Genomic DNA, 60948 nt, shown 5'->3' with positions numbered 1-60948 from the left:
TTCAAAACCGTCCCCAGTAATATTTTTATACTGTTCATTTTTGGTTATTCTTATAGATAATAACAAATACAAAATATACAGATACTGGAAGCTTAATATATTAAACAAGAACCTTAATAAAGTACTATATACAGATGGTCCTTGACTTACTATGGGCTTGAAAATATAAGTATGAATACAGTGGACCCCCGCATAACGACCACCTCCGAATGCGACCAATTATGTAAGTGTATTTATGTAAGTGCGTTTGTACGTGTATGCTTGGGGGTCTGAAATGGACTAATCTACTTCACAATATTCCTTATGGGAATAAATTCGGTCAGTACTGGCACCTGAAAATACTTCTGGAGAGAAAAAATATCGTTAACCGGGGGTCCACTGTATATGCTAAATAAATAACTATTGTCACTGAATACAAGTAAATAAATAATTACTGTAACTAAATACCAGTGCTGAAAAGTGAATAAATGAATATAAGTTAGGGACTTGTCGCCTTCACGCTGGGTAATTATCTCAAGTTTCAGCTGCGAAGTAATTGTTATCCCACCATCATAAAGTCAAGGAGCACTTGTACTCTGCCATTGCAAAACTTATGCACTTTGCAACTTCACAACAGCTCTTCATAATTTTTTTTTAAATAGTAACACACTTGTTGCATCAGTCAGTCAGCCTAACTTACTGAGAATCTTAACTATGGTGAAAAAAAAATTAGGTGTATTAATTATAACTTCACACTAATATCTGGATCCCAGTAAGATCAGTTAACATTAAATTTGTTTATTAATGATAACAAGAATGTGAGAAAGATACGTAAACAATTATCACGATGTTTAACGAGAATAAATTTTGCCCACCAGCGCAAAATGTATCTCCAGTCCAGTAGACTGAAGAACTCACTGGTGGGCTAAATGTATCCTCAATGAATCACAAATATGAAGGCACACTGCCAGGACTGGGTGCAACTAGTTAACGGTCCAGGTCAGACTAAAACAAGGCCGTAAGATTGAGTCTCCTCCCATGTGCGTGTTACTCACACTGATGAATATTTTGATAAAATGCCTGTGTCCTTCTCAGAGTTTAAGGTTCCATGTCCCCAACACCATGTGTGTCCCTGTATACCCTCACACCTCAGCACCACCACCATGCAGGTTGCTAATCTACTCTAAGCATCACACCTCTGCCTATACACTAACTTTATGTATAAAATAATGCCATAACAAACTCGCGGATTTTAAAAATTCCCGGAAATTTGCAGAAATTTCATCTGTAAATCAATTACAATAAAAATGTCAATAGCATATTTTATGGCAGTTTTCCAATACCATAAGACACCAAATGACTCATTACAGCTGCCAATTTTGAAAGAAGATAACAAGAGTATATTAATGTGCGACTCAAAATTCAATACAGTGTGAATCAAGAAAACTCAAAATAAATCCCTAGCCAAATTTATATATATAGATGTCCAAAAGTACCCAAGAGTTCACGTATGTATATGCTCATGTATACTGCATACACTCTGGAAATTTTCGCACCAGCAAAAAGGCATTCAGAAAGCCACTTGACATCACAAAAGACCAAACAAAATAATTTTGTGTCAAAGTCTTGTGACGAAGTCCAAAATTATTTTGGAAGCTCTCTAAGATAATACTTTTTACCATTTATGCATACATATACATACACACACAATATACAAACAATGCACATACATACAACAATATGCATACAACACATACATACAATCCACATATATACACCCATACAGCATACTGAATACTATTTTTTATTACAGTAAGCAGTACACATACACGCGCCTCACATACATATATGCTTGTACGATAGTATCTACATATGTATAAATACACAAAAATCAGCATACATACGTAAAATCATAAGCTGAATCATGAAATGTAGAGTTGTTAATCAGTGGTAAGACTCAACACACTCGATCCATCCATCCATCCGTCCGTCCATCCCATACTGATGGCAGAAAAATTAATGAGCAACAATCTGTCGTCTCGGCAGACTGTTGCTAGAGAACTGAACGCACAGCTCTTGTATAAAGCTCTTCCACGTGCAGTGATTATTTTGCAAATGCGACTGGAAAAGTCCATCGGAAATTGAAAGGTGTGTGTTATGAAGGCCCTTCCGCTCACTCTTCAATTATCAATGTGCTTTCTCAATCGTACTAACGATTGCATTCTGAAGAGGAGCTTTATACGAGAGTTTGTCATATGTTTTGCTTTTGGTTCCACTCATTAAAGACATGGCTTTATATAGCTCTGAGCAACCATCACCTTATGCGTAAACTGACGCATTTCCTGCGGAAATTAACAAGAAAAGGAAAGTCACGAATGGAAACTCCCCACGCACAATGCACCACACGGCACGCAAAGAAATCATTCTTCTTCACACCGTGTTCATTGGAATCATCACAGGCACTGATATTTATTTTGCACCGCTCACGCCCTCAGCCATGCCGAAGTTATTTGATAAATGCTGCGAAGACGGACCACATGAGGTCGTTTGCGTTGGGTTTTGAAGCTTCCACGTCCAGGTCCAGGTCCAGCAGGTCCCGCACTCGCTTCATAGCCACCTAAATAATGAGAGAGAGTAACTCAAAATGTAATGAACATTTGTCAGTGCTCAATAACAACACACATGGACACAAACCTGGAAAACTGATTGATTTGTATATTTGGAGTGTTTAGAAAGTTTAGAACCAAGTGAGAGTTATTCTGGTAGGTGACATGAATGCTGAAGTGGGAGAAACAGTTATAGTGTGTGTGGTAGGTAAGTTTGTGGTGGCAGGAGAGATTTCAGAAAGACATCTTGTCTTCTCTGGTATGTAAATAAGACATCTTGTCTTCTCTGGTATGTAAATAAGACATCTTGTCTTCTCGGGTATGTAAATAAGACAATCTGAAACTGATGGATTGATGGACATAAGCCCCTGGCAGATAAAATGGCTTCTTGTTAAAGGCCTTAAATTTTATATTGTGTCAAATTCGCACACAGTAAACCCTCTGTATAACAGACTATACACATACAACCTGCACATAGGAGAATGAAACTCACGACCACGTTTCAGTCGGACCGAAACATCAGCGTAAGTTTCAGTCTATATGCAAGTTATCTGTGTAATGTTCCCCTCATGGTATTAGCACAATTTTACTCTAACACCTGGGTAATAGCACAATACCTCATAGTCATCGTCGGAGAGCGGAGCAAAGGCATTTTCCAGGACGTCGGAAGCGTGGGCGAGGTAGATGAGCGACAACACTCGTCTATCCATCCTCTGAGGGTCACCTACCCATCGACTCAACACACTGTCCTGAACCTTAATAAAGAAACAACGTAAATAAAGAAAATTTAGGACATAACCCACAAACATCGTATACTGTGAAATAAGTAGTACTAGTACAACTACTATTACTATTATAAAAAATAGTCTGCAACTGTCTATTAATACATAAAGCCCTGATATCCACTTCTATGTCTGATATCCACTTCTATGAAGTGGATATCAGACAAACCGGACAAGAAATTGGGCCAGATAAGTCACAACACGTCCACTACAAGGGGTGTCCAGTAGCAATGCAGCAGATCAAGTCTGCTGCATCACAGGGTTGCCAGGTCCAGTCATATAAAAAATGAGAACCCAGTCCACTTCATCACAAGATCGTCCAGTCCAGGCTACATCCAGGACCTGCCCATTCACACTGAAGGACTGGCCACTGGCCTGGCCTGCATCAATTTGCTATAGTCAATTATTACATAAGAACATAAGAAAGGAGGATCACTGCAGCAGGCCTGTTGGCCCATACTAGGCAGGTCCTTTACAATTCATCCCACTAACAAAACATTTGCCCAACCCAATTTCAATGCTCCCCAAGAAATACTCTCTGATAAACTCTATCTACTCATTTGCAAGTCCCAATCAGATCCAACCCCTCTCACTCATATATTTATCCAACCTAAATTTGAAACTACCCAAAGTCCTAGCCTCAATAACCCAACTAGGTAGACTGTTCCACTCATCAACTACCCTATTTCCAAACCAATACTTTCCTATGTCCTTACTATGCTCCACAGTCAGCCCTCCTGGCCCTATATCACTCTCTTATTTACCCCTATCTCACCTATGGAATTTGTGCATGGGGCTCAACAACAAGTAACCATCTCAGACCACTAATTACCCAACAAAAGGCTGCAGTTAGAATGATAACAAATTCTCACTACAGGCAGCACACTCCACCAATATTCAATACACTCAACCTACTCACCATACAAAACATCCATACTTATTACTGCACCTATTACATACATAGAACACTCAACTCTGATATTAACCCTCCCCTCAAACATCTCCTTGCCAACCTCAACAGAACACATGACCATAACACAAGGCACAGATCACTCTTTGATATTCCTCGTGTCCATCTCACGCTATGCAAAAACTCAATGCACATAAAAGGCCCTAAAATCTGGAATTCATTACCTGTTAATATAAAAGAAACACTACCTGTTTATAAATTCAAGTCTCTTCTCAAAGATCACTTACTCACCCAAAACCAAATAAATACTGAATAACTGAACCTTATAAATTGTATATCTTAAATGTTTCTCACAATTATATCACATAAATGTTAAACCTAAAACCCAATCTAACTTTATTATTTTTTAAATTCACTACCTAACAGAATACTCCATTCTACTGAATTTACAACAATGCATGCAACCATATGACCTGTCTTTGTAATACTCACTTGTGCTTTATAGTAATCAGTTTACATTAATGTTTTTCACTGATTTCATCATTGCTTAGTTAATCTTAAGTTAATTTTAAGCCAGCCCGTAATGCTATGCATAGTATAAGTGTCTTTGGCATGCTGCTCTTATCTGTATTTTTTTTTGTACCTCTGTAAGTGTGCTCAAATTATAAATAAATAAATAAATAAATAAATAAATAAATAAATCTAAACTTGTCTAATTTAAATCCATTACTGCCCTCTAACACTCACTGGTTGCATTATGGAAGTTCCACTCTACTAAGAACTTTTGTTAATACCCACTAATATTTTCTCTCTATTACCTGTATACCGTATTTTGCGGCTTATAAGACTTGTTTTAGTTTCAATGGCTCGGCACTGGATGTAACTGGGAGAGCTACAGCCCGCCCCACACCCCAAACTTCAGTTTATAGGACGCAGGGTGGTGTTTGGAGACATTTTACAGACAAAACCATGCATCTAATAAGCCATGAAATAGGATAAGTTGTATCATGTACTTAATTAAATTATTATTATTATTCATATTCATATTCTTCTTCTTCTTATTATTATTATTATTATTATAATACAGTTAACACTAATAACGCTCCTCTATACAGTGTAATATTCTTGAAATGCGACTGAAAAACTGCACCAAAAATTGATCATCATCTGAAAAGGCTTGCATAGTACACCCTCTTCGATACTGCATGCAATTTTTCATTTGCATCTGCAAGAAACTGTACTATATAGGATAGCTTTATAAAAGGTGACCCACACATAAGTGGCTCCTGTAAGCCACTTGTGCTACCATCCACAGGATGGATATGAGGTGCACAATAAACTAGCCACTACCATCCACAGGATGGATGTGAGGTACACAATAAACTAGCCACTACCATCCACAGGATGGATGTGAGGTACACAATAAACTAGCCACTACCATCCACAGGATGGATGTGAGGTACACAATAAACTAGCCACTACCATCCACAGGATGGATGTGAGGTACACAATAAACTAGCCACTACCATCCACAGGATGAATGTGAGGTACACAATAAACTAGCCACTACCATCCACAGGATGGATGTGAGGTACACAATAAACTAGCCACTACCATCCACAGGATGGATGTGAGGTACACAATAAACTAGCCACTACCATCCACAGGATGGATGTGAGGTACACAATAAACTAGCCACTACCATCCACAGGATGGATGTGAGGTACACAATAAACTAGCCACTACCATCCACAGGATGGATATGAGGTGCACAATAAACTAGCCACTACCATCCACAGGATGGATATTTTTTTTTTTTATTATCACACTGGCCGATTCCCACCAAGGCAGGGTGGCCCGAAAAAGAAAAACTTTCACCATCATTCACTCCATCACTGTCTTGCCAGAAGGGTGCTTTACACTACAGTTTTTAAACTGCAACATTAACACCCCTCCTTCAGGGGTATGAGGTACACAATAAACTAGCCACTACCATCCACAGGATGGATATGAGGTGCACAATAAACTAGCCACTACCATCCACAGGATGGATGTGAGGTACACAATAAACTAGCCACTACCATCCACAGGATGGATATGAGGTGCACAATAAACTAGCCACTACCATCCACAGGATGGATATGAGGTGCACAATAAACTAGCCACTACCATCCACAGGATGGATATGAGGTGCACAATAAACTAGCCACTACCATCCACAGGATGGATATGAGGTACACAATAAACTAGCCACTACCATCCACAGGATGGATATGAGGTGCACAATAAACTAGCTACTACCATCCACAGGATGGATATGAGGTGCACAATAAACTAGCTACTACCATCCACAGGATGGATATGAGGTGCACAATAAACTAGCCACTACCATCCACAGGATGGATGTGAGGTACACAATAAACTAGCCACTACCATCCACAGGATGGATATGAAGTGCACAATAAACTAGCCACTACCATCCACAGGATGGATGTGAGGTACACAATAAACTAGCCACTACCATCCACAGGATGGATATGAGGTGCACAATAAACTAGCCACTACCATCCACAGGATGGATGTGAGGTACACAATAAACTAGCCACTACCATCCACAGGATGGATATGAGGTGCACAATAAACTAGCCACTACCATCCACAGGATGGATGGGTATGCACAAACTAGCCACCAGAGCAACAAAATCTAAACAAGAGAATGAAATACATGACAGTATTTTGATCCAAGTTGGACTGAAACAAGGGTGTGAGTTTCAGTCTGCTATATGGGGGTACTGTTATGGTATTGTGACATTTTTGTCATTACCTTTTTTACAAGTTTAGTCTTGGTTACATTGTCTGTGAGGGGGTGTGTGGTCATGTCGAAGACGAGGAAGTTCTGTTTCTCGGTGGTCAAGACTCCCTTCTCTACCATGTTCTTGGCCAGTCGTTCTCGCACGTTGCGCAGCTGGTAGCGCAGTTTAAGAGGGTTCCAAGACTCCCCTGAAATGATAACACTGAGTTAACTTTATTTTTTAGCACACTGGTTATCTCCCACTGAGGTAGTGTGACTTGAAAATAGAAGAAACACTTTCACCATCAATCACTCCATCACTGTCTCACCAGACACAGTCTGATACTATTGCACAGATGACCATTCAAACTGCAATATGTCATATTTTGTTTTTAAGATACTGGCTGTCTTCCAGTGAGGTACGTTGACCCTGAAAAAAAAAAAAAAAAGAGGAAACATTTTAACCATCATACATTCAACTGCTGTCTTGCCAGACAAGTGCTGACACCATTGTCCAGGAAATCCTCTGAACTGCAACATTTCTGAATTTTACATTGAAAAGTAAATGCAGTCTACACTGGTACCTGTCTTGACTGGAGGGCTGTACTTCAGCCTAGTGTCTGCACGTCTGGGGGACTGATCACCTCAGACTACTACTACATATCTTCCACTGTCTCCATCATATTCATCAAGGCTGAGGATTAGGTTAGGTCTGTTAATAGTCATCAGGAAACAAGAGAATTGAAGAATTGAGACACTTATGCAACACATGGGAATCTTTTCAATAATCTTTTCAAATCTCTTCAATAAAGATTCCCACGTGTTGCATAAGTGTCTCAATTCTTCAACTTGTCGGTTTTCAAAACCATTCATCACAACAAGAGAATTGTTTCCTGGCAGGTCTTATTCACATAATGACCCAGCTTTTGGTCATCTGACTGAGGCTTTCCACTGGTTTACCCCTCCACCACTTTAAAAATTAGTACATTAATTTTAAAGTATACAAGGCAGACAAAGAACGCTATCCATGGAGGCAAAGAAGAGAATGTATAACAGTATAGTGGTACTAACACTCTTACACGGGTGTGAAGCATGGGTTGTAAATGCTGCAGCAAGGAGGCGGCTAGAGGCAGTGGAGATGTCGTGTCTAAGGGGCAATGTGTGGTGTAAATATTATGCAGAAAATTTGTAGTGTGGAAATTAGGTGGAGGTGTGGAGTTACTAAAAGTATTGTTCAGAGGGCTGAAGAGGGGTTGTTGAGGTGGTTTGATCATTTAGAGAGAATGGAACAAATTAGAATGACTTAAAGAGCATATAAATCTGTTGGGGAAGGAAGGCGGGGTAGGGGTCGTAAAGGTGGTTTTGTGGGCGAAAGGCATGGATTTCCAGCAAGCCTTTGAAAGCATGTTGGATAGGAGTGAATGGAGACGAATGGTTTTTGGGACCTGATGAGCTGTTGGAGTGTGAGAAGGGTAATATTTTGTGAAGGGATTCAGGGAAACCTGTTAGAGCCACACTTGAGTCCTGGAAATAGGAAGTACAATGCCTGCACTTTAAAGAAGGGGTTTAGGATATTGGCAGTTTGGAGGGAAGTCTAAACTGTCGTATCTGAGAACCTCTGTAAAGACAGTGATTATATGTATGAGTGATGGTGAAGGTGTTGAATGATGATGAAAGTTTTTTCTTTCTTTTTGGGTTTTTCTTTCTTTTGGGGTCACTCTACCTCAGTGGGAAATGGCCGTGTTAAAATAAAAGAAAAAAATAAGGCTGAGGAACTTTTTTTTTTTTCAACAAGTCGGCCGTCTCCCACCGAGGCAGGGTGACCCAAAAAAGAAAGAAAATCCCCAAAAAGAAAATACTTTCATCATCATTCAACACTTTCACCACACTCACACATTATCACTGTTTTTGCAGAGGTGCTCAGAATACAACAGTTTAGAAGCATACACATATAAAGATACACAATACAGTGGACCTCCGCATAACGATTACCTCCGAATGCGACCAATTATGTAAGTGTATTTATGTAAGTGCGTTTGTACGTGTATGTTTGGGGGTCTGAAATGGACTAATCTACTTCACAATATTTCTTATGGGAACAAATTCGGTCAGTACTGGCACCTGAACATACTTCTGGAGTGAAAAAATATCGTTAACCGGGGGTCCACTGTATATCCCTCCAAACTGCCAATATCCCAAACCCCTCCTTTAAAGTGCAGGCATTGTACTTCCCATTTCCAGGACTCAAGTCTGACTATATGAAAATAACCAGTTTCCCTGAATCCCTTCACTAAATATTACCCTGCTCACACTCCAACAGATCGTCAGGTCCCAAGTACCATTTGTCTCCATTCACTCCTATCTAACATGCTCACGCACGCTTGCTGGAAGTCCAAGCCCCTTGCCCACAAAACCTCCTTTACCCCCTCTCTCCAACCCTTTCGAGGACGACTCCTACCCCGCCTTCCTTCCCCTATAGATTTATATGCTTTCCAAGTCATTCTATTTTGATCCATTCTCTCTAAATGACCAAACCACCTCAACAACCCCTCTTCTGCCCTCTGACTAATACTTTTATTAACTCCACACCTTCTCCTAATTTCCACACTCCGAATTTTCTGCATAATATTTACACCACACATTGCTCTTAAACAGGACATCTCCACTGCCTCCAACCGTCTCCTCGCTGCTGCATATACCACCCAAGCTTCACACCCATATAAGAGTGTTGGTACTACTATACTTTCATACATTCCCTTCTTTGCCTCCATAGATAACGTTTTTTGACTCCACATACACCTCAACGCACCACTCACCTTTTTTCCCTCATCAATTCTATGATTAACTGAGGAACTGATCACCTCAAACTACTACCTCAAGCCTACCACTGTCTTCATTCAGCACAAGACTTGGTGGAGGCTTGATCCTCCATTTGCTGAGCATGAGAAAGACACGTTTACTGTTCGTACTCACCTATATAACATGTATATACAGCGGACCGTCGATTACGAGAGTTGTTACGTTCCTGAAAATTTCGTTACTACGAAATCAGGTAAAACAAATTGAAGAAATATGGGAAAAATAGTTATGGTCCTTGGACTCCAAAAGTGGCAAACAACTTCTGTTTTAGGTCTCCAAACTGTAAACAAATAAAAAATGATAATGTAATTGTAGCTGCTTGTTGAGACTTATTATGTTTAACCTTAAACGGTCCAAACAGATCGACGTTCAAATTCATAGTGCTACAAAAGTAGATCTACTTTTTTTTACATATTTTCAAATATAACAAAAAAATAATGTAGATAAAAGTTTCTTTACACGATTTCAAATGTAAAACAAAAAAGATCTACATTTTTTTTACAGACTTTCAGATGTTGAAAAAACGTATACAGTGGACCCCCGGTTAACGATATTTTTTCACTCCAGAAGTATGTTCAGGTGCCAGTACTGACCGAATTTGTTCCCATAAGGAATATTGTGAAGTAGATTAGTCCATTTCAGACCCCCAAACATACACGTACAAATGCACTTACATAAATACACTTACATAATTGGTCGCATTCGGAGGTGATCGTTATGCGGGGGTCCACTGTATATATGTTTGGACCATTTAAGGGTTAATACATTAGGTAAGATACAAATGCTACAGAAATAATGTTTCGTACCCTAAATTGTGGCTGCTGGTTTTTGTCAATGATTGTGAACAGAGTAGAGAGGGATGCTGTAAACCTACTGGGCTGTGATGGATGGTTGTTGGTTGTTTGCCGAGGAGGATGGTTGAGGCTCTGATACTAAAGTCGATGGTTTTACAGGAGAACAGAGAAATTTTGTAATGCATCTCTGGTCTCTTTTACCCTGCAGTACTTTATACAGCTGATGGTAAGATATCATCAGCTGCTCTAGACTCAGTTTCAAAGACCTATTTCTAGATTTGTCAGGGTCTTCTTCAGTGAAAAAAAAGTCTGCTGGTTTACCAGCAACATGCAACTGCTCATGTAACTGTTACAATGTTAATTATTTTTCTTCAGCTTCATCATCATCATCATCCTCTACCTGTTTCACTTGTATCTGTACATTGAGCTCTTCTATCATTTCCTCTGGACTTCTGTCATCATCTTCTAAGAGCTCATTCATATCATATTCTTCATATCTTCAAAGTCATCACCTGGTAATCTTGCTAGCTGAACAATTTCCTGCACTTGACTCTCAAGTGAGGGGGAAAACAGCAAAAGAATTCATTACGCATCATCATGACTTTCCCCAGGTTGCATTTATTGTTGATTGCGGCAGTTCCTTCCATACACTTCCAGCACAGCTGATGACGTCTGCAATGTTAAATTTATTCAAAAAATTTGGTATTGCCAAATTGTAGTCAGAATACAGTGATGCAACTAGTTTTTCTTCACTTTTCTTGCGTAGTTACAATTGAATGACCTAATAACTACACAATCCAGTGGTTGTATTAAAGATGTTGTATGTGGAGGTAAAAATGTAACTTTTACATGTGGGTTCACATCCAACAAGGCTTCTGGATAAGTACAGGAATTATCAAGAGTGAAGAGAACGTTGACTAGAAGGTTCTTGCTGGGAAGGTACAACTTGACTTCGGAAACAGATGCTTAAACCAATCAATCAATAATTCCTCTGTCATCCATGCTGATGGGTTTAACCTCCAAATTACCAGTAAGGTGGTTATATCTACAACTTTCAAAGCAGGAGGAGTCTTGGAGTGGTAAATAACCATGGGCTTACACTTGAAGTCACTTGATGCATTACCACAATGAAGCAAGTTGAAGCGATCCTTTGCTGCCTTGAATCCTGGAGCACTTTTTCCTTGTTGACTGATGTAAGTTCTTGTTGACATCTTCCAATACACACTCGTCTCATCAACACTTTCTGTGGCTCGTAGTCACCCTCAGAAATAATTTCCTGTAATTCAGCAGGGAAATTACTTCATCCTCTGGGATCACCTGAAGAACTTTCACCAGACAACACAGTAGTCCTCCCGTATCCACGGGGAAAACATTCTGAGACCTACCCTGGATACCTGTAACCTTGGATATCAGTGAACCCTATATACAAGTCATTTTTTGTTTACATACATCCCTATGATAAAGTTTAATTGATAAATTAAGCACAAGTCGAGAATGAGCACTTTCACTGACAGGAAGCACTCCATGGCTTCTCTTAGGCTTTGAAGAACTATTAGCATCATTACTTTTGTGCTCTGTGACCATTAGTATGGAAAATTAAGGGTTATTTTCAGGCCACAGTAAACTGTGGATAATTGAAACCACAGAAACTGAATCCATGGATACAGGAGTTGTACTGTGTTATGCAACTTATTAGGTAACTTAAACTTGTGGAACTAGCCGGTGCTGAACACACACTTGTTCAGGTCTTCCTTCCTCATAACACATTGTTTTATAGATGAAATTAAGTAATAGACCTGTCTTTGTTTTCTGTTCAGTCCACTCAGCCAATAAGTTTTCTGTTTCATTTACCTGTTGTGATCTTGTATCATTCTTTTCAGGAGGTGACAACCTGAGTTATTCATTGCACAAGCTTGTATATTTGCCTCATTCTTTTTAATTCAACAAACTGATGCTTCATAAAGGTCATAAGTTCTCGCCATCTTCACCACACTGCAACACTTTTATCTAACATCTCGAATGTCTTCATAACACCAAGCTTTGAATGTTTCCAACGTCACTCACATACCTCTTGGCTACCATGGTTACTATGCAGATACAAGATATGGTAATGAAAAGATAAAAAATCGATTCACAAACACAGATCTGAGAATCGTACAGGACACACATGTATGGACCAGGGTTGCCAAATTAGTGCTTTTCACACTAAGATTGAGCACATTTTGATGCTTTTTACCACATTTTTTTTAGTGCTTTTGAGATGAATTAACAACAAATTTAGTGCTTTCAGCCTCTCCTCACTTAGCGATGTACTCGTTTACCGACAACTCAGACTTACAACTGGCTCTCTGACCACTATGCATACTTAATGTTTTTTTTTTTTTTTTTAACAAGTCGGCCGTCTCCCACCGAGGCAGGGTGACCCAAAAAAGAAAGAAAATCCCCAAAAAGAAAATACTTTCATCATCATTCAACACTTTCACCACACTCACACACATTATCACTGCTTTTGCAGAGGTGCTCAGAATACAACAGTTTAGAAGCATATACGTATAAAGATACACAACATATCCCTCCAAACTGCCAATATCCCAAACCCCTCCTTTAAAGTGCAGGCATTGTACTTCCCATTTCCAGGACTCAAGTCCGACTATATGAAAATAACCGGCTTCCCTGAATCCCTTCACTAAATATTACCCTGCTCACACTCCAACAGATCGTCAGGTCCCAAGTATCATTCATCTCCATTCACTCCTATCTAACACGCTCGTGCACGCTTGCTGGAAGTCCAAGCCCCTTGCCCACAAAACCTCCTTTACCCCCTCTTTCCAACCCTTTTGAGGACGACCCCTACCCGTCCTTCCTTCCCCTATAGATTTATATGCTTTCCATGTCATTCTACTTTGATCCATTCTCTCTAAATGACCAAACCACCTCAACAACCCCTCTTCTGCCCTCTGACTAATGCTTTTATTAACTCCACACCTTCTCCTAATTTCCACACTCCGAATTTTCTGCATAATATTTACACCACACATTTCCCTTAGACAGGACATCTCCACTGCCTCCAACCGTCTCCTCGCTGCTGCATTTACCACCCAAGCTTCACATCCATATAAGAGTGTTGGTACTACTATACTTTCATACATTCCCTTCTTTGCCTCCATAGATAACGTTTTTTGACTCCACATATACCTCAACGCACCACTCACCTTTTTTCCCTCATCAATTCTATGATTAACCTCATCCTTCATAAACCCATCCGCCGACACGTCAACTCCCAAGTATCTGAAAACATTCACTTCTTCCATACTCCTCCTCCCCAATTTGATATCCAATTTTTCTTTATCTAAATCATTTGATACCCTCATTTGATACTTAATGTTTATTAGAGCTAATTTCCTCTATCCTGTTCATTACAATATACAGTACACTACTGTATAAGCATATAAAATATATCAGAATTGTTATAAATGGTACAAAGTTAACATTAAAACAATATCAAAGACGGATGACACAAACCCACCACCATTATAGTATGCTCCTTGCTTAGCGACGAATTCGTTTATCAACGTGGTCTTAGGAACGGAACTCTCGTTAAGTGAGGAGAGACTGTATATGTAATAAGCAAGAACCTAAATAAAAGTAAGGAAAAACAATCAAAGCTAAACTTAATAAAATCTCACCAGGTAGCTTTCTGAAGTTCAAGTTAGGCAGGTCCAGATCATATATTGAATGTGATTCTTCAGTGATAGTGTCCTGGACTACGTGTGAGTGATAGTGTCCTGGACTGTGACTGTGAGTGTCCTGGACTGTGACTGTGAGAGTGTCCTGGACTGTGACTGTGAGAATGATAAGTGTCCTGGACTGTGACTGTGAGTGTTCTGGACTGTGACTGTGAGTGTGTCCTGGACTGTGGCTGTGAGGGTGTCCTGGACTGTGAAAGTATCCTTGACTGTGAGTGTCCTGGACTGTGACTGAGGGTGTCCTGGACTGTGAAAGTGTCCTTGACTGTGACTGTGAGAGTGTGCTGGACTGTGAGTGTCCTGTGACTGTGAGAGTTTCCTGGACTGCGAGTGTCCTGGACTGTGACTATGATAGTGTCCTGGGCTGTGACTGTGAGAGTGTCCCAGACGGTGACTGTCGTAGTGCCCTGGGCTGTGACTGTGAGGGTGTTCTGGAGTGTGACTGTGAGTGTCCTGTGACTGTGACTGTGAAAGTCGTCCATTGCAACAGTCCAGCTTTTTAGATCTTTGCTTGTGTTATCTGCTACTATTACTGTCGCTATTTGTGGTGACTGTTCATTACCAGCAAGAAATATACTCAGTATTTCAGAGTGCAGTGACTCAGTGACTACAGATGCCAGAAATGGTTAAGCGAAGCAGAGCGATGACACACAACACACAATGTTTTCGTAAGTACTGCAAATGTTCAACTGCAGCTAAATTAAATGACACTGAAAGACAAAAATACTGCCAAGCACCAGAAAATTAAAGAACCGTTCAGTACACATTAACAAACAATTCTTCAGTTTGAAAAAGTAAGAGATGTAAGAACAGAGGGGAATATGTCTTTGTTCATTGCTGAACATTGTTCATTACGAATAGGCGACCATTTAACTCAGCAGAGAACATTTTGCTGACAGTTCTGGATGTAAGAACCATAACCTCAAGAGGACAAAATGTAGTACACTTGTTGACAATGTATTGACACTATATTTTAGTGAACAACTGAAAGCTGATACTGGAAATAGTTAATTCAGCTTATTAATAAATGAAAGTAATAATATTTCTGTAACTAAACTATTAGGTCTAGTTATTAGGGATTATTCTGAGAGAAAAACAAATTGTGGTTACTTATATATAAACCTAACTGAACTATGTGACTGTGATGTTGAACTGTGTGACTGTAATGTTGAACTGTGTGACTGTAATGTTGAACTGTGTGACTGTAGCACACACAGTAACCATGAACCTGGTACACTGTAGCACACACAGTAACCATGAACCTGGTACACTGTAGCACACACAGTAACCATGAACCTGGTACACTGTAGCACACACAGTAACCATGAACCTGGTACACTGTAGCACACACAGTAACCATGAACCTGGTACACTGTAGCACACACAGTAACCATGAACCTGGTACACTGTAGCACAGTAACCATGAGCCTGGTACACTGTAGCACACACAGTAACCATGAACCTGGTACACTGTAGCACACACAGTAACCATGAGCCTGGTACACTGTAGCACACACAGTAACCATGAACCTGGTACACTGTAGCACACACAGTAACCATGAACCTGGTACACTGTAGCACACACAGTAACCATGAACCTGGTACACTGTAGCACACACAGTAAACATGAACCTGGTACACTGTAGCATAGTAACCATGAACCTGGTACACTGTAGCACAGTAACCATGAACCTGGTACACTGTAGCACAGTAACCATGAACCTGGTACACTGTAGCATACACAGTAACCATGAACCTGGTACACTGTAGCACAGTAACCATGAGCCTGGTACACTGTAGAACAGTAACCATGAGCCTGGTACACTGTAGCACACACAGTAACCATGAACCTGGTACACTGTAGCACAGTAACCATGAACCTGGTACACTGTAGCACAGTAACCATGAACCTGGTACACTGTAGCACACACAGCAAATAACACCTGTAAACACAAATTCTGCTCATCCATCAGCTGCATTACCTGAGAGAAATTCAATCCAGGATTGCACAGTCTCAGGTGGATCCGTTTCTTTTATGTGTTTAAGTGCTTCATCGAGGAGGACATCACCGGTGGGCTGGTCAGATCGCAGTATTACCTAAAACAAAATATTAATGACTAAGCCAGGCAAGGAAGGATTGAGTTGGGTTACAAAACAGTGATATACCTTTGAAGAGTTTCAAGAGGTTCACTACTCTCGTCTGGTGCTCTCCTGGTCAACCAGGCTGTTGCTGCTGGAGGCCCGCTGCCCCACGATAATCTATTTATCCATGAAAAAGTAAAAGTAGAAATAAGAGAACTTTAAAATTCAATGAATGGGATTAATGGCAGTAGTTGGGTTAGATAATGGTTAATGGGGTTGAATTTTGAATTCCTGTAGGGTGTTCTAGGGGTCAATACCCTCCATGGCCCAGTCTATGACCAGGCTTTCTTACACTTTTTCAATTTATACACAAAAAAATTGTACTACTATATACAGAGGAGCTGTATAAGAATATTATGTAATAAGTGTCAGGGGCCCAGGACTGTTCAACTGCCTCCCAGCACACGTAAGGGGGGATTACCAAGACCCCCCTGGCTGAATTCAAGACCCCTGGCTGTATTCAAGACCCCTGGCTGCATTCAAGTCCCCTGGCTGTATTCAAGTCCCCTGGCTGTATTCAAGACCCCTGGTTGTATTCAAGTCCCCTGGTTGTATTCAAGACCCCTGGTTGTATTCAAGTCCCCTGGTTGTATTCAAGACCCCTGGTTGTATTCAAGTCCCCTGGTTGTATTCAAGACCCCTGGTTGTATTCAAGTCCCCTGGTTGTATTCAAGACCCCTGGTTGTATTCAAGTCCCCTGGTTGTATTCAAGACCCCTGGTTGTATTCAAGACCCCTGGCTGTATTCAAGTCCCCTGGTTGTATTCAAGACCCCTGGCTGTATTCAAGACCCCTGGTTGTATTCAAGACCCCTGGTTGTATTCAAGACCCCTGGATGTATTCAAGACCCCTGGTTGTATTCAAGACCCCTGGTTGTATTCAAGACCCCTGGCTGTATTCAAGACACCTGGTTGTATTCAAGACACCTGGTTGTATTCAAGACACCTGGTTGTATTCAAGACACCTGGTTGTATTCAAGACAGCTGGTTGTATTCAAGACCCCTGGCTGTATTCAAGACACCTGGTTGTATTCAAGACACCTGGTTGTATTCAAGACACCTGGTTGTATTCAAGACCCCTGGCTGTCTTCAAGACCCCTGACTGTCTTCAAGACCCCTGGCTGTCTTCAAGACCCCTGGCTGTCTTCAAGAAGGAGCTGGACAGTCACCTGCAGTCAGTAGCTGACCAGCCAGGCTGTGGTTCACACACTGGTTTACGTGTGGCCAGAAGTAACAGCCTGGTTCATCAGGTCCTGATCCACCACAAGGCCTGGTCATGGACCAGGCCACAGGGGCACTGACCCCTGAAACTTGAAGGAGGTTCCAAGCAGATATAACACATTACAAAGTGTTAAACCTGTAGGGGTTATAACACACCTGAGGAACTAGGGGTAATCAGGAGGGAGAGGGCTGCTCCAATTCCTTAGATCAAGAGCCCTTGACCAGCCATCAGGAAATCCCCTTCAATAACACCATTGCTTTATATGGTAAATGATATTTTTATAATCCAAAAGTTCTCAAGAAATACACACCAGTATACACTATTACAAACATACACCAGTATACATGAGTACAAATATACACTAGTACAAATATACATCAGTATACACTAGTACAAATATACACCAGTATACACTAGGACAAATATATATCAGTATACACAGTACAAATATACACCAGTATACACTAGTACAAATATACACCAGTATACACTAGAACAAATATACACCAGTATACACTAGGACAAATATATATCAGTATACACTAGTACAAATATACACCAGTATATACTTGTACAAATGTACACTAGTATGTATACACTAGTACAAATATACACTAGTATACACTAATACAAATATACACTAGTACAAATACACACTATTATAAATACACACTAGAACAAATACACAATAGATTCCAATACACAAATACACACAGAGCAGTCAGGTATACAAGACTATACAACAGCAGGTGACTGAGTAAGAGGTATACAACACTTGGGTTTCACTGACACAGCGGACTTCTTCAGTCGAACACATGTGAATACAACTCTGGCATATCTAAGTGTTGCTCATCTATATCACTCATCAACCTGTCAATATTGCTCGCCCTAATGTCTCTTATATAGCCAGTAAGATTTACGAAAATGTGGGGGACCTTCTGTGTTGAGTATAATAATGATTATACATAATACAGAACATTTTCAACATGTCTGTAAGTCAAGGACTTACTGTATTTTTTTAGTGCCATATTTAGTAAGCACAACTGAAAACATTCATCGGGAATTGAATAACATGTAAAAAAATCTCTTGTGGTACTGTACCTGCCTATTCAATTTTGGACACTGTACTTTCAACTGCAATAATATATAGAAATTTGTTAAGTTTATTTAGGTAGAGGTACAAATAAGTACAATTATCATACATCGTTTGACATGTATGTAAACTGACCTACAGAATAACACAAAAAAGTCAGTCAAAGTGACTTATTTCCATTGTGGTCTTTGTAATATATGAGAGAGATGACTGTAGTTTACTCAACCATTCCCCCACAGTCCCACAATAAAAATACATAGATTTATACATAAATCAATTGTTCACCCACAGTAAAAATACAGAGATTCATACATAAATTAATCATTCTCCCACAGCTGCACAATAAAAATACACAGATTCATACTATGCAAATAAATCATTTCCCCCCCCCCACTGCACACAATAAATCAATTATTCCCCCCACTGGCACACAGTAAATCAATCATTCCACCACTGGCACACAGTAAATCAATCATTCCCCCACTGTCACACAGTAAATCAATCATTCCACCACTGTCACACAGTAAATCAATCATTCCACCACTGTCACACAGTAAATCAATCATTCCACCACTGTCACACAGTAAATCAATCATTCCACCACTGTCACACAGTAAATCAATCATTCCACCACTGTCACACAGTAAATCAATCATTCTCCCACTGTCACACAGTAAATCAATCATTCCCCCACTGTCACACAGTAAATCAATCATTCCACCACTGTCACACAGTAAATCAATCATTCTCCCACTGTCACACAGTAAATCAATCATTCCACCACTGTCACACAGTAAATCAATCATTCCACCACAGTAAAAATACAGAGATACATAAAGTTCTTTACAGAGATCAACGTTATGGTGAGCTGCTGTGTTCCTCGTTGCATCTTCTCACCTTGCGGTTGAGCAGAGATTTCCGGCGTAGGCCGGCCTTCTCCAGCTCTACTCTGCCTCTGAGAGCTAGCTCTATCAAAATGCAGCCTCGCAGCCCTGAAGATATGCAGTCGTTCCAGAAGCTCGTGTAGCCCTGTGAAAGTAACTGATGTAACTACTGTCATCTTTATAAAACGCTTCTCCTTAGTGCTGTTTTTACGAGTGAAAAATGCGACTGAAAAATAGAATTTATATCTATAGAGGTGCTTTATAAGAGAGGTGATTGTATATATAGGAGCTTCATAAGAGAGCTGGCTAGTGAGCTCTTATCTAAAGCTCCGCTACACAGTGCAGTTTTTTGCAACTGCTATTAAGAAAGTGTCAAAACTGACCAGCATGTATTTATAATACTGAATGTGTAACATATGCCACACACCAGAAGCTAATAACAAATTCATAAATATATTCTACATCAAATTTGTGCTGATTTAAGCCCTAGAGAGATATACTTCAAGCAAATATCTTCATCTGTTATACCTGGGTATGCTGTCTCCAGTGAGGACAAATACAATGGAACCTCTATTTATGAGTTTAATCCATTCCATGACCTTGCTCGCTACTGGATTTGCTCGTTTGCAGAGTCAATTTTCCTTATTTAAATTAATTGAAATAGAATTAATTCTTTCCAGTGGAATTCAAGGCACGAGAAAATACTTCAATAACTTCCCTAATATGAACTCGACAGCTTATTTATCTATCACAATTCATGTAATATGACATAATAAATAATGTTAATAACATAGAAACACGATATAGTATACACTAGAATGAATGAAATACATGTCATTAGGTATGTGGCTAGTGGTGGTGACAGCAGCCATTGTTGTTGGGGTTGATAGGGCCACCAGCGGCCAATCCTGCTCCTGACTACATGTGTAGAGAACCTAGGATAACCCAAAAAAGTCAGACAGAGTGACTTATAAGTGCTACACTCTTAGTGCTTCACTTAATTACTACACTCTTAATGCTGCACTTAATTGCTACACTCTTAATGCTACACTTAACTGCTACACTCTTAATGCTATACTTTACCACTGCTGCTTCATGTTGTCTACCACTGCTACCTCATGATGTCTGCCACTGCTGCTTCATGTTGTCTGCCACTGCTGCTTCATGTTGTCTGCCACTGCTGCTTCATGTTGTCTGCCACTGCTGCTTCATGTTGTCTGCCAGTGCTACCTCATGTTGTCTGCCACTGCTGCTTCATGTTGTCTGCCAGTGCTACCTCATGTTGTCTGCCACTGCTGCTTCATGTTTGCCACTGCTACCTCATGATGTCTATCACTGATGTCACCAAAGAATCAAACATTTCTGCTATTTTGAACTCAATTTCAAGGTACTTTTCATCATGAAACCAATTAAAATCATATCTTTTTTTTGTAGTATATCTTCCATTCTATCACACGAGACCAAATAAAATGAGAATACAACCATAAAAACCATACGAAAATATACCCCTAAGGGGAGGCTAATGGCTGAGAAGTGAACTCCGTTATTTATGGTCCGATTTCTTTAATTTTTGGTGTACGTTAAGAAGCATCTTTTCATAATACATTGCCAAAGTTTCAATAAGATAGTCCAACAAACAACTGAGATACAATTCCCTAGATCAAGAGCAAGAGCCCCCTCACCAGTGTCAATTAACCTCCCTTGAGGCCTGCTCGCACCTGGAAATTTTGCTGAGAATCATTTATTACGACTTAATCTGATTAGTAGGTAAGACACATAGGCAACAGTTAGGCAACTTTATTCTGAAACGTTTCACCTACACAGTAGGCTTCTTCAGTCGAATACAGAAAGTAGGCAGGAACAGTAGAGATGTGAAGACGATGTAATCAGTCCATCACCCTTGAAGTTGTAGATTTGAGGTTGTCAGTCCCTCAGCCTGGAGAAGTTCAGTTCCATAATCAGGAACTATCTGAAGATCAAGCGACAGTGCGGAGACTTAAATACTGTCGGAAGGAGAGGTGCAGAGTAGTAGTAGTAGTGAGAAAGCAGCCACTGAGAGGTCACGTCCCTCTCAGATCAAACAATTCTCACTCAAAAAAGTTGTCCAAGGTGTTTTCTGTACCAAGATGCCATTGTGTTGCAGTGTCTGACAGTGTCAAACAATTCTCGAGTGAGAATTGTTTGATCTGAGAGGGACGTGACCTCTCAGTGGCTGCTTTCTCACTACTACTACTACTCTGCACCTCTCCTTCCGACAGTATTTAAGTCTCCGCACTGTCGCTTGATCTTCAGATAGTTCCGGACTATGGAACTGAACTTCTCCAGGCTGAGGGACTGACAACCTCAAATCTATGACTTCAAGGGTGATGGACTGATTACATCGTCTTCACATCTCTACTGCTCCTGCCTACTTTCTGTATTCGACTGAAGAAGCCTACTGTGTAGGCGAAACGTTTTGGAATAAAGTTGCCTAACTGTTGCCTATGTGTCTTACCTACTAATCAGATTAAGTCGTAATAAATGATTCTCAGTAAATAATCGGAAGGATGGACGGGAGGATCGAACCATGGTCCTGAGACTCACAGGTCCGGCGCTCTGCCACTTCAGCTATGGGACTTCTAACAGAAGTCCCGTAAGTAGGTTTATTTAGGTACAGGTACACATAAGTACAATTATCATACATATGTGTAAATTGCCCACCAGGATAACCCCAAAAAAGTCAAAGTGACGTATTTCCATTGGGGTCCTCTCAATCTCAGGACCACAGTTCAATCCTCTCGTTCATCTTTCCATTTACTCAGAATTTAATGTTCATAACTGAGGAACGAATAGAGTAATAATCACTTAAGTGACTATTACTCTATAGCAATTGTTTTTTCCTGCCCCACACGTTAATAACTCACTAGGGCTACGATGCCTATTTCCAAAGATAGCTCAATTATAATACAGTACACCCTCCATATAATGCACCAATTGGGGGGAGCTGGTGGCTGGTAATTATGTGGGGGGGGGCATTCTGGGGGTCAATGCCATAGCAGACAGGTCCTCGACCAGGCCCATGACAATTGTGGCAGACAGAGACTAGATTATTTCAACATGATTGCAATAATTGACAATTCTGTAACAATTGAACTTTGCCCATTATTTCCAAATCAATTGATCTAGCGGATTTTACCTATTTTCAAAGTCCATTATTTAGAGAGCTTACTGTGGTCAAGGTAGGTTTATTTAGGTACAGGTATACACAAATACAATTGTCATACATAGTTTAACATATAAGTATAGTGTATTTCTTACAAAGAATGTATCATGTGGAAATAAATTTTGAATCTGAGTTTAAATACACAGTATTTAGTTTTAATATTGGACACATCACTCAGTTCCTGATCAGCCGGGCTGTGGCTCGTACGTTGGTTTGCGTGCAGCCAGCAGCAACAGCCTGGTTGATCAGGCGCTGATCCACCAGGGGGCCTGGTCACAGACCGGGCCGCGGGGGCGTTGACCCCCGAAACTCTCTCCAGGTAAACTCCAGGTAAACTCACTAAATAAAAATTAAAAAAACAAAAAAAACAAACAATGAATATAAATGTTGTACACATTAAAATCTAAAATTTACATAGTACAATCACCTCTTAAAAACAATTCTACACAAGGCAATTTTTGTGGAAATGCAATTGAAAAAATTAATTTCAAATTGGACAGATCGTATCTGGAGAGCCTTTCAGTAAGGTATTCAATTTTCAACGGCCTTTCTCAGCCACATTTACAAAAAAATTAGACTAATAGAAGAGTTTTATTATATTATTATTATTATTATTATTATTATTATTATTATTATTACAACACATATATAAAAAATTATTACAACTGAAAGTAAGTGCTAAACCCACAAGGGTGATGCAGGACTTCAGAGCTTTACTACGAAGGTGGCTGTAATGTGAGGCTTAGAATTAGTCTGTACAGTAATAGGCCTATCTTACAAGGTAAAAAAAAAAAAGCAGCAGCATTTCTGCCTTGTTTAGAGAGTTAATGGAGGGTTTTCTTAGAGAAGGATTAATGGAAGAAGAGTGAGGAGCCTAGACTCACGTCTCTGTCTAGAAGTTATTCAAGTTTTTCTCCCATTAACTTAAGACTATTATAATGAACTCTTAGGAAAGGATAATGTTAACCTAACATCCCATTATTCTTGCTTCCATCAATTTTATGGCCAGGATTAATGGGATGGAGGATTAAAGAGTGGTTTAAAGTCATTATCTTGGGCTTACGTTATAATGAAGGACATTTCCATCACTATACGTCTAACGTGATGTTGTGAGGCTGGAACATTCATACTAACAGCCATTACAACCCATTTCACCCCAGGATTAATGGGTGGATTAAAGACTCGTAGACTTACTTTGCCCTTAAAGTACAAAGAATTACTTTTGTTTATTGAAATAAGTCCAATACCAGTCTAAAGGCAGGAAAATGCTAACCAAAACCCCTTTTCCCCTCCATTAACCTCTATTTAACCCCCTTACTACCTCCTGGATTAATGAGATGGAGACCTACAGAGTCCTGTAGACTCACTTCCTCATCCTTGAATCCTAGAATGAGGATTTTATCCATGAAAATATATCCAATACCAGTCACCAAAGGAGGGAAATGCCACCCAAAACCCCATTTTTTTCCCCCCTTTAACCCCTTTCTCAGACCAGGATTAATGAGATAGCAGCCTATAAGTCGTATAGGCTCACTTATTTATCCGTAAATCCCAGAAGAAGGATTTTCTCCATCATAAGTCTGATACAAGACCCAGGGGAAGGATATACCAACTCACCCTTTTTGTCCCCTTTAACCCCTAATTAAACCCTTTCTTGGAGCAGAGTTAATGAGATAAAGACCCAGAGTCCTGTGGACTGACTTCTTTATCCTTGAGTTCCGGTAGGAGTACTTCCTGTGCCAGCCAGGTCCCCTGACCTGGCTGGCACAGCTCTGGCTTCACATGTTGAGGGTTGGGTTCAAGTCCCGGCAGTGGAAACATTCAACGCGTTTCCTTACACCTGTTGTCCTGTTCACCTAGCAAGTAGGTACCTGGGTGTTAGTAGACTGGTGTGGGTGGCATCCTGGGGGACAAGACTAAGGACCCCAGTGGAAATAAGACAGACAGTCCCTGACGAACTGACTTTCTTGAGTTATCGCAGGTGGCTAACCCTCCGGGGTTAAAAATCCGAACAAAATTTTATCTTACAAGTCCTAAAGGGAAGGAAATGCCAACTCAATACATTTTTTCCCCCTTTAACCCCTTTCTCGGGCCAGAATTAATGAGATAGAGTCCTATAGAGTGGTGTGGACTCAGTTATCCTTGAAGGACTCTAAATCAGTCTGATACGAGTCCCTAAGGGAGAAAGATGCCAACTCAATATCCCTTTTTCCCCTTTAATCTCCCTTTAGCCCCTTTCTTGGACCAGGATTAATGAGAATGAGAGGTGTGGACTCACTTCCACATCCTTGAGTCCCAATAAGAGTACTTCCTCCATAAGTCTGATACGAGTCCCTAGGGAGAAATGCCAACTCAACACCCTTTTTGCCCCTTTAACCCCTAATTAACCCCTTTCCCGGACCAGGAATAATAAGACAGAGTCGTAAAGAGTTGTATGGACTCACCTTCTTATCCTTGAGTCCCAACAAGAGTACTTCCTCCATAAAAGTCTGATACGAGTCCTAAGGGCGAAATGCCAACTCAAAACCATTTTTACCCCTTTAACCCCTAATTAACCCCTTTCCCGGACCAGGAATAATAAGATAGATTCGTAAAGAGTTGTATGGACTCACCTCCTTATCCTTGAGTCCCAACAAGAGTACTTCCTCCATCAAAGTAAGTCTGGTCTCCTTGGAGTCTCCATCATCCAGGTCATCCTCTCCGCTGGAGTTCCTCTTCTTCTCTTCCTCATTTTCGTTCTCTCTTCCCTTCTCCTCCTTGTCCCTTTGCACGTTCCTCCTCTGGATGAGTCCGTCTGGCCTATTCATCACGTCTGGCTTCCATACACTCGTTAATAAGGGTGAAATAAGGGTAAAATAAGGGAGGTGTCAGGTGCCAACGCGACAAGTTTACAGCAACAGTAAACACTGAGGACCTCCTCTCCACGCATGCCCTCTCTTATTTACCCCTTTTTCACACCTTATTTAACCCCTTACACCCCCTTAACCCCTTTGAAAACCTCCCCCTTACTCATTTACACCCCCTCGAGTGAGAAATGTCCCAAAAATTAGGTGTTATAACCTAAAAATAGAGAAAATAAGAGAGAATTTGAGAGAGAAAACGGGAGTTCAATGAACAGCAACAACCATTCTCTGTTATCACTGTTAACAGTCTTCCTGTTAACAGATAAAGCTTAAGATAAGCTTTAGTAACTAAGTTTGTTCAGGTATACACAAATACACTTACATAGATTATCATACATAGTAGAATATGTGTAAAGTACCTGGGATAACCCAAAAATGTCAGAGTGACTTATTTCCATTGGGAACCTTTACTTATTTCCATTGGGTTTACTTATTTCCACTGGGATCCTTTACCTATTTCCATTGGGATCCTTTACTTATTTCCATTGGGAACCTTTAAGATTAAGATAAGATAAGATTTCGTTCGGATTTTTAACCCCGGAGGGTTAGCCACCCAGGATAACCCAAGAAAGTCAGTGCGTCATCGAGGACTGTCTAACTTATTTCCATTGTGGTCCTTAATCTTGTCCCCCAGGATGCCACCCACACCAGTCGACTAACACCCAGGTACCTATTTGCTGCTAGGTGAACAGGACAATAGGTGTAAGGAAACGTATCGAAATGTTTCCACCCGCCGGGAATCGAACCCGGGCCCTCCGTGTGAAGCGGGAGCTTTAGCCACCAGGCCACCGGGTCACCATGTAATTGGGAACCTTTACTTATTTCCATTCAATTCAATTCAATTCAATTCAATTAAAAGTTTATTCTCTATAAGGATTACAATGCTGAGTTTACAGAATTTGGTTATTGTGTGGTTTACATGTAGTAAAATAATGATTACAGAGTGTACCACTAGAACACCTAGCATGGCTAGGCATTTCGGGCAGACTTATATTAAATCTTAAGTTCAAAATATTACAAAATTATGAGGTAAGTTGGTATTATGGCTAAGTGACTAAATACTAGTTTGTGAGTTTAGCAATGTGAATGCTTTTGTTTTGGCACTATACATAGTTTCGGTATTGGAGTATCACAGGCCAACTTATGACTAGTTAAGATTCATTATTTTGAGATTGAGACTGATATTTCTGTTTATGGTCAAATGGGTGAGTGAGTGTAAGTGTGAACCACCAGGTGGTATTCGTATTATTAGTTGACAGGGTGTATCAGGGAGATAAGATGTTTTCTGATGGTAGTTTTGAAGGTGATGAATGTGTCTGCAGTTCTAGAGTTCTCAGGTAGGGTGTTCCAGATTTTAGGGCCTTTGACATACGTTGAATTTTTGTAAAGGTTTAGTCGGACACGGGGAATGTCGTAGAGATGTTTGTGTCTGGTGTTATGCCTGTGGGTTCTGTCACAACTATCAAGAAAGCGTTTTAGGTCAAGGTTAATATTGTAATTTAAGGTCCTGTAGATGTAGATTGCACAGTAGTAAGTGTGGATGTACTGAACAGGGAGTAAGTTTAGATCTATGAAGAGTGGGGGGTGTGTTGCCAGGGATGGGATTTAGTGATTATTCTTACTGCAGCTTTTTGTTGGGTTATTATTGGCTTTAGGTGTGTTGCTGCAGTTGAACCCCAAGCACAGATAGCATAGGTGAGGTATGGATATATAAGTGAGTGGTATAGTGTGAGAAGGGCAGTTTGCAGCACGTAGTATCGTATCTTGGAGAGGATCCCAACCGTTTTGGATACTTTTTTGGTTATATGCTGGATATGGGTGCTGAAGTTCAGGTTGTTGTCGAGGTATAGGCCTAGGAATTTGCCCTCATTATGCCTGGCAATTAGAGTGTTGTCAATCTTAATGTTAATTTGCGCATCTCCTGCTCTGCTACCAAACATAATATAGTAGGTTTTGTCAGTATTAAGCAAAAGTTTATTGGCTGTCATCCAAGTCGATATTTTGATCAGCTCCTCGTTAACAATGGTGTTGAGGGTGGCAAGATTAGGGTGAGAGATGACATAAGTCGTGTCGTCAGCAAAGAGAATGGGGTTCAGGTGTCGAGATACGTTTGGAAGATCATTGATGTATATGAGGAAGAGCAGGGGATCAAGGACACTTCCCTGCGGAACTCCAGTATCAAGTGGCTGTGTTGTTGATGTTGTGTCTTTAATGGTGACATACTGATACCTATTAGTAAGGTAAGATTTGAAATATGCAAGCGCATGGCCTCTTATACCATAATGGTCAAGTTTATGGAGTAGGATGCCGTGGTCTACTGTGTCAAAAGCTTTTCTTAGGTCAATAAAAATCCCTTGTGGATATTCCTTATTTTCCAATGCTATGTAAAGCAGATCTAGCATTTTTATGATTGCATCGTTAGTGCTTTTATTTTTCCTGAATCCAAATTGGCAGGGGTTGAGTATGTTTTGTGACGTTATAAATGAATACAGTCTCCTGTGCACGAGTTTCTCAAAGATTTTGGATAGCAGTGGTAAGTTTGATATTGGCCTATAGTTGTTTAAATCTGTAGGGTCACCACCTTTATGTATTGGTGTAACCCTTGCCGTCTTGAGTAATTTCGGGAAGGTGCTAGTTTCTAGTGACTTGTTAAAAAGTAATGAGATAATATGCGAGAGGACATGGGCCACTCTCTTGTACAATAATGGTGGGACATGAGACAGATTCCCTGAGTTATTTTTAAGTGACTTTATAATCTCGGTGACTTCCGTGGGCTCATTTGGAGCAAGATAGAAGGAATTTGGGAAATTCCCATCTAGGTAGTCCCCGGCATGGGCATTGGTACGTGGGATTTTATTGGCGAGATTAGAACCTATGGGTGAGAAGAAGTCGTTTATCTTGTTAGCTGTGTCAGTGGGTTTCAGTGGTGTTTCATTAGGTTTAGTTATGACAATATTCTTGGTTTTTTTCAGTTTGTGGGTCCCTAGAATCTGAGAGAGTGTTTTCCAGGTCTTTTTTATATCTCCTCTTGTGTCAGTGAATCTACTGGAGTAGTATAGTTGTTTGGCTTTCTTTATTACTTTGGTGAGAACTGATGAATAGTGTTTAAGAATATCTTTGTGTATTAAGCCCTGTCTATATTGCTTTTCATATTGGTGTTTCTTATCAATGGATTTCAGAATGGTGCTGGTTAGCCATGGGCAACCAAGCCGTTTATTTGTGATCTGTTTCGTTTTTATAGGACAATGTTTGTTGTATAGTCTAAGTAGTTTGTTAAGAAAAATGTCTGTCCAGTCATCAATACCATTGGCCTTGGAGAATTCTGTAGGCCAGTCAACAGTCTCTAGGTCAGCTGTGAACTTCCTTATTGAGGCCTCATCATGGAGTCTAAATGAGACTTTGTTGTATTCAAGTGGTGGTTTACTAATGTTTGTCAAGAGGAAGGTAGGGTAGTGGTCTGTAGTGCTATCTGTGATTATCCCTGATTTAAGGGGGGCTAGTATATTGGTCCATATGTGGTCTATTATAGTTGCACTTGTCTCAGTGAGCCTGGTTGGTTTAGTTATTGTTGGTATGAGAAGTGTGTTGTTCACATTGTTGATGAAATCAGTTACAGGCTGATCATCTAGTAGGCCAAGGTTGATGTTGAAGTCTCCAGCTAAGAGAAGGTGGTGCTTATTCATTTGTCTGTTTGTTATTAGTGCCTTTAATTTCTCACTGAAGTTTGGGATGTTTGTGTGGGGTATCCAGTAAATGGCACCGATTGTTAAAGGCGTCTTAAGGTTTTTTACAGTAAAATTAGCAAAAATGTATTCTCCATATTTATCACTAAAGCAAGTGGTGCTAATACAAGATAATTGGTTAGAGTAATAGATAGCAATACCACCCCCAACTTGGTTTGGTCTGCAGTTGTGGATTGCTGTGTATCCTGGTAGAGGGTAGATATCTATTGTGTCCTGCTTAAGCCAGGTCTCAGTAAGAATAATGCAGGAGAAGGGTGTCTTTAGTGATTCAAGGAGTGCCAGGAGGTCATCATAGTGTTTGCTTAAGGACCTGATGTTGTAATTAAGTACTGATAGACTTTTATCATTGTTTAGGATAGTTGGGGTCCTTTACTTATTTCCATTGGGGTCCTTTGCAAAGCTTAATTACCCTTCTTTTGTTACATTAAACACATTACTTTAAGTATATATTAACCATATTAACATTTAATTAATTTTTGTACCAGTAACAATCCTCCTGTTAACAGGTAAAGCTTTGCTAAGCTTTGCAAAGCTTAGATATGTTTTACACAGCTTAATTACCCCTATATTACATTATTATATTGTCTACTAATAATGTAATAATATCTATAATATTAATGGCATCTAATTCTGTTGTTACTAACAGAGTTTCTGTTAACAGTATTTCCGTTAACAGATGAACCTTAAGCTTTATACAGCTTAATTAAGAGTTTTTCTTTGCTAAAATACACCTCTCAGTGTATATACACTGAGATATACACCTCTCAGTGTATATACACTGAGATATACACCTCTCAGTGTATATACACTGAGATATACACCTCTCAGTGTATATACACTGAAATATACACTTCTCAGTGTATATACACTGAGATATACACCTCTCAGTGTATATACACTGAGATATACATTCCACAGTGTATATACACTGAGCAGCAAATAAGGGCACAGGACGGATGTATGCTAACAGCGGTAACTTGTTATCACAGCTGATAACAAGGTTGATAACACATTGATATAACCATGGATGTTATACTGGTATATTGTGTTAATGAAGAAAGAGAAGGTCGACTGGTAGCGCACTAAGTTCATGCACTAACAGTCACTGAGAGTCCTGGTTCGATCCCCGGTAAGGGTGGAAACATTGGGACGTGTTTCCATAAGACACCTGGATTATACCTGGAGAGAGTTTCGGGGGTCAACGCCCCCGTGGCCCGGTCTGTGACCAGGCCTCATGGTGGATCAGGACCTGATCAACCAGGCTGGTACTGTTGGCCACACGTAAACCGACGTACGAACCACAGCCCGGCTGGTCAAGTACAAACTTTAGGTGGTTGTCCAGTGCCTTCTTGTAGGCAGCCAAGGGTCTTGAAGGCAGCCAGGGGTCTTGAAGACAGCCAGGGGTCTTGAAGACAGCCAGGGGTCTATTGGTAATCCCCCTTATGTATGCTGGAAGGTAGCTGAACAGTCTTGGACTTCTGACACTTAATGTGTTGTCTCTTAACGTGCTAGTGACACCCCTGCTTTTCATTGGGGGAATGCTGCATCGTCTGCCAAGTCTTTTGCTTTCGTAGTGAGTGATTTTCGTGTGCAAGTTCGGTACTAGTCCCTCTAGGATTTTCCAGGTGTATATAATCATGTATCTCTCCCGCCTGCGTTCCAGGGAGTACAGGCTTAGGAACCTCAAGCGCTCCCAGTAATTGAGGTGTTTTATCTCCGTTATGCGCGCCGTGAAGGTTCTCTGTACATTTTCTAGGTCGGCAATTTCACTTGCCTTGAAAGGTGCTGTTAGTGTGCAGCAATATTCCAGCCTAGATAGAACAAGTGACCTGAAGAGTGTCATCATGGGCTTGGCCTTCCTAGTTTTGAAGGTTCTCATTATCCATCCTGTCGTTTTTCTAGCAGATGCGATTGATACAATGTTATGGTCCTTGAAGGTGAGATCCTTCGACATGATCACTCAAAGGTCTTTGACGTTGGTGTTTCGCTCTATTTTGTGGCCAGAATTTGTTTTGTACTCTGATGAAGATTTAATTTCCTCGTGTTTACCATATCTAAGTAATTGAAATTTCTCATCGTTGAACTTCATATTGTTTTCTGCAGCCCACTGAAAGATTTGGTTGATGTCCGCCTGAAGCCTTGCAGTGTCTGCAATGGAAGACAATGTCATGCAGATTCGGGTGTCATCTGCAAAGGAAGACACGGTGCTGTGGCTGACATCCTTGTCTATGTCGGATATGAGGATGAGGAACAAGATGGGAGCGAGTACTGTGCCTTGTGGAACAGAGCTTTTCACCGTAGCTGCCTCGGACTTTACTCTGTTGACGACTACTCTCTGTGTTCTGTTAGTTAGTTTAATATGTTTATTATGCACCCCATACCCATCCTGTGGGCGGTAGTCAAAAGATTACAGAGGTACATAATTGGTCCAGGGACTGGACTCCAAAGTTTTGATAGCTGAGCAAGTTACAGAGGCAATGAACTCACAATTTACAAAGGTAATGAACTCACAATTTACAAAGGTAATGAACTCACAATTTACAAAGGTAATGAACTCCAGGTAAGTCTGGTCACAATCATGACAAGTTACAAAGGTATTTACAGATTACAGAGGTACGTAATGGGTCCAGGGACTGGGCCCCCAAAGTTTTGATAGCTGAACTAGGTACAAAGGTAATGAGCTCACAAGTTACAAAGGTAATGAATTCTGTAGAATGGTTACTTACGTTTATACTTTGGCTACAATCATGAACAAATTATAGAGTAATGAGCAATTCACACTTCCACACCCGGTCACAACTGTAATGAGTTATTGGTGCAAATATTGATTGTTGAGTCACACACACACACACACACACACACACACACACACACACACACACACACACACACACACACACACACACACACACACACACACTTTAGTTGAATATCTTTATGCACCCCATACCCATCCTGTGGGCGGTAGTCAAAAGATTACAAAGGTACATAATGGGTCCAGTGACTGGACCCCAAAGTTATGATAACTGAACTAGTTACAAAGGTAATGAACTCCAGGTAGATCTGGTCACTAATCATGGCAAGTTACAGAGGTAATGAATCAGCTTCACTCCTATACATGGTTACAGTCATGAACAAATTACAAAGTAATGAACCACTGATACGTCCACACCTGGTCACAATTGTAATGAGTTATAAATACAAATATTAAGTGGATCATACACCCACACTAGTGCGCGCGCGCACATACACACACGAGGGCGCACGCACGGACATGTGCACACGAGCGTACAAATATATGCATACACACAAGGACGCACACCCACACACACACACCCACACACCAACACCCACACACACACACCCTCACACCGACCGACTTTTCCTGTTATTCCTTTAGCACGCATTTTGTGCGCTATTACGCCATGGTCACACTTGTCGAAGGCTTTTGCAAAGTCTGTATATATTACATCTGCATTCTTTTTGTCTTCTAGTGCATCTAGGACCTTGTCATAGTGATCCAATAGTTGAGACAGACAGGAGCGACCTGTTCTAAACCCATGTTGCCCTGGGTTGTGTAACTGATGGGTTTCTAGATGGGTGGTGATCTTGCTTCTTAGGACCCTTTCAAAGATTTTTATGATATGGTATGTTAGTGCTATCGGTCTGTAGTTCTTTGCTGTTGCTTTACTGCCCCCTTTGTGGAGTGGGGCTATGTCTGTTGTTTTTAGTAACTGTGGGACGACCCCCGTGTCCATGCTCCACTCTTGGGTAGACTCTATAACTCCACTCAGTACATCATCAGATGCAGCATTCTCCACCTGACCTCAGCATTCTGAACCTGACTATAAATACTCGCGTCCCTTCCACCCCAGGTAGATCTGTTTGTGACTTGAAAAAGCCCACTGTGTGGGCGAAACGTAGTCAATAAAGGATCACATTATACTGCATATGTGTTTATATTTCCAGTATCTGTATCTGTTGGTTTGGAGTGGAGGCCATCGATTGTGGTTCCACTCCAGGAATGACTGGATTTGGTGTACGATTTCTGCCATTTCCTGCCAGTTTTTTTTTCCTTCCTGGCACTAAAAAACCTCTCCCTCTTGAGTGGCTGTGGCTACCCAGGTTTTCCCATGGCCTGGATGTTTTGTATCTTTTTGTCCCCTTTAGATGGTGTGCCTGGCAATTTAAGTTATAGCACAGTCTTTCCTGTACTGAAGAGGTACACATTTCAGGGTGAAAAAGCTTACAGGAAGGGAGTTTGCATTTTCCTGTTGTCATATGGGCATGGCATTTTCTAGGGTGGTCATAGTTGCACGTCCCGTCTGTTTTTCCAGATTTCCCATGTCTGCAGATACCAAGTGCATAGTATGTGCACAGGCTTGGTTTCCGTTTGCCTTGGGTTTCTGTGACTGTATTCCCTGTTGGTGCATGTTTCCCTGACTTATTCCTATCCTCCCTAGCACCAACAATGGAGCTCCCACCAGTTGTTTTTGGTAATATATCCTCACTATTGCTAGTGGAGTCCTCTTGTTTGCTATTTCCTGTTGTATTTCTAGTTTGCAATATTGGTTTTATCTTATCTTTGACTACATTTGTTTCCCCACTACGGCTCCTGTCCCCTATGAGGTTATTTATATGTATTCCTTCCTGCGTATAATTCCCGACTACCTGGACAAAATCTCCAGCTTCACCATTACTGTCTCCCAGGACAGCACCTCCAGCTTCACCATTACTGTCTCCCAGGACAGCACCTCCAGCTTCACCATTACTGTCTCCCAGGACAGCACCTCTAGCTTCACCATTACTGTCTCCCAGGACAGCACCTCCAGCTTCACCATTACTGTCTCCCAGGACAGCACTATCAGCCCCACATTTACTGACTACCAGGACATCACCTCCAGCCTTACAGTTTCTGACTGCATGGCCAGTATCAAGGGCAGTACCATTCTAGATCAAAACATAGACTCCACAAAAGTCATTATATTAGACCTTAGTGCAATTACAAGTGAGAGTCTTGTTCTATTTTAAATTTGTATTTTTATATTACTAGTTTATACCTAGTTGTACTTTAGTTCATTCCAGCACAACACATAGACAACATCAACTTCATTATGTGTAGTAGTGACTATACTCTATATGACCAAAATACTCTAGCTATATACTTATCCAAACTTCCCACCACTACAGATATCAGTACTAGAACTCAACACACAACTCAGGATATAAATAACCATAATTTAAACCTAGAAGATGATTGATAACGTTGACCCTGATCTAAACCTCCATAATCTGACACCCAATCAAAACCTATTGGAAAGTAACTGCCTTTATTACACAGCAACACAAGCCAGCACTATCCTAAACAATGCTAAAAGTCTATCAGTACTTAATTACAACATCAGGTCCTTAAGCAAACTGATGACCTCCTGGCACCCTTGAATCACTAAAGACACCCTTCTCCTGCATTATTCTTACTGAGACCTGGCTTAAGCAGGACATAATAGATATCTACCCTCTACCAGGATACACAGCAATTCACAACTGCAGACCAAACCAAGTTGGGGGTGGTATTGCAATCTATTACTCTAACCAATTATCTTGTATTAGCACCACTTGCTTTAGTGATGAATATGGGGAATACAATCGGTGCCATTTACCGGATACCTCAAACAAACATCCCAAATTTCAGTGAGAAATTAAAGTCACTAATAACAAACAGACAAATGAATAAGCACCACCTTCTCTTAGCTGGAGACTTCAACATCAACCTTGGCTTACTAGATGATCAGCCTGTAACTGATTTCATCAACAATATGAACAACACACTTCTCATACCAACAATAACTAAACCAACCAGGCTCACTGAGACAAGTGCAACCATAATAGACCACATATGGACCAATATACTAGCCCCCCTTAAATCAGGGATAATCACAGATAGCACTACAGACCACTACCCTACCTTCCTCCTGACAAACATTAGTAAACCACCACTTGAATTCAACAAAGTCTCATTTAGACTCCATGATGAGGCCTCAATAAGGAAGTTCACAGCTGACCTAGAGATTGTTGACTGGCCTACAGAATTCTCCAAGGCCAATGGTATTGATGACTGGACAGACATTTTTCTTAACAAATTACTTAGACTATACAACAAACATTGTCCTATAAAAACGAAACAGATCACAAACAAACGGCTTGGTTGCCCATGGCTAACCAGTACCATTCTGAAATCCATTGACAAGAAACACCAATATGAAAAGCAATATAGACAGGGCTTAATACACAAAGATATTCTTAAACACTATTCATCAGTTCTCACCAAAGTAATAAAGAAAGCCAAACAACTATACTACTCCAGTAGATTCACAGACACTAGAGGAGATATAAAAAAAGACCTGGAAAACACTCTCTCAGATTCTAGGGACCCACAAACTGAAAAAAACCAAGAATATTGTCCTAACTAAACCTAATGGGCAACATGGGTTTAGAACAGGTCGCTCCTGTCTGTCTCAGCTACTGGATCACTACCTCAAGGTCCTAAATGCACTAGAAGACAAAAAGAATGCAGATGTAATATATACAGACTTTGCAAAAGCCTTCGACAAGTGTGACCATGGCGTAATAGCGCACAAAATGCGCGCTAAAGGAATAACAGGAAAAGTCGGTCGATGGATCTATAATTTCCTCACTAACAGAACACAGAGAGTAGTCGTCAACAGAGTAAAGTCCGAGGCAGCTACGGTGAAAAGCTCTGTTCCACAAGGCACAGTACTCGCTCCCATCTTGTTCCTCATCCTCATATCCGACATAGACAAGGATGTCAGCCACAGCACCGTGTCTTCCTTTGCAGATGACACCCGAATCTGCATGACAGTGTCTTCCATTGCAGACACTGCAAGGCTCCAGGCGGACATCAACCAAATCTTTCAGTGGGCTGCAGAAAACAATATGAAGTTCAACGATGAGAAATTTCAATTACTCAGATATGGTAAACATGAGGAAATTAAATCTTCATCAGAGTACAAAACAAATTCTGGCCACGAAATAGAGCGAAACACCAACGTCAAAGACCTGGGAGTGATTATGTCGGAGGATCTCACCTTCAAGGACCATAACATTGTATCAATCGCATCTGCTAGAAAAATGACAGGATGGATAATGAGAACCTTCAAAACTAGGGAGGCCAAGCCCATGATGACACTCTTCAGGTCACTTGTTCTATCTAGGCTGGAATATTGCTGCACTCTAACAGCACCTTTCAAGGCAGGTGAAATTGCCGACCTAGAAAATGTACAGAGAACTTTCACGGCGCGCATAACGGAGATAAAACACCTCAATTACTGGGAGCGCTTGAGGTTTCTAAACCTGTATTCCCTGGAACGCAGGAGGGAGAGATCCATGATTATATACACCTGGAAAATCCTAGAGGGACTAGTACCGAACTTGCACACGAAAATCACTCACTACGAAAGCAAAAGACTTGGCAGACGATGCACCATCCCCCCAATGAAAAGCAGGGGTGTCACTAGCACGTTAAGAGACCATACAATAAGTGTCAGGGGCCCGAGACTGTTCAACTGCCTCCCAGCACACATAAGGGGGATTACCAACAGACCCCTGGCAGTCTTCAAGCTGGCACTGGACAAGCACCTAAAGTCAGTTCCTGATCAGCCGGGCTGTGCCTCGTACGTTGGTTTGCGTGCAGCCAGCAGCAACAGCCTGGTTGATCAGGCGCTGATCCACCAGGAGGCCTGGTCACAGACCGGGCCGCGGGGGCGTTGACCCCCGAAACTCTCTCCAGGTAAACTCCAGGTAATGAAACACCACTACATCCCACTGACACAGCTAACAAGATAAACGACTTCTTCTCAACCATAGGATCTGATCTCGCCAATAAAATCCCACATACCAATGCCCATGCCGGGGACTACCTAGATGGGAATTTCCCAAATTCCTTCTATCTTGCACCAACTGAGCCCTCGGAAGTCACCGAGATTATAAAATCACTTAACAACTCAGGGAATCTGTCTAATGTCCCACCATTACTGTACAAGCGAGTGGCCCATATCCTTTTGCATGCTATTTCATTACTTTTTAACAAGTCACTTGAAACCAGCACCTTCCCGAAACTACTCAAGATTCAAATTCAAATTCAAATTCAAAGTTTATTCTCTATAAGGATTTCAATGCTGAGTTTACAGAAGTTTGGTTATTGTTTGGTTTACATGTAGTAAAATTGAGATTACAGAGTGTACCACTAGAACGCTTAGCATGGCTAGGCATTTTGGGCATACTTAGTTTTATTCTTAAATGTAAAATATTACAAATTATGAGGTAAGTTGGTATTATGGCTAAGTGACTAAATACTATTTTGTGAGTTTAGCAGTGTGAATGCTTTTGTTTTGGCACAGTATATAGTTTCAGTATTGGAGTATCACAGGATGGCAAGGGTTGCACCAATACATAAAGGTGGTGACCCTACAGACTTAAACAACTATAGGCCAATATCAAACTTACCATTGCTATCCAAAATCTATGAGAAACTCGTGCACAGGAGACTATATTCATTTATAACAACACAAAACATACTCAACCCCTGCCAATTTGGATTCAGGAAAAATAAAAGCACTAATGATGCAATCATAAAAATGCTAGATCTGCTTTACACAGCATTGGAAAATAAGGAATATCCACTAGGAATTTTTATTGACTTAAGAAAAGCTTTTGACACAGTAGACCACGACATCCTACTCCACATACTTGACCATTACGGTATAAGAGGCCATGCGCTTGCTTATTTCAAATCTTACCTTGCTAATAGGTATCAGTATGTCACCATTAAAGACACAGCATCAACAACACGGCCACTTGATACTGGAGTTCCGCAGGGAAGTGTCCTTGGTCCCCTGCTCTTCCTCATATACATCAATGATCTTTCAAACGTATCCCAACACCTGAAACCCATTCTCTTTGCTGACGACACGACTTATGTCATCTCTCACCCTAATCTTGCCACCCTCAACACCATTGTTAATGAGGAGCTGATGAAAATATCGACTTGGATGACAGCCAATAAACTTACGCTTAACACTGACAAAACCTACTATATTATGTTTGGTAGCAGAGCAGGAGATGCACAAATTAACATTAAGATCGACAACACTCTAATTACCAGACATAATGAGGGCAAATTCCTAGGCCTATACCTTGACAACAACCTGAATTTCAGCACCCATATCCAACACATAACCAAAAAAGTATCCAAAATGGTTGGGATCCTCTCCAAGATACGATACTATGTGCCGCAAAATGCCCTTCTCACACTATACCACTCACTTATTTATCCATACCTCACCTATGCTATTTGTGCTTGGGGATCAACTGCAGCAACACACCTAAAGCCAATAATAACCCAACAAAAAGCTGCAGTAAGAATAATCACTAAATCCCATCCCTGGCAACACCCCCCCCCCCACTCTTCATAGCTCTAAACTTACTCCCTGTTCAGTACATCCACACTTACTACTGTGCAATCTACATCTACAGGACCTTAAACTCCAATATCAACCTTGACCTAAAACGCTTTCTTGATAGTTGTGACAGAACCCACAGGCATAACACCAGACACAAACATCTCTATGACATTCCCCGTGTCTGACTAAACCTTTACAAAAATTCAATGTATGTCAAAGGCCCTAACATCTGGAACACCCTACCTGAGAACTCTAGAACTGCAGACACATTCATCACCTTCAAAACTACCATTAGAAAACATCTTATCTCCCTGATACACCCCATCAACTAACTACACGAATACCACCTGGTGGTTCACACTTACACTCACTCACCCATTTGACCATAAACAGAAATATTAATCTCAATCTTAAAATAATGAATCCTATGATACTCCAATACTGAAACTATGTACTGTGCCAAAACAAAAGCATTCACATTGCTAAACTCACAAACTAGTATTTAGTCACTTAGCCATAATACCAACTTACCTCATAATTTGTAATATTTTAAAACAAAGAATTAAACTAAGTCTGCCCGACATGCCTAGCCATGCTAGGTGTTCTAGTGGTACACTCTGTAATCATTATTTAACTACATGTAAACCACACAACAACCAAATTCTGTAAATTCAACATTGTAATCTTTATAGAGAATAAACTTTGAATTTGAATTTGAATTTGAATTCAGCCCAGACTTTTTATGTTCCCATCTGTTGTAGAAAGCTTCCAGGTTGTCTTTGAAAGCAGCTTTGATGTTATCCTCTTTTAATACCCTTGTGATTTTAGTCCACAGATTTATCTCATTTGGGCATACCCAAAAACACTTCCCTGTTTTAATACTGCTTGTAGCTAGTTCTTGGATATCTGCACAAGGGGTGTGACACCAATTTCCACAAAAATGACAATTTATCCATGTGGAAGCCCGTTTGTTTGATTGACTGCAGACTACACAGAGCTTCATAATGATTTGAATGGTTGATTTACTGTAATTCTACTAGCAACCTCTTGAATACTCTATTAATAACCTCCTTAAATGAAGCTCTAGCTATTTGTATTTCTGTTTCTAACTGTACTTGTATATTGGACAGCTTACCGTGTACGTTCCTGATTTATATTTATTGTTTGTGTTTGATAAGGGCGCCTACAACCCCATCCGTTTACAGTCTGCTTTATTGTCCAACGAAGCCGTTTGTAACCAGTCAAGGGTTCGGACCATCAAGGGTTCGGACCAGTCGAGGGTTCAGACCAGTCGATCTGATCTGATCAGTGGGTCACTGATCAGATCTACCCAAGTAATATGTGATTTGATTGATACAAAAGTATACTTGCGTGTTGAAGAGCCGGTGATTTCTGGCAGCTCCTACAATGACGAACGGTCGAGCCTCAACCCTTGTTTATCAATCGCTGTATCTAGCTTTTCTAGTTTTTTTTTCGTCTCCACCACAATAAATGCTATATTATCACTATAGTTGACTGGTGGAAATTTTGGAGGAAGAGATTAGATTAGATTTTGCCACCGAAGTGGCTAGTTTATTGTGCACCCCATATCCATCCTGTGGACGGTAGCGCGAGAGCATATGGATACACAAAAGGCCTAGGAACTAGGCCCCAAAGGGTTAACAGGAATACATATGGATTTATATCTACATATCTATAGTTCACTTATCTGTTACAAGCAAATTTAGGAAATTTGCTTAGTATATCTGGTATCTTATTTTCATTAATAAGATATCTTGACATGTCACATAGGTTATTATACTGTCTGTCTCTGTATTCCTCAATAAGTGGACAATTAAGCACATAGTGTTCAAGAGAGTGACCATATGCCTGATCACATAATTTACATTTAGTTTGATCATCATCTGTGTGTCTCCCAAACTGCCAGAAGTACTTGTAACCAAGCCTAAGCCTGGCCACTACAACATCAGTCAGTCTGTTCACATTGCAAGTTGCTCCATAAACATACTTATCTACGTTCATGTTATCATAGTGGGTTATAGATCTACTCAGGCTTCTAACTGCATTCCTATAACAATCATTTTCATTATTTACTTCTCTCCTAATATTATTCCTAACGCTAGACACAGTTATACCAAAGTTATATTCTACATTCTCCTTCATTTTGGAGGAAGGACGCTTTTTCTGTAGTAATAATTGTTTCTCGTTGTGTATATTGCAACCGCTGGTAACTACAGGTTATATGAAATTCACAGTATACGTCTGGTATTTCAAGAAAAAAGAAACTAATGAAAGTCACTCCACTCCACTAAGTACCATTATAATACTGGTTAGTTGCTACTACAGCACTGTATTCTGCTATTCACTGGTATCACTAGATTATATGCGAGTACACTAGCAGGCCAGGAAGATTATTAAAACAGCTGACCTGTGGTAAGTTTCTGGCGACTTCTGGCACCTGCCTCTATAGGCTTATCACTTCATTTACAAATTCACCTGTTTTCAAATGACACTTTAGCCTTTATCATCAATATACTAGGGAGCCACTGTAGTATACACTATAACACTATATATACACAATGCTATCAGGGAGACTTTCTTTCCTCTGACAGATTAGATTTAGATTTTGCCACCGAAGTGGCTAGTTTATTGTGCACCCCATATCCATCCTGTGGACGGTAGCGCGAGAGCATATGGATACACAAAAGGCCTAGGAACTAGGCCCCAAAGGGTCAACAGGAATACATATGGATTTATATCTACATATCTATAGTTCACTTATCTGTTACAAGCAAATTTAGGAAATTTGCTTAGTATATCTGGTATCTTATTTTCATTAATAAGATATCTTGACATGTCACATAGGTTATTATGCTGTCTGTCTCTGTATTCCTCAATAAGTGGACAATTAAGCACATAGTGTTCAAGAGAGTGACCATATGCCTGATCACATAATTTACATTTAGTTTGATCATCATCTGTGTGTCTCCCAAACTGCCAGAAGTACTTGTAACCAAGCCTAAGCCTGGCCACTACAACATCAGTCAGTACTTGTAACCAAGCCTAAGCCTGGCCACTACAACATCAGTCAGTCTGTTCACATTGCAAGTTGCTCCATAAACATACTTATCTACGTTCATGTTATCGTAGTGGGTTATAGATCTACTCAGGCTTCTAACTGCATTCCTATAACAATCATTTTCATTATTTACTTCTCTCCTAATATTATTCCTAATGCTAGACACAGTTATACCAAAGTTATATTCTACATTCTCCTTCTGGGTACTCTTCTTGGCTAACATATCAACTTTATCATGAAGGAGTAATCCAATGTGTGATGGGATCCATAGCAATTGTACATTAATTCCTTTGTCCCTAATTTTTGAGTATCTAAACCTGGCTTCCCCAATGAGCATGTTGTTGGAGTCATTATATGAGTCAAGAGCCTTCAATGATGACATAGAATCAGTAATGATGATAGAGTCAAGCTCAGTGTCATAGGTTAGCTTTAGCGCCATTAGGATTGCAAACAATTCAGTTTGCAGTGTAGACGCCCAGTTGTTAATTCTTATGCCTAACTTAACAAATTTATTATCGTTCTTAACTAGGGAGGTGGCAACAAGAGCAGATGCAGCCCTGCCAGAAGACTCCTGTTTAGATCCATCAGTGTATATAACTTGTGATAACTTATTACTACCAGCTAGGTGAGAAATTTCTTCTTGAGCAGTTGCTCTAACAAGAGATTTAAGGAAGGGATTACTAGCAATGAGCTTCTTGGGAGGGACTTGTAGGTATGTGATATTAAATGAACACATCTTCCATGGAGGGGTGAAATGCTCTTGTTGCCTACAGTGATACAGTTCATGTAGGTTATAAAACTTAATGCAATTGCACGTTTTCACAATCCATTTAGATCTGTGTGTATTTACCTCTAGACACTTGGTAAGATTCACTGTGACAGTGTCTGGTTCGTTTCTCAACATTCTAATACCGAGTACAGTGTTAATTTCAACAATCCTATCACTGATACTAGAAATACCAAGCTCCTTCCTCATGTTAAGAACTTTTGTAGATCTGGGACAGCCAAGAATAATCCTGAGAGCTTCAGCCAAGAATAATCCTGAGAGCTTCATTTTGCATTAACTCCAAGGGTCAGAGAGAACTTTCTCTAGCTAATATCAACATGGGAGCAGCATAATCAATTAAGGACCTAACATAGGCTATGTACATCATTCTCACGATTCTCACATTAGCACCATAGTTGGGATTGTAGCCAGCAACAGCTTTGAGAGCATTTAGCCTAGCTTTGCATTTCTTGTTTAGTTGTGGTATAGTGGATTTGTTAAAGGGTACATCTACACCAAGATATCTGTAAGTTTTAACGTAGCTAATGATTTCACCCTGCAAATAGATGGGTGGGGGATGTCGTTTGCTTGTTAATATCTTTGTTTTAGAGGAAGATATTATGAGGCCTAGTCGGTTACAAATTGCTTGAACTTCATTAAGAATGGTATTCATCTTCTTATGCCCTGTTGTATGGATCATGATATCATCAGCATAGCTTATAGCTATATGTTTAGGTGAGGCAGGTAGAGCATTTAGGAGAGCATTAATCAGAATATTAAATAGCATGGGACTAAGAACTCCTCCCTGCGGTGTACCTAAAGACATTTCTTTAGAATCACTTCTGAAGCCTTGGTAAAGGACAGAGGATACTATATTTGACAGGTGTCCTATTATCCAGCAGAGTAAGCTACCACCAATATTCATTTTGGCTAGTTCATGTAGTATAACGGTTCTGTTCGCAATATCAAATGCAGATTTTAGATCAAGAAAAGTGGTAAAACTAGTAGAGGTGTGTGCAGTGAGAAAGGTGGAAATACAGTTCTGCACACTTTTACCTTTCATGAACCCATAGAGGTAGGGGGAAAGTTGATGTCTGATTCTGTAGTACAGTCTGTTAAGCATCATTCTTTCAAAAGTTTTACAAAGACAACTAGTTAAGGAGATCGACCTAAATGTATCAGGCTGTTGGGGCTTAGGGATAGGCACAATGAGACTATTGGTCCAGGAAGTAGGAAAAACGCCCTCAATGTAACTGAGATTATACAGTGCCAACAAAGGGTTATCAGGCACGTGCCTTAGAGTTCTGAGAATATCATAGGTTATACCATCCTCTCCAGGAGCAGTTGATCGACCTTTGGTTAATGCATTATCTAATTCATACTCGGTAAAGAGGCAATCACTCTCATCAATATTTTGGCTCATAAAATTAATCAGTTTCAACATTTCTTCAGAAGTACTCTCTAAATTTTTTCTAATATGAGATGGAAGGTTTTCATGCCTGGATGTTTTGGACCAGTCATTTATGAGGTCATTTGCTTTTTCAAGAGGAAAGAGATGAGCAACATTGCCAGTCTTTTTCCTGGTTATTTTATTTATACCTTTCCAAGCCAAACTCAAAGGGGTGGACCTATTTAATCCACTAACAAACTGTTCCCATTCCTGTTGCCTAAGTTCTTCCTTTCTTTTCCTTCCGTTCTGAGCAGGTCTGGGGTTCTACATTCACGGTATGCTTTACCAATCCTCCTAGCTGCATGTGTTAGATTGCGTAGCTGTGGATCATTATAGTATTTACATTGGTTTTTATTGTTATTTATAATGGAGGGTCTTTGTTTCCTATTCCTGCCCACTTGATCTGTGAGAACACTCTCAATAGTGGTAATTAAATCATCATTAAATTTTTGTGTGCCAATGGGCTCGTAATTCTTATACCATTGATCCAAGTGGTTAATAAAGTTGTCTCTGTGTTCTGGTTTGAGAATAAGTTTCCTCCTTCTGTATTTAGCTCCTTGATTGCTGGAGATGTGATCAAGATTGACAGTTGTTAGTCTTGGGAAGTGATCAGATAGAAGATCATCAACTATGACAGAGTCATGCATCGTATATGATGTATTAAATCCAAGACACAGATCTAGTATGCCACCATATATGTGAGTAGGCTCAGTAGTGCCCACAATTCGAACATTATCATGCTCATTTAGCAATCTCACTAGTTTAGTTCCATTGGTGTTTGTTATAGACCCACCAATATTCTTATGTCTGGCATTAAAATCTCCAAGAATGATGGTAGGTTCACTATTGATGCGATCTGGTAAAGCATCAGGTCGAAGCTGGTTCGCTGGGGCATAGAGATTAAAAATGTTTATGGAAAAATCGCCTGCATATACTTTGACACCATGATACTGCATGTTAACTCGACTCTGCAAGGAAAGGAGTGAATGCGGCAAGTTCTTTCTGACATACATCACACAACAGTTGGTTGACCTTAGGTTATAAGCTGCATATCCAGGCAAGTTTGGTGGAGGTGCTCCATCTTTCAATCTACATTCCTCCAAACAGATGACATCAATATTCTTGGTTGCACTAATATGATGTAAGTCAGGCAACCGCTTCCTGATGGAATCAATGTTCCATGAAAAGATTTGTAATGTATCCATTGTAGTGAGTTATTACAATCTCTTGCTCATAAGATGGTAAAACTATTATGCTTTGACTACAGTGTGCAGACACTTAAGAGCAAATAGCATAGTTTGTACGTCTTTATCTTCAGGACCTTTATTTTTAAGCATTTTTCGGCATCTTGGCAGCCAGTTAAAAGGCAAGTCTTGAAGGCAAGTGTCATGGGCTTCTTTCTCACAAATTGCTGGAAGCTGAACGGAGATTGCTGCACTTTTGACATCATCACCATGCTCAAGAGCATCATCCTGATTACATATATTTATTAAACTTGTCAGGATCTGTTCAAGATGCTCAATTTTTTTCTGGAAATTTGTTATAATATGAGGAAGGTCAGGCGAATCCAATGCCTCTCCGGAGGATGGCACTTCTGAGTTAGTGCTTTCTTTAACACCTATCACCTTAACAGGTGCCATGGTTACATTAGTGTTCTCTGTTTCATCATTCATTGCAGGTAGGTCCTGTGCATCTGACTCATCTCCAATTTCCAGGGGGGTTACCTGTGTGGTGTCCGTCTGACTGTTGTAGTTGTGTGTATTGGGAGAAATGACAAACTCATCCCCATATTCAGGTGTAGCCATAGGTATCTGTAGTGGCAGACCAGTAGTTCCATATGTGCTAGCAGGGATGGCTAGCTCCTCCACAGCTGGTGTGTGTGATGGCATTCTGGTATCACCAGAATCATTTGCAGTGAGGTGGGGTTCTTGCACACTTTGCAGAGGTTCAGTCTCAGATCTGGCTGTGGTAGACTGGATGGTCTCATCCTCAGTTACCATTAAAGGGCTGTTATCAGGTTTACATCGAAGGTTGTTTGGGTTCTGACTGCAGTCCTTGTGGGAAACTGTAACCCCAACTTCTTTACAGTTAATACACTTAAATTTTTGGCTGTCAGGGCCTACTGTGCATTCTCTAGTGGAATGTTTCCCAGCACACTTACCACACCAAGAATGTAGTATTCCACAGTCTACTGCAACATGGCCATAGTGCTGGCATCTGTAACACCTACGTTTAGGGGGTAGGTACACTTCGATGTTTAGGAAACGTAAACCATGCACCCAGAAATTCCGGGGGAGGGGCACAGGACCCACCCAACTGGCAATAATTTGGGATTTTCCTTTAAGTCTTTTAGGCTTAATGATATGCTCACTGAGAGTCAGATGGGATGGGTTCATGCAGTGAGGGTATCCAAAGATTATGATACTGACCCATTTTTTAAAGTGGTGAATGTCTGATTGAGGTCGGAGCAGCTTAATATCCCCATAAGGTGTACTAAGTAGATCATTGATCAGTTATTCATTCTGTTCCACAAACACAAAGTTGTGTGTGTTTTTCCTAAATTGGATTCTTGAGTTAGGATGCTTGTTTACAGCTTCCATTAGCCATGCACACTTAGCAGGCAGCGGGGTGTTGTCAGGGAAGTTCAGCTTAACACATTCTTCCTTTGAAGAAAGACTTCTTGCAGCCTCTGTGCACCAAGGACGTTTAGTATCACATTGTGTACGAGTCAAGTGAGTCTGACTACGTCGACGCTCCAGCCCTTTCTCACTTTTTCTCTTTTGTTTACTTTTAAAGGTCTGGAAGCTATCATCATTTCCATCACCTGCAGAAATAGGTTCCTCTATGACAGTTGCCATGTTTGCCAGTGATGATATCTGGTGTAAGACTCACAACACAAGAATTCCTCGCTTATCTTTCCCTTATAGCTTATACAAGAGCAAATATTTACTATAAAGTCAGAAGTCTAAAATAGATCACAAGACACAAGTGCTCAAGTTCAATGAACACCTCGAACCATACTCAACCCAGACCACCACCACTCAATACGACACACACCCCACCAAAAACACACTCAGAGACCTCTTGTATGTGTGTTAATAATATGGTACATATAATGATATAATGGATGGTACAGGGGAGGTCTTACACCATATCACAAATTACAAGGATGAAAAGAGAGAGAGAGAGAGAGAGAGAGAGAGAGAGAGAGAGAGAGAGAGAGAGAGAGAGAGAGAGAGAGAGAGAGAGAGAGACAAAGTAGGTAATATTGAGCATAAAATTAGAATTCTGACATACATCACATTAAACATGAGGTTCAAATTCAATGATAACTTCCACTTGAGTTAGTTCAGGCTACTGCCACCTAATGTACCTCACTGAAATAATAATATAGCAGACATCACAATGAATGCTGAAGACAACCTCTTACCCCAACCATAGATTGTAAACAGTATTACTAAAAAAAAAAAAAAAAAAAAAAAAAAAACTAGGTAATGTTACAATGACAATGAGATAAATCACTCTGGTTGACTTCCTTGGTCCATCCTGAGTAACTCACACGTTACTATGTTATATATGTATGCAAGCATAAGTGTGCAGCTGTAGATAGATGAACCAGTACCTAAACAATCTCACTTACACACGCGTTACTATGTATGACAAGTGTTACCAAGTACACCAAGTGTACACTTTATCACTTAGAATATACTTTTGTTGATGTAAATATAGGTGAGAGTGGTACACCGCTGGTCGTAATAAACACTCTCAACTTCTCAAAGTCACACACTAGGCCCAGCTTCTGGAGTTACCAGCGTTTTAATATGTTTATTATGTGTCAGTGCGTGTCTGCAGTCATTAACTTGGTGTATCAGAAGTTAAACACTACAATCCAGTTGATCAAATAGTCTAAAACAATTTACACAATGTATAACTAGAAGTATAATGATTGCAAATTGTTACTATTACAATTTTAACTAGGCGCTAGACCCACTAGATGAGATGGCAAGGAACATAGATGTTAACAGGCTGACTCTTGCTTAACACAGTTTAAAGGTAACCGAATTACTCAAGTAAGAAAGTATTCATGAAACTGAACATTATGCAGCAGTAAGCTTGTTCACAGTAAAAATACAAAGCATAAGTTACACACTCACATCACAGATCAACACTGCAATTTGAAATATTACTGGGAATTTAGCAGTAAAGTTTCAGTCTGAACGAGAAAGTGTATTAGAAAACACAACAATGACACTAGGACAAGCAACTTAATTATGTAACCGTATTTAATAGTTCAGTTACACTGAGCAGAGCATGTATTACACTGATTTATCAAATGTAAGGAGTCACTACACTGAAGTACACTCTGAGCCTTTTAAAGTCTTAATACAGGCTTACAAATGACAATTAACTGTTGGGGAAAGCAGCACTTAACACTTCTAGCATACGTATGACAGATGAATGTTCACTGTGTACAAGCCAATCACCACAAACTTATTATGTTTATAAGTGAACCTCTGGCATGTCCCACTTAAAATGTCAGTACTGCAATGCTCGTTAAATTGTTCTTAAGCCACTACAGGAAACACTGGTAAGCCAGCAGCACTGTAGGACGTATACATAGACATGCTGGGCCTTACGACAGCTATAACTGCAGGCTGCCTTAGCTTGTTCTGGCTAGCTTTTAGTGCTGCTTTCAAGCTTGCTTGACTGTGCTTGCTAAGCCCATGTCAACCACCTGGATATTTACTTGTAGCAGGAAGGTAGCCACACAGGAGACACGTTCGTAAGATGAGTGGAGTGCGGCACAGAGGACACGGGCACTCAAGTACTTATGTGGTCTGGCAAAAACCGCCTCTAGACCATAAGTAAATAGAGGTGAATGGCTGAGTTCCAAATCGAGGAAGGAGAAGGGACAAGGAAGGAGTATTCACCTCGCTAGACACAGGCAATATGGGTGTAGTGGCCTGCAGGTCGCAGTCCAATTTTCAAGGTCATTCACTGGGCCCACAGTCGTCTCGAGTTACCAACCCTGTACTACTTGTTAATTACTCCAAACCCACAGCACTTAACACATCTAGCACACGTGTCTTGGAATGACAGACAAATTTTCACTACATAAATAAGAACTAGTTCTCACAACACCGAAGGTACGGCCGGAACACTGTAGAACGTTCACAAAGGCATTCTGGGATTCAGAATGCCTTGGCCTTCACTGGCCTTCACTTGGTCTTCACTGGCTGGCTTGGAGCGCTGTTTGGCCTGGATCAGCTAAACTCGCCCTTATCCCATATGTAGATAGTGGCTACGAGTTAAGGGATACCGGTGAATAGGAAAGTCGAGGAAGGGACATTCACCTCACTAGACACACGCAGTATGGGTGTAAGTGGCATGCGGGTCTTGTAGTGCCATTTTCAAGGTCACCCAGCAGGCCAGACATTCCTCACTCATTTTAAGCCTACGTAGGTACTGATGGTAGCACAATGTCCTAAGTAAGCGTAATCCACTCATGCAAATAGTTACAACAAATCTGAAGCACTTGCGGAACTCACATATTCGAGTACCAGCGGAGCAGCAAAATACACCTCTACCCTGCACCTTGATAGAGGCGAACGGCTGAGTTTAAAGGCGGAGAGTTGGGGATACAGGAGAACAGTAGGGGTAACTGAGCACGCACATTCGCCTTTCTTCACACAGTCAATGTGGGCGAGAGTCTCAGGCAGGTGATGCAGTGCCTCGCTCAAGGTCACTGACTGAGGCAGACTTCTCAAGAGTTACCAAACACTGCAATACTCGTACAAATAGTTACTCCAACCTTGCAGAACTTCTAGCACACGTGTCTTGGAGTGAAAGACAAATTTTCAGTGTGTGGACACCTGGGTTACCAACTCACGTAGGACTGCACACTCGTCGTTATTCCTCAGGTTGGTAAAGCGATGAGTTGTGAGCATTTTGAGAGGCACGAGTAGCAGTGGACTAGCAAAATTCGCCTCTTCACTGTATGTTGATAGAGGCGAAAGGCTGAGGTCAAATGAAAGACAGAGGGGAAGCAGAGGCCTGTGAGGGCCTTTGCAAAAAGGAAAACTATTTCCAGTGTTTCACTAGGTATATCCTTAGTCACAGCTCGCACATAACAGTTCTCCCAACACTGAAGCTGTCTTCCAACAGTAGGAGTTTTAATGATGACTTATCAGTCGGGAGAAATGGGTAGGCCTGCGAATTAGTAGGTCCAGATCCCCAGCACACGTCTACTCCCCTCAACCACTCAGCCGAGACTGCTAGTCCTTGGGAACGAAAATAACCCTCATATTTATAAACTAGATGATGTGCAGCTTAATCATATCGAATGTGAAAAAGACATGGGGGTCATGATAAGCAGAAATCTGAAGTCAAGACAACAGTGCCAGAAAGTTATTTAATAGGTCTATACATCTCTAATAAGCCCTCACTTAGAATATGTAGCTCAGTTTTGGTCGGCAAACTAAAAAATGGATGTAAATACATTAGAGAACATTCAGATAAGAATGACAGAATTAATCTACTGTTTAAGGAATCTCCATTATTATTATTATTATTATTATTATTATTATTATTATTATTATTATTATTATTATTATTATTATTTTTTTTTTTTTAAATAATAAAGAGGTGTGTGAAGCAGTAACGAGACGGCAGTTATTGGAACGTGGTGTCGTGGAGTTTAGTTAAGTAGTGTGTGGTATTTTGGACATGTTTTAGGCCATATGTTGTTTGAGGAAATATTTTCTCTAATCTTAAGTGGCCCTAGCATTGGGCAAAGCCTTGGTATTTATGTGGGGGTCTGTGTGATCTGTGGAAAGTGAAGAAATGTTACATTTTTAGCGGCAGGCTGGAAGCTGGCAGGTTATGACGATATACAGGTGCCATTAATATTTTATTCTCCTGTGGCCTAGTAATGACCCTTGTGGGTTTAGCACTTGATTTTGATTGCAATAATATTAATGTGGCCTAAATTTAAGTACCTGATGAAGGTATACTAGTGTATGGTGTTTTTTTTTGTAATGGTGTTGTGTTGTATAGTGTTATTTATAATTATTTGTATACATTTATCTGTCCTTCCTGATAATCAAGATTATTGATAAATTAGACACATATACAACTCTTGGGAATCTTCATTGAGGAAACGTTTCGCCACACAGTGGCTTCATCAGTCCATACAAAGGAGAAACTTGAACAGGAGGAGAATGAGGTAATCAGTCCCTCAACCTTGAGTCGATGTGTTCAGTCCATTCTATTCAAGATTGATGGACTGAACACATCGACTCAAGGTTGAGGGACTGATTACCTCATTCTCCTCCTGTTCAAGTTTCTCCTTTGTATGGACTGATGAAGCCACTGTGTGGCGAAACGTTTCCTCAATGAAGATTCCCAAGAGTTGCACATGTGTCTAATTTATCAACATGTCGGTTCTCTGAACCATTCATCTACAAATCAAGATTATTGTTCAGCTGTTTAGATTTTTTGGTGAATTTACCTTTCTGGTTCAGGATGGTGTATTTTGTTTAGACTGAGAAATGGCGTAGGTAAGAACTGTTTTTCAGAGTTGTCAACGCGTGGAACAATCTGCCAAGTAGAGTATATAAGCTAAGACCTTGGGTAGTTTTAAGAAGAGATTAGGCCTGGTGGTTAACGCTCTCGCTTCACACGGTGAGGGCCTGGGTTCGATTCCCAGCCAGAGTAGAAACATTGGACGTGTTTCTTTCCACTTGTTGTCTATGTTCCCCATCAGTTAAATGGGTACCTGGGTGTTAGTCGACTGGTGTGGGTCGCATCCTGGGACACTGACCTAAGGAGGCCTGGTCACAGACCGGGCCGCGGGGGCGTTGACCCCGGAATTCTCCAGGTAAACTCTCCAGGTAAGATGGGATGGGTTTCATTAGTACCTGAGGTATTTAAGGGTCTTCTTGGGTGACTTTACGAAAAGGCTTAGCCAGTAGGCCCACGGCAGTGTTCCTCCAGCTTTATACATTTCAGCAAGACCTGTCTAGCATGGGTCAGTACTCCTGTTACATAGTTTCATGCCCACTGCGTATTCGCGTGACGACGGCAGATTCTAATGTGCATAAAAATATTTCAGATAAAAGTTTGCAAACAGTGAGGCTTTCAGACCTTTGTGGGAGAGTCAGTTGAGGTAATTAAAGCAGCTTCCAATTATTATTATTATTAAATATTAGCCGGTATTCTCCCGCCCCGGGCCTTTTCCAAGTGGTGGCCCGGCCTTGGCTCCCTCTTTATGGAGTGTCTGAGACCTAAGTCTTGTGAGCTGTAAGCTCGGGCTCAGGCACCTACCCTACCCTAGAAGGGCTAAGCATGGTGTCGATCGCAGCTTCCAACAACTTTCGCCTCTATCTGTCGTTTTCACTGATGACTGAAGACTAGATGTGCATAAACTTCAATTAGTACTGAGCACCGCCCAGATAAAATCTGCACTTCCACCTATAGATTTTTTCAAACTTCTAATAATTATATATCCGTCATATATGAACGAAATCGCATGACTTTTTTTTTTAGATTATTCCGAATCACCGCCTTTATCACATTGCACATCGTTTTGTCATATATTAAAGCCGGTTTTGGTGAACGAATTTTTGAAACTCGAAATTTAAATTTATGTACTATCAAAAATTTGTTTGTGATATTAACTTAAATAGTGAGATAAAGAAGTGACATTGTTTTAAAATTATTATTATTATTATTATTAAAGATTAGCCGGTATTTTCCCGGCCCGGGCCTTTTCCAAGTGGTGGCCCGGCCTTGGCTCCCTCTTTAGGGAATGTCTGAGACCTAAGTCTCCCATGGGAGGAGGCACAAGTACCTCCTCATCTTTGGGACCAACTGTCCCCAGGCCTAGCCACAAGCTAGGCCTCTCTGGTCTGCCATCCCCGCCCCAAGGGGGCAAATGGGAATGACAGTCTTATGAGCTAAAGGCTCGGGCTCAGGCACCTACCCTACCCTAGAAGGGCTGGGCATGGTGTCGATTTGTTTTAAAATATATATAAACTGTTTAAGAAAAGTAAGCTATGAGGATTTATAATTGACTAAGAAAATAATGTAAAGTGCAGGCATACTCTTTTTTTTTTATTTTTAAATTGTCTGTTTGCCAACCGATTTCCACCAAATTTTGTGCATATTATTAGTATAATGTGGCATACAATCCGTAAAAAAATCATGATGTTTTTGAAAAGGAAAAAAAAATGGGTCATCGTGGTATTGAAGGACTGATGTTCCTTCTGTCAGTGATGGGACAAAACTAAACTAAAATATGAGCCAGGCGCTGTCACCACAATCCTTCATTATTGTCTGGAAGTAAATAAACACTAATCCAAATTGATTGAGGAAACATGCAGTTATAATAAATTTTATAACCTGCATGAACTATATAGCAGTATCCATTTAATATAAAATATCTCGAAGCTTTCCCATCAAGCTCATCACTGATCATCACTTTCTTAAATCATCTGCCAACAAGAGTCCAGTTGCAGGGATACATCTGCTCATATTACCACCTTAATTAATAATTATCACATAATAAATTCCATTGTTAGCAGTCGTAATGGTACTAACATTAACTTATGACAATGAGTATCAATAGATTTGTTGATAAAGACACAAAAACAGTAATTGGAAATTATTCAGACACTGTTCTGCCTACCTAACAGGCTTTTTCGAACCTGCTGTATAGGCATGTTACTGTACAATTATTATTATTAAAGATTAGCCGGTATTCTCCCGGCCCGGGCCTTTTCCAAGTGGTGGCCCGGCCTTGGCTCCCTCTTTAGGGAGTGTCTGAGACCTAAGTCTCCCATGGGAGGAGGCACAAGCACCTCCTCATCTTTGGGACCAACTGTCCCCAGGCCTAGCCACAAGCTAGGCCTCTCTGGTCTGCCATCCCCGCCCCAAGGGGGCAAATGGGAATGACAGTCTTATGAGCTAAAGGCTCGGGCTCAGGCACCTACCCTACCCTAGAAGGGTTAGGCATGGTGTCGATCTTACTGTGCAATAACTGGTGGCAACAGTATTCACCAATTATTGCCAGAATGCAGCACAGTCAAATTCATTATGGTGGGAAAATGGTAAATTTGTAGGTACAAACCGTAAATTTATTGGGTCAATCCTATTTATATAATTTTTAAATCATTAAAGATTGAAGTCGTTCAAAAGAGGCTTACTCAAAGCAGTTTAAGGAAAAACAATGCTACTCAACTTTAAAAATAAATATGGCAGCTTGCCATCAACACACTTCACTTATGATCCCAACTTTCTTGTAAACAGGACACACTAGTGTGGAAAGTTGGAAGCCGATCAGAAGAAGCATTCTCTAGTCACTGAGTGGAAACCAAAATCAAGAATGTTCTTCATAAAATTAACCAATAGTTGCATCAACATTTCCCCATTTACAGCACAATAGCGTTGAAAATTTGGAACCGGTCAGTTGAAGCACAAGTTTTAACCAAAAACTCTGAAGGAAACAACACAAAAAAATCAATCAGAAAGCACTTCGAGGTTTGCCAATATTCCCAAAGATTTACTCTTTACCTGAGGGAAATACGTAGGTGTGGGTATTGGTAAGTTGTTGCTACCATGTTGATCCACAGGAAACCTCTGTTGTGAAGCTTCTGCTCCGCCACTGACCAGCGCTCAGTTACATTCTGTGAAGGTACCAGATGTAACTTAGTATTCTGTGACCTCCCGTATACAGTAGTATCTCATGCATTGTTATTATTATTTATTATTATTATTATTATTATTATTATTATTATTATTATTATTATTTTCAACAAGTCGGCCGTCTCCCACCAAGGCAGGGTGACCCAAAAAAGAAAGAAAATCCCCCAAAAGAAAATACTTTCATCATCATTCAACACTTTCACCACACTCACACATAATCACTGTTTTTGCAGAGGTGCTCAGAATACAACAGTTTAGAAGCATATACGTATAAAGATACACAACATATCCCTCCAAACTGCTAATATCCCAAACCCCTCTTTTAAAGTGTAGGCATTGTACTTCCGATTTCCAGGACTCAAGTCCGGCTGTATAAAAATAACCGGTTTCCGTGAATCCCTTCACTAAATATTACCCTGCTTACACTCCAACAGCTCGTTAGGTCCCAAATACCATTCGTCTCCATTTACTTCTAACACGCTCATGCACGCTTGCTGGAAGTCCAAGCCCCTCTCCCACAAAACCTCCTTTACCCCCTCCCTCCAACCTTTTTGAGGACGACCCCTACCCCGCCTTCCTTCTCCTATAGATTCATACGCTCTCCAAGTCATTCTACTTTGATCCATTCTCTCTAAATGACCAAACCACCTAAACAATCCCTCTTCAGCCCTCTGGCTAATACTTTTATTAACTCCACACCTTTTCCTAATTTCCACACTCCGAATTTTCTGCATAATATTCACACCACACATTGCCCTTAGACAGGACATCTCCACTGCCTCCAACCGTCTCCTCGCTGCTGCATTCACAACCCAAGCTTCACACCCATATAAGAGTGTTGGTACTACTATACTTTCATACATTTCGTTCTCTGCCTCCATAGATAATGTTTTTTGCATCCACATACATCTCAACGCACCACTCACCTGTTTTCCTTAATCAATCCTATGATTAACCTCATCCTTCATAAATCCATCCGCTGACACGTCAACTCCCAGATATCTGAAAACATTCACTTCTTCCATACTCCTCCTCCCCAATTCGATATCCAATTTTTCTTTATCTAAATCATTTGATACCCTCATTACCTTACTCTTTTCTATGTTCACTTTCAACTTTCTACCTTTACACACATTCTCAAACTCATCCACTAACCTTTGCAATTTTCTTTAGAATCTCCCATAAGTACAGTATCATCAGCAAAAAGTAACTGTGTCACTTCCCATTTTGTATTTGATTCCTCATAATTTAATCCCACCCCTCTCCCGAACACCCTAGCATTAGCTTCTTTTACAGCCCCATCAATAAATATATTAAACAACCATGGTGCCATTACACATCCCTGTCTAAGACCTACTTTTACCAGAAAATAGTCTCCCTCTCTTCTACACACCCTAACCTGAGCCTCACTATCCTCATAAAAACTCTTTAGAGCGTTTAGTAACTTACCACCTATTCCATACACTTGTAACATCTGCCACATTGCTCCCCTATCCACTCTATCATATGCCTTTTCTAAATCCATAAATGCAATAAAAACTGTTCACATATATGCTTCAATGTAAACACTTCTACATATCCTCTACCCACTCTAAAACCTCCTTGCTCATCCACAATCTTACATTGTGTCTTACCTCTAAGTCTTTCAATAATAACCCTACCGTACACTTTTCCTGGTATACTCAGTAAACTAATTCTTCTGTAATTTTTACAATCTCTTTTGTCCTTCTTCCCTTTATATAAAGGGACTATACATGCTCTCCGCCAATCCCTAGGTACCTTCCCCTCTTCCATACATTTATTAAACAAAAATACCAACCACTCCAACACTATATCCCCGCCCCTTGCTTTGAACATTTCTGTCGTGATCCCATCAGTTCCAGCTGTTTTACCCCCTTTCATTCTACATAATGCCTCACGCACCTCCACCACACTCACATCCTGCTCTTCTTCACCTCTGCAAGATGGTATACCTGCCTGGCATGAAATTACCAGTGCATGAAATTACCACCTCCCTTTCTTCGTCGACATTTAAAAGTTCCTCAAAATATTCTTGCCATCTACCCAATACCTCCATCTCCCCATCAGCTAACTCCTCTACTCTGTTTTTAACTGACATATCCATTCGTTTCCTAGGCTTTCTTAACTTGTTTAACTCGCTCCAAAATTGTTTCTTATTTTCTTGACAGTGCCTCTCCCACTCAATCATCTACTCTCTTTTTGCACTCTCTCACCACTCTCTTCACCTTTCTTTTACTCTCCATATACTCTACTCTTCGTATAACACTTCTGCTTTGTAAAAACCTCTCATAAGCTATCTTTTTCTCTTTTATCACACCCTTTACTTCATCATTCCACCAATCACTCATCTTTCCTACTGCCCCCACCCTCCTAAACCACAAACTTCTGCCCCACATTCTAATACTGCATTTTTAAAACTATTCCAACCCTCTTCAACCTCCCCACTACTCATCTTTGCACTAGCCCACCTTTCTGCCAATAGTTGCTTATATCTCACCCAAACTTCCTCCTCCTTTAGTTTATACACTTTCACCTCCCTCTTACTTGTTGTTGTCATTTTCCTCTTGTCCCATCTACCTCTTACTCTAACTGTAGCTACAACTAAATAATGATCCGATATATCAGTTGCCCCTCTATAAACATGTACATCCTGGAGCCTACCCATCAACCTTTTATCCACCAATACATAATCTAACAAACTACTTTCATTACGTGCTACATCATACCTTGTATATTTATTTATCCTCTTCTTCATAAAATATGTATTACTTATTACCAAATTTCTTTCTACACATAGCTCAATTAAAGGCTCCCCATTTACATTTACCCCTGGCACCCCAAATTTACCTACTACTCCCTCCACAACATTTTTACCCACTTAAGCACTGAAATACCCAACCACCATTACTCTCACACTTGGTTCAAAACTCCCCACACATTCACTCAACATTTCCCAAAATCTCTCTCTCTCCTCTACACTTTTCTCTTCTCCAGGTGCATATACGCTTACTATAACCCACTTTTCACATCCAATCTTTATTTTACTCCACATAATCCTTGAATTAATACATTTATAGTCCCTCTTTTCCTGTCATAACTTATCCTTCAACATTATTGCTACTCCTTCTTTAGCTCTAACTCTATTTGAAACCCCTGACCTAATCCCATTTATTCCTCTCCATTGAAACTCTCCCATCCCCTTCAGCTTTGTTTCACATAAAGCCAGGACATCCAGCTTCTTCTCATTCATAACATCCACAATCATCTCTTTCTTATCATCTGCACAACATCCACACACATTCAGACTTCCCACTTTGACAATTTTCTTATTATTATTCTTTTTAGCAATTATTACAGGAAAAGAGGTTACTAGCCCATTGTTCCCGGCATTTTAGTTGACTTTTACAACACGCATGGCTTACGGAGGAAAGATTCTTATTCCACTTCCCCATGGATATAAAAGGAAAAGTAATAAGAACAAGAACTATTAAGATAAAATCAAAGAAAACTCAGATGAGTGTGTATAAATAAACGTGTACATGTATGTGTAGTGTGACCTAAGTGTAAGTAGAAGTAGCAAGACATGCCTGTAATCTTGCATATTTATGAGACAGACAAAAGACACCAGCAATCCTACCATCATGTGAAACAATTACAGGCTTTTGTTTTACACTCACTTGGCAGGACGGTAGTACCTCCCTGGGTGGTTGCTGTCTACCAACCTACTACCTACATATATTATTATTATTATTCTTAGTAGTAGTATTAGTAGTAGTAGTAGTAGTAGTAGTCGTAGTATTGGGAAATAATAACGTTTAAACCGAATAGAGTTGCTGCGGTTCCTTGGATCAAGAGCCCTTCGCTGGTATCAGAGCACTGTGTTGAAGGGTATCTTAGCAAACTACCGTGTCGTGTACCTTTGTTTTATTTTTAAATTATGTTATTTTTTTAACACATCGCCCGTTTCCCACCGAGGTATGATGACCCAAAAAAAAAGAAGAAACACTTTCAACATCACTCAGTCCATCACTGTCCTGCAGTACCTCCACTGTAACATATCTCCACCACTATACTTCCCACCTACAGGACTAAAGTCTGGCTATCCGGTTTCCTGGTGGTCCCGGTGGCCTGGTGGCTAAAGCTCCCGCTTCACACACGGAGGGCCCGGGTTCGATTCCCGGCGGGTGGAAACATTTCGACACGTTTCCTTACACCTGTTGTCCTGTTCACCTAGCAGCAAATAGGTACCTGGGTGTAAGTCGACTGGTGTGGGTCGCATCCTGGGGGACAAGATTAAGGACCACAATGGAAATAAGTTAGACAGTCCTCGATGACGCACTGACTTTCTTGGGTTATCCTGAGTGGCTAACCTCCCGGGGATTAAAAATCCGAACGAAATCTTATCTTATCTTATCTTATCTCACACTCCAATAGTGCCTCAAGTGATAAAACTTATTTGCCTCCACTTCTAACACGCTCACACACACTTGCTGGAAGTCTAAGACCCTCTAACACTAAACCTTTACCTTCCAACCCTTCCTATAATGACCCTTCCCCCACTTTACTTCCACTACTGCTTTATACATTCTTCAAGTCATTCCATCCTCTCTAAATGCTCGAACCATCTCAATAACCCCTCCTCAGCCCTTTGGATAATAATTTTAGAAACTCTGCACCTTCTAATTTTCAAGGTAGAGATTCTCTGCATGATACTCACACCAAACACTGCCCTCAGACACGACATGTTCACTGCCTCCAGCCTTCTCCTTGTTGCAATATTCATCACCCAAGCTTCACATCTACATAAGAATGTTGGTATAACTATACTCTTATACATCACCCTCTTTGCCTCCATGGATAACGTTCTTTACCTCCATAGACTCCTCAGTGCACCATTCACTTTTTTCCTTTCATGAAATCTGTGGTTAACCTCGTCTTTCATAGACTCATCTGCTGACAAGTCCACTTTCAAATATTTGAGAACATTACTTCCTCCATACTCCCTCCCTTCGATCTGATATCCAATTTTTCATTACCTAAATTTTTTTTTATCCTCATCACCATGCCCTTTTATATGCTCACTTTAGTTTCTTTTATATACCCTCCCAAATTCGTCCACCAATCTCTGCAACTTCTCTTAAGAATCTCCCAAAAGCACAGTGTCATCAGCAAAACGCAACCGTGACAACCCCCACGTTGTGTTAAATTCTTTATTTTTTTTAATCCCACACCTCTTCCCAATACCAGAACATTCACTTCTCTAACAACCCTATGTATAAATATATTGAACAATCATGGTGACATCCCGCATCCCTCTGAAAGGCTCATTTTATAGGGAAATAATCTCCCTCTCGCCTACGTACTCTAACCTGAGCCTCACTATCCTCGTAAAACTTTTAATTGCTTTTAGTAACCTACTTGCTCTTCCATACACATGCAACATCTGCCACATTGCTTCCCTATCCACCTTATCATACGCCTTTTCCAAATCCATAAATATAACGTAAACCTCTTTACCCTTATTATCTAAATACTGTTTACCTAAATGTTTCACTGTAACTACTGTCTAACAGTCACTACTGGACCAGTCTAACAGTCACTACTGGACCTGTCTAACAGTCACCTCTGGACCAGTCTAACAGCCACTACTGGACCTGTCTAACAGTCACTACTGGACCAGTCTAACAGTCACTACTGGACCAGTCTAACAGTCACTACTGGACCAGTCTAACAGTCACTACTGGACCAGTCTAACAGTCACTACTGGACCAGTCTAACAGTCACTACTGGACCAG

General features: G+C 40.5%; 1 protein-coding gene across 1 annotated transcript; it reads right to left on the bottom strand.

The window, feature by feature from the left end:
* Positions 1-362: 362 nt before the first annotated feature.
* On the bottom strand, positions 363-25930 carry sau (Golgi phosphoprotein 3 homolog sauron). The gene is made up of 6 exons (XM_070104667.1): positions 25621-25930; positions 19820-19951; positions 16450-16564; positions 7102-7277; positions 3203-3340; positions 363-2596 (listed from the first exon to the last, which is right to left on the bottom strand). Exons 1-6 carry the CDS (start codon positions 25813-25815, stop codon positions 2486-2488), a joined length of 867 nt encoding a protein of 288 aa, XP_069960768.1. The 5' UTR covers positions 25816-25930; the 3' UTR covers positions 363-2485.
* Between the last annotated feature and the right edge of the window lie 35018 nt (positions 25931-60948).

This window comes from Cherax quadricarinatus, chromosome 93, assembly GCF_038502225.1.
Source record: "Cherax quadricarinatus isolate ZL_2023a chromosome 93, ASM3850222v1, whole genome shotgun sequence".
NCBI lineage: Eukaryota > Metazoa > Arthropoda > Malacostraca > Decapoda > Parastacidae > Cherax > Cherax quadricarinatus.
This window is presented reverse-complemented; position numbering and strand designations above follow the sequence as displayed.

Excerpts from the sequence above, each read along its gene's own strand:
- sau (XM_070104667.1), bottom strand. The coding sequence starts at position 25,815 with ATGAATAGGCCAGACGGACTCATCCAGAGGAGGAACGTGCAAAGGGAC. Across the intron at positions 19,952-25,620 it reads TGGGACTCAAGGATAAGGAG|GGCTACACGAGCTTCTGGAA; the intron begins GTGAGTCCATAC and ends TTACTTTCACAG. Across the intron at positions 3,341-7,101 it reads AGACTAAACTTGTAAAAAAG|GTTCAGGACAGTGTGTTGAG; the intron begins GTAATGACAAAA and ends TTCTTTATTAAG.